The sequence below is a fragment of the Amblyomma mixtum genome, chromosome 4 (assembly GCF_055824585.1).
Source record: "Amblyomma mixtum isolate Tamu chromosome 4, ASM5582458v1, whole genome shotgun sequence".
NCBI lineage: Eukaryota > Metazoa > Arthropoda > Arachnida > Ixodida > Ixodidae > Amblyomma > Amblyomma mixtum.
In genome coordinates this window covers 139,682,344-139,754,432 of record NC_143015.1, presented here as the reverse complement: position 1 = coordinate 139,754,432, position 72,089 = coordinate 139,682,344, and the positions used below count along the sequence as shown (strand labels likewise).

General features: G+C 47.1%; 1 protein-coding gene across 1 annotated transcript; it reads left to right on the top strand.

Annotated features, from left to right (window-relative positions):
* Positions 1-13,864: 13,864 nt before the first annotated feature.
* On the top strand, positions 13,865-26,277 carry LOC149348464 (uncharacterized). Its single transcript, XM_089585834.1, has 5 exons — positions 13,865-14,104; positions 19,356-19,558; positions 22,013-22,210; positions 24,083-24,315; positions 25,410-26,277. The coding sequence occupies exons 1-5, from the start codon at positions 14,011-14,013 to the stop codon at positions 25,627-25,629; spliced, it is 948 nt and encodes a 315-aa protein (XP_089441960.1). The 5' UTR covers positions 13,865-14,010; the 3' UTR covers positions 25,630-26,277.
* The last annotated feature ends 45,812 nt before the right edge of the window (positions 26,278-72,089 follow it).

Sequence of the window (72,089 nt, the reverse complement as noted above, 5' to 3'; positions counted from 1 at the left end):
GCACGGGGCAAGGTCGGGAGAGTATGAGGGTTGAGGAATAGGGGTCATGCCATTTTTGGTCCAAAATTGTCGTAGAGACAGGGCTGTGTGAGCAGGGGCATTGCCATGATGGAAAAACCAGTCACCCGACCGCCACAAATCTGGTCGCTTCCACCGCACACTGTTGCCCAATCTTTTCAAAACAACCAAGTAGAAAGCCTGGCTAACTGTCTGACCCTGCGGAACAAATTCTCAATGGACGACTCCCCTCACGTCGAAAAAACAAATCAGGGGCGCTATGCTGGAAGGCCCGAGTTTGCTGAAACTCGGAATCTTCCCGAGCTCTGGCGACGCCCTCAGATGAGTGAACTAATGGTAGCAAGACAAAATCCAACCCTCGTCACGCCTCCAACTTCATTGGGTTATCTGGATATATTCCGTGCTTTATCATCACATCGGCGCCACCTCATCGGCTTCTTGGGCGGTCTACAAAGAACGGGTCACGTGAGCCAACCGCCGGTGCATTTTTCATTTGTGTGTCGCTCCACCAAGTGCACTGCGTGTGCAATTCGACAAACGAGGTTTGTTGAATTTTATAATGCACTTAATACACCTTTATAAGCATTTTATAGTGTGCAAGATTTGGATTTAAAGCGCTTTGGAGTTATTTATGCATTATTAAATTTTGCTTTGTACCGCGAGGGAACGCTACCAACGCCCGTCATCAGCTGACCGCCAATGGCGACGAGGTACATGTGCAACGCTACGGAAGTAGTCCGCAAAAAAAAATAGAGAGGTGTTTCACTCCGCGCTGTTCTGTGGCCGTGTGGTCTAACGCGTCGCTCCGGAGAGTCGACAGGCAATGGGAGCGCGTGGGTTCAAATCCCGCATGGCGAAACTTTTTTATTTCATATTTTTTTTTCATCGCAAGTTGAATTTCGCGTGACTTGAATGAGAAAACTCGTTTTGTTCAGAATCGCTTGAATATTATGCCGTGTTCTGAAATGAACTGCATGCATCTGTTCATTTCATGCATACCGCGTTAATGTGAGCTGTCCGAAATTCGTTGTCAATGAGCTCGCACCGACTTTTGGTCAGCAGTGGCGGTTATCTTCCCGATTCTGCAGCATTGTGACTATACTTTTTAGATGCAAGTGAGAGGTTTGTGCGAAAGATGACATTCATTCGTCGGATTTAATTAATTAGCACATTGGTGAGTGCTCTGCAGTGGCCCGATTAACAAGTGGCCATCTGGAACTTTCGATTTCGCCGTCGCCGAGGAGCCCACTTTTTTTGTGTGGGCCTCCCTTAAGGTACCTAGCATGTTATGAATTGTTCTGTGGAACCGGTTAGCGGCTGATCCAGTCTTCGCCAAAAGAGTCTGGGACCGACTTTGGCACTGTGCTGCAGAGTAGCCCAAAGGACTTAGAGAGAACAATTATCTTTTACTGATTGCAATGTTCAATGCATAATGTGCCTTCCTCGTGAAATAGTTGGCCTTCACCATGTCAGGGCTGGACTTCGAAGGGGCCTTTACGCCAATGTAGGTCCCGTCGACACATCCCACGACGTCTGTGATGCCGCCGCGCAGAAGGAAACGCTCCTCAGCATACGCACGCTCGGCCGCAGTCGTGGGCAAAGCGAGCCACCGCTTCTGCACAGCCGCGTCGATAAGCGCGTCGGAGACGTCCCTCACACAGCGCCTCACAGTGCTTTATTGGCGTCCAATAAAGCGGTCTGCGCCGACGCTCCCCTGGAAGCTCCCGGTCGCGAAGAACCGGAGGGCGCAGAGGACTTGCTCTTCGACCGAAAGCGAATGAAGCCCGGTACTCACTCTCCGCGGGCGTGGGTCGTCGCCTAACTATTTACACAACCATAGTACCGATTTTTTGGAGAGGCAAAAATGTCGCTAGAATTCGTCGTCGGCCAAGGCAGTAAACGGGTCCAGCCGGCCGTACTGACATTTGCCGTCAGAGGAAGCGATTACCCAGGCTGCTGCTGCTGCCGACATGATAGTCCCGAGATGAATTCGGGGCACTTCACCGTTCACGAGTTTAGCTCCGAGTTCACCTGTCAATCAAAACCATTGGTCACGCCCCCGGCGTGCCGTACATAAATTATAGGCGTACGCGCTATGGGTGGGCCACTCCCAACATCCCTGCCGGCTACAGGTATGCTGCGCGGCTGTGCTGATTGCTGACAGACATCGACGATGTTGACTATCGAAATATAACAGGCAAAACGGACGTCATCGCTGATAAATCTAAGCACCTCTGCGAAGGACACGCAACGTGGCGAAAGCCGCCGATTTCTTCGCTCGCATACCAAGATTGCACAACATTATAGCCTGTTGCAACCACGTAAGACACAGCACAACGCTGAAGGCGCGTCACACCTGCTTGCAAGGCGTCAAAGACGGAGCACGACGACGAACCGGTGCTTGGAGCACGTCCTACTCCAACAACATCGCATCACAGGTGTTTGGCTTGGCCGTGCTTTCATCGGTGATAAAGCTCAGCACCAATGTGTCAATCACATCTGGGATCGATAAACGATCGCTGCTCCAGACCCAGTGCAATAAAGTGTTTGTAATTTCCAGCACGCAAGCACTGCGTACTTCACAACCGTAACACCTTTCTCTGTTATAGACCAGATTTTTTTACCCTCGCACGCAGGCTGCGGACGCGCGCCTACTCTCGACGCCAGTCGCCATCTGTCGGCGCGCGCGGCCCGAGGGACTGCGGGTCGCGCAGGCGCCGCGCATAGAACGCATGTTTACGTGTTCGCTTCTGCCGTTTTGTGCTCCATCAGCTAACGTATGAGGGTGTGTGCGGTGCGTCACTACTCACATTTGCCCTCTTCCAGACACCTGCGGTTATCTTGTGCGCAGTTACTCGTTAACGTGACATCCGAGGGTAGTCGACCAGGTAGTGTACGGACTGGAAACCGGCACATCGAAGCAGATTTCTGCGCTGTCGTGTCGTTTGTTGTCGCCTTTTACGTGCGATATCATCTATGATAATATTATGCATTAGAATGTAGATCTATTGACTTGACTCAGTGGAGTAGTAACTGGATAGGCGAGCTGCAGACTGAAGGTTGTCCCGACGGAGCGCGTGTTTTCGATCACCAGTACGTGTTCAGCATCCTTGCGCTGAGCTTGCTCTTGTTCCCATTCAGAACATTTCATGCACAGGATTGTAAGCACGACCGCTACCGATTTCAGCTGCTTTTTCCGCACACATGTCAGAGGTATCTGGGGGGTAAAGGTTTATCTATAGTATCTTTCTGCTGTTGGTATCTACCTTAGCTTGGTTTGGTTTATTAAGGTTTTACGTTCCAAAGCGACTCAGGCTATGAGGGACGCCGTAGTGAAGGGCTCCGGAAATTTCGACCACCTGGGGTTCTTTAACGTGCACTGACATCGCACAGTACACGGGCCTCTAGAATTTCGCCTCCGAAATTCGGCCGCCGCGGCCGGGATCGAACCCGCGTCTTTTGGGCCAGAGCAGAGAGCCGTAACCACTGAGCCACCGCAGCGGTGCGGTATCTACATTATTCATAGGAAAATATGCGCGATTTCATTACATTTTCCACACTTAGCCAAACGCCTAGGCAACGCTCTCACACGCGGCGAGAGCTCCTGAATAACATAACGCGACTTCGGACCTCAGAATTAGTGAAAGCTGGATTAGCTGCTCATATCTATTCAAGCTTTTATAAATTAAGCGAAAGTACGTTTTTATGCACAAGGTTGCATAAACCATGACAAAATTTGTTTTCTGTTGGCGCTGCGACTCAGTTGAGCTCACAGCGGTAATTTGTTGATAAACTGGCGCGGCGACAAGAAAGCCATTTGTGGAAGGGGGGGGGGGGGGCTTTATGGCCGGCAGGAAGGAATAAGAGTGCATGGGAATTGGAACTGCATACTAGCCGCACACCTAATTCTTGATATTGAATAAAAAGTTTCTTTGCGGTGGAGCACCAAGACGGAATTCGATTAAGCACGAGCGCGTTCTAAGCGCCGGCACAATTAACCTGAATGTCAAACTAAATGTCATTAAAACGCGTCAATGTTATCGCTTTGATAACGTAAATACTTCCTGCAACACAGCCACGCAGCGGAAGTATGCTCGACAATGTTTTTTTAGCGCCCGAAGCGCGGCTATATGCAGGCGCGGCCGCGGAACTGCCGCAGCCCCGCAGTCCCCAAAGAAACGCCCGCACCGCGGCGCGCCAGTCGGTGCAAAATGGCCGCGCCCAGGAGAGGCTCAAAAATCTGGTCTATAAGTCCGATTCCATTATTACAAACAGGATCCCTTATCTGCCCGAACGATATTATTGCGATGTTCCTGCGGTATACAACGGCGATCGACGTTAGTGATCAAACCAGTCCGCAAAACCTTGAAGTGCGCGATGTTAACAAATACTACGCAGATACGCGCGCCACCACCTTCACAGCTTTTAGTCAGCGTCTGATGACATAGGATGAGTTGTGTCGCTGGGTAGCACGCTCTTCGCATCCGCAGTGCACTAAAGAGGCGTCACACACAACAGGCATACGTAATGAATCATTGAATACAGCCAAACAGCAATTTTTTTTCTCACACCGCATCACAGCCGCTCGCACGGCCAATAGACAAAACCTTTGCGTACGCAATAAAATAGCGCATGTAGAATGCGCATGCGCAGAACGCTAAAAGAAGCTTAGCGTTTAGCGTACGCACGCAATTTTCTGGAAATAGCGTAGCGTCTTTGCGGGGCTTGCGGAGACAACATGGCGGCGCCCTGTTTGCCCGCTTCGGTTCTAAAATACCTCGTCATTGAGTTATTCGGCGCTCAACTGGCAATAAATGGTGGTATTCGCTTCCGCTTTCTGTCGTTTCACTGGGACGCAATGCTATGTGCGATAACTTGCCGGTACTTTTGAGATAGCAGTCTGTTTTCAAGCCCGTCAGCCTAACGACAGGTTGTGTACACTGTCGTCATGGCAACGGCCATTTTTAGCACTTGGATCAAAACGACCTCAATTTTTTTTTTCGACGTGTGGTGGCGCTAGGTACTTACCCAAACGGGGCTGAACTTGGATGTTGTATGTCTACTTAGCGGCTATTGCGGAACGGTCCGCAAACGCTCACCTAAAAGTGTTGTTCGCACTTTGAATTTAGCGTACGCAAACATCTTGCGTGTTGCGTACGCAAAAAACGCAAACGCTATACTAAAACTGTCTAATTTCTACCGCTGAGATTCGCCAAGAGCGTACTAAAAGCATTGGTTGGCCATAGCGGGGTGCGGCAGCGGCCGTAGCAGCGGAGAGCTCCACCTGAGGTCACTGCAGAGAGCAGCAGTGACGCGAAGGTGCAGTGAAGTTCAGTTTTTTGCTTTTGTTTATTATGCAAGCCAGAAGATGCATGACTGTTATATTTTGATATACGACACAATAAAATATATTATCGCAATGGCCGAAAAATAAGACAGATTCAGCGTGTAGTAGTTGCCCAGTCTTTCCAGTCGAAGGCAGCGCTACCGGCGGCGTGTCAGCGCAGGAGCTCTCTCGTTTTCGACACAGTGGGCTGCCGCTCTAGTTCGTATGCAAGCCAAGCTGCAAGCAATGGCCTCACTATCGCCTCTAGCGGCAGAAAATGTCAAATCTTTGTTAATTTCCTAAATCTATGCTTTTCAACAACGCTTCATTGGATTCAGATTTTAAAATACATTTGGAAATGAACAAAATGTTCATAATATTATCTGTTGCCTTTTAACGTATTCGAGAGAAGAGAAAGGGTTGATACAAGAGTGCACCTAGTGCGCACTATTCGTCTTCGGAAATGGAGAGAGAGATAGAGCTGAAAGAGAAGACACGCCTTTGCCGCGCCCGAAAAGGCGTGACAAACAGCTAGCGGCGAGTGTGCAGATAGATAGCAGAGAAGTCACGATTTCGCGATTGCTGATATGGCGCTGATAACTTCAGGTAGCGCTGCGACCTGGTATTGCGCAGTGTATTGTGTTCGAAGTGTGAAACAGGTGCGCAGGGTGCGCTTGTATCGCCTTTGCGTGACTTTATCTCTACATTTTATTGTCCGCTGCCTGCGCACGTTCCGCGCTATCTTCGTTCACTGACTGCCGTCATCGCAAACTCGGATGAAACTCGGGCGAGCGCCAAACTCGGGCCTTCCGGCATAGCGCCCCAGCATTCTTTTGAGGTTTGGTTTCACCTGACGAGCTTTCTTGAGGCGAGGTGAATTTGAAGTTTTCCATTGGCATGATTGTTGCCTTGATTCAGGATGATTCGATTCAGGAACACTTGAGTTGTCCCCATAGCATCGTCCTTGTACGTCTTTCTTAATATTTCAAGGGTTTCCATTCAACTTCTTCCGAGCAAAAATCAGAATTTCACCGGCGCACGCTGTTCACGAAAATCAGCCATTGCAAAAACGACATTCACACAAAACAGTCGTCAGTCTAAAACTCTGCCTAAACTAGTCTGACCTCCTTCAACGACGGCACTCGGCTTACTGACTCTGGAATGTTCGTTCTATGCGCTCCTAGTGGCAAAACGCGGTACCACAGAAGCTTTGCCGACCAAAAAATTTAGTCCGGTTACAGTGCTCTAGAATTCTAGAATATTCTAGAATATTCTAGAGCACTGTAGTCCGGTTTCTTTTGGGTAACCCCTCGTATGTATGGTGAAAGGCACGCGCCGATGCTCGCACAAAAGGCGCGGGTCTCGCAGAACGTTTTTCTCGAATTGTAACTTGAAAGCAGTGTAACGAAGTGTTTATCTCGAAGTGTACCAAGAGGCGTGTTTGGAAAGAGACCTGACATACATTAGTGCAAACTTCTCAACATTGACGGAAAGGATGACAAAGTTGGAAAAGGCTGGACTCTCAATAGATGAATCGTTGAAGGTAGTGACAAAAGTACCAGCAGCACTTCGGCGACTGGAAGGAAAGGGCGCTACTGCTTCTACAAAGATGCAACAATTGGTGAAAAAAATAGATGCCTAGAAACAATTTCCCAAATCAGAGACTTTCTATGCGGAGACGATACGGCCACATCACATGAAGGCCTAAGCCTTTATCAACTCATGTTTTAGGATCGCGCCCCTAAGTTAATGTGATGTCAAAGAAGCCTCTTAAAGTACAAAGCTATGCTTAGGGAAAACCGAAGGCGCTTCAAGTTCGAAAACCTGAGAATGCGCTTTAATGCTTCAGTTGACGACTGCGTAGGCTCCGTGCTTGACTTGCAAATCTAGTACTTATGAATAAAGAGTATTATTAAAAGCGCCTATTTTTGCTTTATAGCGCCTATTTCAATATTAAGGCGAACGCCTTTAATGCCTCATCGCTGTAAGCAGCAGTTGTCGACAGAAAATGTCACGCTTTTCAATTGGTCGAAACGGCCGTGACGTCACAGTGCGCGAATTTCAAACGGGGCCAATTGTACTTTGCCTAGTAACCATGCAACCAATTAAAGGGATCGTATAGTGATGCTGTAAGTGGGACTGAGCTTAGTTATTGCTTACTTAACCAATTAGCCTAATTAACCTTTCTAGTCACACCGGATAAACAAATAAAAACGAGTAAGAAATGGGTCGAGCTCGGGAATCGAACCCCGGTCTTCGGCGTGCGAGACGACACTCCGCCATGCCAGCTCGATGGTTTGGAATGAACTAAGGCGCGTCTCTCTCATCCTCATCCCTTCCCTTCTGGCGAGGTTTAGGTGTCCACCGAGATATGAGAGAGATACATTTCCTTTCCTCAAAAACCAATTTACCGACGAGCGAGGCGTAGAACCGAATGCGCGATGGCGTTCTATGGACTTCCTGGCAGCGTTGCAAGACGCTGTCGCGTTCCACTCTTAGAGGCGAAGCTTAACATCTTAACCACACATCAGTGACCACACTTAAGGTAAAAAAAGTGCCCCTTTGAATTTTGACGGGTGTCCACCGAGATATGTGAGACAGTTCTTTCCTCAAATACAATTTTCATTTCCTTCATCGGGCCCTCTTTGTCTTCTTTCACTCCCACTTCCTCCATTCCTCTACGGTGCTGTTCAGGTGTCCACCGAGATGACACAATTTCTGCGCCATTTCCTTTCCTCAAAAAGCGTTGCGTTCAAAGGGCAAGGCATCCCGCCGAACAGGTGGTGGCGTTCCGTGGACTCTCTGCCAGCGCTACAACACGCTGTCGCGTTCCACACCTAAAGGCGAAGCTTAAGCGTCATTAATTAGCACTTAATTAGTATTCAGGCATTAATCAGTAAGTAGCCATTAATTAGTGATTTGTAATCACAGTAATTAGTACTCAATTATATGTGACGCCACCAGTTCCACTGAAGCAGTCAAAGTGGTGCGGAAAACGCTTTCGCCTCTACGCACTTTAGACAGTCAAAGTGCCCCCTGAATTTTTTTTTTTTTTTTAGAACCTAGATGCCTGCCTATTTCGGGATTCTTTAGTGCCTAAATTTCCGGGCCCTATTAATGACGTGCCTGTCGAAATCAAAAGGAAAAAAGGGGATTGGGCAGGGCATCTAATGTGAAGGCAAGATAACTGCTGGTCTTTAAGGGTATCTTGAAACTTGGAAAAAACACCTAGGCGCAAATAATTTCATGAGGACCAAAAGAGACGAGGAGACAACGGACAGGACCTCCTCGTCTCCTTTAGTCCTTGAGAAATTATTTGTGCCTAGGTGATTTTTTCCAAGTTTCAAGATTCAAAACCAACTAGCCCGTTAACATGCCTTACCGATCCTTAAGGGTAACGGTGTGGATTCCAAGAGAAGGCAAGTGTAGCAGGCGCCGTAGAAAGTTAGGTGCGTGGATGAGATTAAGAAGTTTACGGGGATACAGTGCGTGTAGCTGGCAAAAGACACGGTTAATTGTAGAGACATGAGAGAGGCCTTATCCTGCAGTGGGCGTGGTCAGGCTGCTGCTGATGATGATGATGAACCACATGGTACACTTTGCCTGCATCACTTAGGCCTTGATCCTTCGTTTTTTCATGGAACACATACAACGTTTTCCAAAGGAGCGATCGTGTGTATAGAAAGTGAGGCAGTCTTGGGAACATTATGCACGTATTTTTGTCATAAGATCTGAAAGCTCACTGTGGGCGCGTTTAGTCCCATTCGGACGCCAGTGTGTGTGACTTGAGACTTCCCTATTAGGCCCTCTGATTACCTGAAGGGCTCATTCGGCCCCCTTAAACTGGGTGCTAGTCAGTGGAATTATAATTCCAAGTTATCTCTTTGATTTCGCCACATTTATTTCAGCTTTCATCTGCGGTCTCATCCCCAGATTTGGGAAATTTTATTTCCTTTTCTTCTGCTGTTCGCGCAAAACACACCGATAACACAGGAGAGGTCACGGAACAATCTTTCACTCGTCGCTGTTATTATCGTCCGCGATTCAATGGGCATTGGCCTCTTACAACTCTGCTCTAGTTTTGGTACATAAATACATAATCAAAGCTTTCTAAATAAGACGTGCAACTGTGTCTTGTATAAAGGACTCAAGCTGAAACGCGGTCGTTCGTTCGAAAGCCTAGTCTTTATCAGACTTCGTCGTCTTCTCCTCCCGCTGCATTCCTCGAAAACTAGCACTTGACACTCGACTGTGTCTGCGGACCTGAAAAAAAAAACAAGCACCGCCACACAGCACATTGTCACTTTGTCACTTGACACAGCGAAGTTGTTTCTTGTACGTCTGCGGGAGCCCGCCTCAAAAGAGGAAGTGCACACACGCCACGTATTGTCTCCTCAGCGCGCGGTGATGATGTAGGGCCTTTCGAATTTCACGGCAACTTTCCGTCCGCTCCCTGGACGGCCTGACGCACCCGCACCTCATCGCTAACTTTGTAACAAGGTGCTGGCAAACGTCGACGGTCGAAGTTACGCTTCTGGGCCTGTTGCGCACGCACTGGACGCTCTCCTCTGTGCTGTGGACCTTATCTTCTGGCAGGCTTCCCGTCGTGCCACAGGGGTTCCAATGTTGATTCTAGTTTAGAATTTGGACGTTGCTGTCATTTGAGGCTACTGGCCGTACACAACCCCACAGGGCGTGGTGCCGGTTGAGCTTTGTAGTGAAATGTTAACAGCGTGGGCGGCTGGTCGGAGGTGCTGGTCCCAGTGCACCTCACCTTGTTTGTTATTTTTGCAGTACGGAGCCAATCAGGACTGCATTGTTTGCCTAGTCCACTCCGTGAGGCATTTGCCTACGGAGGGTACGCTGATGCTAAATGATGCTCATCTTCCACCCGGCGCAAATAGGTGCGAAGCTCGCTACTCTGAAGGTGGTCGATTGATCCGAGATTAGTCTTCGGTGTAGGCCGTGTCTTCATTCGAACCGATATGGCAAAAACTCTGCGACGTACTTCGCGGCAAGATTGGGCACAGCACAGCAACCTCTACAAATTTAGATCGATAGTCAACAGCTAGTTATATATACCGGTTGCCCGCAGATGTTGTTGGTAACCGGCCAATGTGGTCAATCCCTACGGTGTGAAAAATGGTTGCTGGAATCGGACTGGGCGTAAGAAGCCCAGGCTGGCATACCGCTTAAGCGTCCACCATTTTTTTTAATCTTTCAGCACAATGACGTTATTAGAAAGCATCCACGAATCAGAGAAGTGATAGATGCTTTTAATGAATGGGAGGCGTACTTAGTACTCTTGATACCAAATAAGTCTAGTATGCTTGAACGTGAATCGCCATATCGGCAGTGTTCCTTGAAACTCTTCCGATCATGAAGCATGAAACACTTGGGAAGAGTTTATAAAACGGCGACTCTATTTGGCCTCTTTCCACCTATAGGTTGTAACCCGGCATAATTATGAAGAATTAGCTCCTCCAAAAAATACCGGGTGTTTTTTTTTAGAAGGTCAAAAATTTTAAAAAAAGGTAAATTGCTTTAGATTTATTTTAGCACTGGGGCTATACTGGAGGCTACGGTGGGCGCCAGGCAAGAGGAAAGCTGCTTTAATTAGTTCGCTGATTAACTAAATATTCTTAATAAACTTTTCTAATTTTTATTTTAGGGGTTATGTTGTATTCGCAGAATTGGAGATCGTCCTCTAAACAGTCCAACCGAGAAAAAGCGATTTCAATTAAAAAATTTTCAAGCACGTTACGAGGCGCAAAAAAGTCACCCTGGTAGGCATCTTCACGCCGTAACTCAGCGGCGGTGAGCGCCTCTAACGTAGTTCGCTCCGCCCTGCGCTTTGCGTCACACGGCTGATATCAGCTGAAGCCCGGATGGGCGGCCTGCGCTATCGCTGCTTGTTTCGCTTCGCTCCGCGGCCTGACGGAATGCTGCGTTGGAACAAAAACGCATTGACACAAAGCGCAGGGCGGAGCGAACTACATCACAGGTGCTCACAGACGCTGTGCTGCAGTGTGAAGCTGCCCACCAGGGTGAATTTTTCTCGCTTCGTAACGCGCGCAAAAATTTTTGCATAATTTTTTTTTCTTGGCTGGACTGTTTGGAAGACGATCTCCAATTCTGCTAATACAACATATCCCCTAAAATAAAAATTATAAAAGTTAATTAACGTATTCAGTTAATCAGCGAACTAATTAAAGTAGTTTGCCTCTTACCTGGCGTCCGCCGTAGCCCTCAGTATAGCCCCCGGGTTAAAATAAATCTAAACGAATTTACCTTTCTTTAAAAATTTTGGACCTTCTAAAAAAAACACCCGGTATTCGTAGATTAGCCGCAGAGCTTGACCGTCTTGTGTCAGATTTGCTGCGGAAAATACTGTAACTTACTCTTACAAAACAGGCGCTCGCGACATAACTGATAAGGAACGCGTAAAGTGCGCACAGACGCACTCCAGTATCATGTTATTGTTCTAAAGGTGAAGGACTCTGCGCGCCGGAAGCTTCTATGGGCCGCAACGCTAATCCGACTGGTTATCGAATACGGCTCAATTGTTTGTAATCCATATCAGCAACGGTGGCTCAAAGGTTAGAGCGCTCAGCTACTGAGCCATAGTACCCGGGTTCCAACCCTGCCGCGGCGGCAGCGTTTCGATGGAGGCGAAACTCTAAAGGCGCCCGTGTACTGTGCGGTGGCAGTGCACGTTTAAGAACCCCAGGTGGTCGAAGTTGTTTATCCGTAGACCTCCACTACGGCACCTCACTTTCTCTTTCTTCTTTCACTCCCACCTTCCTCCTTTCCCCTACGGCGCGGTTCCGGTGTCCGCAGAGACATGTGAGACCGATACTGAGCCATTTTCTTTCCCATAAAACCAAACCAAACCAACTGTACTACGATAGAATTGAATGAGTCCAGAAAAAGGCAATTCGTTTTATCTATCGTCAATATCACAGGGAATTTTCGCCCTCGTCTAATCTCAGCGCATTGCCTCTAACTCCGCTTTCAACACGCCGATACATCGAGTGCCTTAAGTATATCTACACGCTCATATATCGCCGCGCCTCATGATAATAAACACCCGTGTTACTTTTTCTACTCCATTATCAACTAGGCACCACCGCAGTTTCAACATTTATCCACTTTACGCGCGACTGCCACATAAAAATACAGCTTCTTCCCTTGTACCATCGAGGGCAGGAACTCACCGCCCAGTGAAGTTCTTTCACTTTCATTTCAGCAATTTTTGGCTGCCATTGAACGACACTCACACCATGTTTTATTCATTGTATATTGCATTTTGTTTGTACTTTTAATGTATGCGCGCTTTTATGTATGAGCATGTATACGCTTTTTATGTATTCCATATCCCCACTCCTGTAGTGTGTACGAATAAATTAATAATACATTTCATGCGCGCTTCGTGGCATGTGGTGAGAGATGAAAAAAAAAATCACCTCTTTTGGACTTGCAAAAAGCACGTGTTTTGCTCCATTCCACTTCGGTTTACACTGTTAAGCTCCTCTATTATTGTCCGCAGCTTCCCAGTGACGTAGGCATTAGCGAACGTCAGCAGTGACAACAAACGACCAAAACAGCGAAAACCGAAGTCAAACTTCCCGATATGCCGACAATGGGAAGAATAAAACCGCATGCGCGCTATGCTTGCGTTAACGCTCTAGGGTATGTATGAATAGTATTTTATTTTACGCTGTCTAGAAGCGACAAAAATAAATTGGGTAAGTCCAGTAAAAACAGACAGAAATAAGCGCACGAAAAGAAGAATGCTAGAAGATATTGCAACAAAAGAGGGGAACAAAGCTGGCAAAAGGACGCTATTGTTTTTTTTCCTCTTTTTTCTGCACAAAGATATCCAGTGAGCACTATTTGCTCCAATTGTTGAGGTCGGCGATATCACCGTGACTTCCTCAGCCGCTGACGATACACACAACGCTATCGAAGCGTGAGTAGATAGGCTTCCCTGCGGAAAGAGAACCTAAACCGTTCACTCACAGAATTACCCAAACCTTCGCAATGGATCCAACTTCCCCTTTTCATTTTTTTTCTTCTTTTTCGTCCACATTGTTCCTTTATTCAATGCTTCACGGGCGCGTTATACCGACAGAATTGCGGCAGCGGATAGCGACGATTGTTTGCGACACGGCACAGTCGTTTCAGGGCCGATGACGAAACAGACGGTAAGGAGGAAACACAGGCCGCGCGGCGCAGTGGCGGAGAATGGGCCGCGGGCGACAGCGAGCGATATAAACGGAGCGCGAAAACGGATGACGTCAAGAGGCAAGTTGTGTGACTCAATTGAAAATATCCGCCGACACGGCTCCGACGACGTGGAAAAACAGCGAGCAAACTGGTTCGTTTCGCGCGCAAATACAAGGCGCAGCTGACACCCCGCCGCGCGTGGAGCTGTTCGTGCCAAATCGCCTCGCTCGCTGGGCGTCTGCGGACGCACCACTCTCCCTAGCTCCGTCCATCGCTGCCGGCGACGTCGTCCGGTGACAAGGGAACCTGATATAGGCAGAGTGAGTCTTCGTCGTCAAGGTAACGAGGGAAAGGGCGCTGCTACCCTCTCTCGTTTACGCCCACCTACGGAAGTCGTACCGGAGTCTGCACAGTGTCTCATTTGTCGTGTGGGAAGCATGGCTTCCGCATCTCCGGCCGACGTGAGGAAAAGTGTACCGGTCTGTGCAGCGAGTTCTGTTTCGTGCAAAGCGCGACAACATGACGCCGCAGGTGAGATTTTTGTTTCCTTTGTATTCTTTTACTTAATGCATGATATAAAAACTCCTCCGCTATCAAGGCGTGGTTTCGAACTGGACAGTAAGGTCTTCGTGCCCTAAAAAGTGTTTATTGGGTGCAAAAAAATTTGTGATAACCGTTAAGAAAGTAATATTGAAACGATATCAGTTACAAAGCAACAAAAGTCACCGCTTTTCGTATTTTATTTACAACATGCCCTCAGCGTGGCTAGCAAGCGCAATTTCACTCACCTCCAGCGTTCTGTTGAACGAAATGTTGTATTAGTTGTTCGAAATTGATTTGTTGGTTTGTGTTTATTGGCAGCACGTTTTGAGTCGCAATACCTGTGCAGCCTAGTAGTTTTAATTCACATTAAAATTCGCAAGAACTACGTTGGTTTTTGCTACATGATAGCTGTACTGATTCCGCTTCGCTAAGCCTAGTTCTTTATGTTCCACCGCTGCAGCTTTGTTATGAAATTTTGGAGAGATCGCAAAATTCGTTATAAAAAACAACCAGCCTGAGTTCAGCAACATATATAAAAGTTGTCGCACGTAATATTTTACAGATAAATGTAGCGAGCAGCCTTTCTTTAGGCTCGGTAAAGTTTCGGTTTTCATGAAATATTCGCTAAAGCCAGTGCTAGTTGTTTACTTATCCGAGTTTTTTTTTCAGTAATGTGCGTGAACGTTTTATTCCGCATGACCGAATTTACATTTTAGCAGTCAACCCTCAAAGCTGGTTTATTGCGCAGATATTCTGCATGCACATTTACACACCATTAGGGTACTACGTCTCCCCTGTCTTTCGGGGGTCCAGGCTCAATTCATCATCGTTCACTAGCAGTACAGTTTTCATTGTTATAAACCCTCCCTTACTTTTACTTACAGCCCAGTGTAAACACTTAAATATTTACAGCCAGTGGTCCTAGCAGTATTTCTCTTTCTAGTATTGCTCTTGTTGAAGTCAGTAATTTTTCTGACAACCGAAGTGCTTGCCTTTTTGAGGACAGTGTTTCTTTAATACTTAACCAAGTACTATTTCGTTCTGACATTGTCTAGTTCTTTGTTTTTAGGTTCCTTTGGCTTCTCCTTATTAAACGTAATTATACTGGTATTTCTGCCTTTTCTTTCGTGCACAAGTTTGTCATGAGCTGGCAATTCATTCAGATAATGTTTTTTCTGTTAGCTTTTGTGCTGTATTCTCGCTGACTAAGACCGCTGCTTTTTGTTTTACTCTGTAGTAATTTTTATCAGCTTCGCATTCGTTGCCTCTACTTTGTGCTAGTTTAAGTGTATAAAGAGTCCTCCGCGGAAGTTCTTAGACCTCAGCGTTTTTGCACATTACTAAAGAGTTTATGCGCAACTTTATGTGGCAGATTTCGCCATTATTAATAGCATTAGTATATTCTGTAACTTACGATTATTAGGTCATTGCTTATACCTTGCTTTTGGATTTGTTTAGCTGCTGTACAATATTGTATTTCGCACTCAGTGCAAGGTCTATTTCATTTGTATCATCCGTGTTCGGACTCTTGCATTTCCTAATTGCTAATCATACCCTTACTCAGCAAACCATTCATTAATGTCAGTTTATTAGCTTGTGTGGGTTTACCACCAGTTCCTCTGCCGAATGCCTGCTCAGCAGTTTTCAAACCTTAGCATGGTTTTCAGCCTTCGGTACATTTACACTACGTTTTCATCTTTACTACTTTATGTTCAAATGTCCTGAATCTCGCTGCTATCCTCACACATACCCTTTTCTTTCGAAGCTTGAAAATAATGACTCTAAGGCAGTTCACTTATATGTTGTGCGCTTTCAAAACCTACGTCATAGAACACGCTTGAAATAATGGAAAAGTAAGATTGCCAGCACAGGCGCTGACACTACAATTATCAATCGGGATTCTACGAAAAGTATTTTGAGCAAGACATGTTTATTCCAAGAGAGGTACCAAATAGAACTAAGTTTCGTAATGGCAATTACTCTACACTTCTTCGAAGCATCCCTCTTGCGTAGTGAATACTGCGTGGCGCTGTTGGAAGTTGTGTATCACTCCGCAGTGCTTCTTCGACCTTCAAACCAAGCAGTTCGCTTGACCTTTGCAAAAAAATGTGGCTGCAATGATGTGACATCAATCTTATCCAACACGGAAGAAACCGCCGCTCATCTGGTTTTCCAGAGAGTGACGTCATGCCCGTTCTTCGTTTCTTAAGACCTTCGCCGTGCCACCATTACGCCACCTTTTCAGCAGAAACAGGATGCATTTCGCTTCTTTTTATAGCGATGCCAGTTTGTGTAACACATCTTTTTAACACGTCTGTGTTTTACGTAGCACCCACAGTTGTAACATACATCGTTAATGGCAACAATATTATACAATAAGATAACTAAAACGAAAGGCTCGAAAGCAGTAGATACCGAATAATCCTTACTTACGATTACCCCCTTTTCTTGAACAGAAATGGGAATTAACAATTCTATCGAGATTTTCCCGCGGCTTTTTAGTCTATCATCGAAACTCTTTAGTGCGATATCACCACTTCGCGGGGTCAAACCCAACCAAGAATCTTGTGGCTTGCAGGACTTTGCGGGTGCAGAAATAAAGTAAATATTGCCGCGACAGGATATGGAACCAGCGGCGGCGCGAACAAATCGGCTTGGCTGGCCACAGCACGAGAGCACTAGGCTCTCGCCGCAGCCGATCCCACCTAGCTTTAAACTACGACACACTCTCACCCTGTGCATTGCACATCGTCGTCTTTATCAGTTTCTAATCGGGGCGCGAATAGATTCGATCGGTTTAACCCCAATCAGAGTGTAACCTAAGTTTAATATCGGCGCCAGACGTGCCGACGACCAAGCGAAGCAAAATCATGAGTCGACCAGGCTAAACACATACTTTCACACGTCTACTGGGTTTAAGTACGGTAAGATCCTACCACTTTTTAGAATGATCCTGTCTTGAACTATAGCTGAAACATATTTGTATGCTTTTTACGTTCCTCTATTAGGTAATCACAGTTCAGTAGTGATTGAGTTTTTTAATAAACATTAGTGGCACCTTGCCAGAAACCATGGCGTTTTTTGCTTTCCATAACAATGAAACTGCTCTTTTCTCTTACAAAAGAAGTTTTAGACAGTGTATAGAGTGTCTATAAACTTCTGTTTATAAAGTCTATAGATTGTCTATAGACAAATTCTAGAAAACAGTCTATAGGCAATACAAATGCCATAGACAGTCTATATACTATGAATAGACAAAAACAATATCTATAGGAAGTCAATAAGAAGTCTATAGGCTATCTATAGACCATTTTTATAAAGGTTTACACTTAAAAGCAAACTATATTCCATTTTTTTAGAAGACAGGCTATGACATCCTAGCCGCGGCTGCAATAAACTCCAAAAATCGACTTGAAGTTTCATTTAGCTATGCCAGCCGTTGGTTATCGTCAATGACATTAGTTTCTGGAGTGACACATTGCGGCGACACTATTCCGACATCATATTCATTTAGCGGTGTAGGCCTTGTAACATGTCCAAAATGTCGTTCACGGTGCGTGAGACCCATTTCAAGAGTGAAATATGCACCATCCCTTTTGTCCACTGTCAACTAAGCCTGCTTCTTAGTCGTCTAAAGTTTCGCATTAGTCTGACCCAAGATTTCCTCTTAAGTGGAGACATGATACGCGCGAGTTATCAAAGGGTTCAGGCAGAGATAAGCACCGTGCAAGCGCTGCGGTCCTCCGTCGCTATCTTTCCCTCTGTCTAGTGTGCTGCCAGCATTTTATTGAAACCAGTTAGCCGAGCATTAAATTTTCTAACATGAGTCTTTTCACGCTTCAGCGGTAATCTGACAGACAAAGAAACTGTAGATAATAACCAGGCTGAATGCAATGCTTAATAGCTCAAACTCAAATGGAGCCCCCTGCGCACGTTCTGACACGCTCGAGTAAAAAGACACGCCACTTCACGAAATTAGTCACCGCTTATTGTATATATGGGCAGCACAAAGAGCGCTGAGGTCATCTTATGAGTTGATGGACAACGCTCGCCCAAGGGTGGACATTTAGCGATCAATGCGAAAAGGCTTTAAAAGAACGCGGATGTGATTTCTTTATTTCATTCCTGAAGTATCTCATGTTGAGACACAACATGAGGGAGTGGGCTTTACAGGGCTAACAAATATAACAAAAATTCATGAAGAAATGAGCTATTGCGATCTCTCCTGCTTTGATCTTAGTCATTCACCACGCTACTTGCATTTATTATTAACTATACCGCAAAATTTCGATCATTGATTGTGTTTCTGACAAGCTACAGTGAATTCATACCGCGAGGTACGACTTGCATTTGCCCGCTAAGTCCGCTGTTGTTCACTAAAGACCGAGAGGAGAACAAGAAGACTTGGTTCATAGACGTTCGCTCTTTTTCTGCTTATGTAACCAGTTAAATAAATTAGCAGCTTTTCCCATGAAATTTAGTGCAAGGATTGCTCGTGCAGAACGCTGCGAAAAATAATTTTATGGCTGACGTTTATTTCACTTTCGCAACATTGCTCATCCATTGCGTACTGATTTCGACGTGATTGGCGTCGTGGGACGTATGAGCTTGTCGCGTTTCGTAACATTTTAATACGCATTCTTGTCACTTCATCACCCGAGAATTGCGTTTTACGATAAGCAAACATGCATGTTGCATAGAATTTTGTGCAGCCCCTCTGCGTCACTGCTTCGTGCCGGAGAGTAGGAATATCTACAAAAATAAAGGTTCTATCGCGATCAAAAGTTTACGGGACGTGAGTGTGAAGAAAAACAATTATTTCATAGCAGTCACGTGACCCTAGAAGTGCAGCTAATCGGCCCAATATTGCAAATGTATGGTTTCACTGTGGTCTCTTGTTGGAACGCCATTTGCCAATATTTTTACAATACTGGGCCAATTATCTGTGCTGCTTGGGAATTAATCTAATTCCCTGAAATGCATGAAAGCATGAAGGTACAGGCATGATGTATCTTCTGGCAACAATTCCACGCTACTGATGAGCGAGGTAGAGCTGCAATGATTTTTTTTTTTCAAGAAGATGCGTCCCGGAATATTTTGACCGCCATAGTACCTTGCCATACGCTGACCCTTTCCACTTGAAAGGAGGCACTTCACCGAGATCGCCTTTTACTGCTACGCTCGCTTCGACAGAGTAAAATTTTTAACATTGCCTGTCGTGTCTTTGGTATCTTTGCAGAAAAAAACGCCAGCGATGCTCCCAGTGCTACTCGAGCCGCTGAACCAGCACATCCAACCGCCGGGCCACACGTATGTGACTTTTGGAATGAGTTGAGTCGCGACATCGTAGAAAGACAAGCGTGGCGAGTCAAGGCCTTCGACGAAATCAGTGCGCGTCAGTTAGACACGTATTCCAACGACGTACGTCATTACCCTATTGAGGTGAGTGTTTCACGGAATAGAATGCACTCACGTACCTCGACAGACGATTACGAAGTTGGCAAAGAAGCCAGGAGCTTTATCTTGTCTCGCCTCATATCTGTCGGGCACGCTATAGAGGCGACACCCAAAGACTCCTGCACTTGTATACCGTACGGATGCAAGAACTGATTTCTGACATAACAACGTTAACATATCTTGGCCTTTAAAAAACAGGAGTGAGTATTAATTACGGCCGAATAGGAGATGTGTTCAGAAACAATTGGCGTTTTCAGTGCCCTTTTATAGCCTCCTTTAATGACGGCTTGAAATGAAATCGCGGTTTTTTGTTCTTTCCGCTGAGCTACGCACTGAATACTTGGCGCACATGTGTTGTTTATTGCCTGTTGTGAGCTACTGCCCGGAGGCTTGTGCAGGTGAAATGTTTAGGGGAATCCCCCAAGGTGGAATAGATTTGTCAAAAGGGAGCAATTATTGGCATCCACCCAAACACAGCCATACGGCGACTAGAGAAACCTGTACAGCTTCCACAGAAACATCGCAATTGAAAATTTCGTCCTAGTCCGGGGTTCGAACGCGGGACCACCGCATCACCTTGTGCAGTCTCGCTATCGGATAGTCTGAGCCGTTGAGTTTGGCAGCAATAGGGGCTACGTTTTGTCCACAAAAAAAGGGACCACTGCGTGTGACCTCCAAAACCTTTATACTCAATAGAAGAGTCAAGTGAAAAAAATGCATAAAATAGCGGAAATCAGAACTAGTACCCTATGCCCAAAATACATTCTAGGGATATTGGTTTTAGTCATATATGAGCAGAGCCTCGTGTCAGTACTGTCCGCAATCGTTTTTGTATAAGCTGTATTCTTGTCCTGGTTGCTACTTTCTGTGAACAAGAGATACAGCGTGATATTTATTCAAGAGCAGGGCGTTTTGTATGCTGAGCAGCGTCCATGAGCATGGTAGTTTTTACGACGGAACGTAAGGAAGAAAAGGGCCGTGGGCGACGCAGTCCAAAAAGTAGAGGTAGGAAAAGACAAAAAGGCAGTCATCACAAGAAAGAAAAGCAACGCGATTTAATTCATTTCACATCTGCAGCCAATGTTTATCCAAACAAAATTTCAATGATATTCACTGCTTTAACGGGCACCGTGACGAACCTATCTTGTCAAAGTTTATGGGGAGTTCGAGAAGTTGACTGTAAATTTTGCAGGAGCTCACAAGAGGATGCCGAGTTTACGAACGTAAACAAATATATATTCGCAGATTGGTGACAGTACACGCGTAAGTGCCTAAAGGCTACAGCAAAGATACTGAAATGCAGGGCATACACGATGTGCAGGAAAGACTGCGAATTTCGCTTGTATTTTCTGTCTCAGTATTTGGTTTGTTCTTTGAGCTGCGGCCTTCTCTTATGTCTTCCTCACCGACTTCTCTAACGGTAAGCTTCGTTGCAATATGGGGGTTTTGTGAATCTACCGCGTGTCGATGAAAACGGGCTACTGTATTGCGAGTCGCTTAAAAAGCCATCCCACCCACCAAGAAAGGCTTAGCGGCAATGGTGTTTCCTACACAAGGAGAAGGTCGCGGATTCGAATGCCACCAAGCTGGGCGTGGTTAGATAGAGGCGGAGAATAAACACATCCGTGTACCCTCCACTATGCTGTGTCGTACTGAGGAGATTAAAGCCTGGTCACGCAAATACCAGCTCAATTTTTTTTTTATTTTCAACAATTATCCCACTCCTGAGTATCAATGATAAAAACGTCTGATTAAAGCTTACAGCACACCAGGTCAAATAGATCGTGTCATAAATCTTGTCCGCATAATGCTTTTGGGTGTGTCGGTGATGGGCTACAATCATTCATCAGCGAACGAGGAGCGAAAATTCATAAGCTTCACCATCACCAGCTGCACAGCTTCGAGCACTTGAAACAGTTCGCATTTTTAACATCTATCTACAGACGTGAGTTGTGAACACGTTTTGGTCTTTTCTGTCTCAGAAGTGAAATCTAGGGTGGTTTCTTTACGCTGCCAGCGGAACGAGAAAACAATTTAATTTCTTTGAGGAATCAATGTTCGGGCCGAAAGTCTGTTCCAAAAAAAAAGCACAGCGATTTTGATCGGCACAGTTAGAAAACAACTGCATGTTTGAACGCCAAGTTTGAACGCCTCGTAGGCCTACTAATACACAACACGAGGCATTACGTAAAGATACTCAGAGCATAAAACAGAAGGATAGTGAAAAAATTCTTCATAGATGCCAAAAAATTTTCTCAGTTACAGCCGTCCGCTTTAATGAGAGGACAGTACTTCACGTAGGTCTCGATGAGAACGGCAGCAAATTTTTACGAGCGAAAAAGCTGGTTACTGCCAAGAGCGGGCAAAGTATCCAACAGCACTAATTTCTTTGAGTAATAACCAATTGGGCGCAAAATCTGTTATTTTTATTTCTTTCAGGAAGAGCGCATTCGTATGAAGCAACGCAGAGAAGCGGCCCTGAGATTCAGATCAAATCCCCAACGCTGGTCTCGGCTAGTCATGGATGCTCTCAGGGAACTGGCTACGGACGCATCTGGACCTGCCACGGCTACACTGGCCCACTCTGGCCTCCTGGGTGCTTTCCGCGACTTCGCTACTCACATCCACTACTTTCAGGTACAAACATCGAAAACGTTAACACTATTCGTGCTGTGTGATGCCAAAGCAACGAAAGGAAATTTTGAGCATGTAGTGTTCGTCTAATACGGGCCCGTCGTATATTTGAGGCGATTTCCGTAAGCCCATACCGCCAGCTAAAGGTTATAAACGGTGCATAAAACACCTCAAGAGTGGTGTGGAAGTCGGATTCGCGCTGTCCGTTACAAAGCACCCTTTGCAGTCGGCGTGCGGTGACTTGCACCTCGTTGTGTAGTATGAATCGGACAGAGGCTCCCGTCAGCAAAGTAACCTCGCCATTACCAGGAATTCTGGGCAGTTCCTAGCAACTGCCGCTAAGCCTAGCGGCTTATTACGTTCTGTTATACGGCCCCTCGGTCACTGCCTTACTTCCGTATGCAGCGGATAATGTCAGCGCGCTACTTTACAATGTTCACAGCCATGCGCCACATCGGGACAACCGAGGCAACTAGAAGCGCTTTTCCAGCATTCCTGGTAATGACTATTGATTGTAATATATACATTTATTGTAATTGTATCACATATATTCCACTTTTATTGATTTGCGACAAAGGCCCGCTTCTGGCGGAAATCTTGTTTCTCGCTGGAAGCATACATGACGACATATAAAGAGAAACTCACTCTTCACATTATAGCACCGGGCATGTATTTGCTTTTCCATGGAACCCAAACAAAATATCAGCGGGTCGACGAGTATAGGGCGTACGAGGAGACAAAGTACACACAAAGCTTGGCACAACAGCGAGACTGTCGCAGTTGATTCTCTTGTATTATGAATCAAATTCCCGAAACCACTGCATTATTTGTGAGCGTCGTTCTTCGTCAGTAATACTTTGTGCTTAGAGACAAAAACATATTTCTTACTAATTGCCATGAAGTAGTGATTTTGAAGTAAAAATTATGTGCTCTTCTATAGATTCCGCCTGAGCGTAACAACCGCGGACATTCTACATTTTTCGTTGCCCGTAGTAACAAAGCAAAGCTATTGCTTGCACATCTGTTTGTCTTTCTGGGTTCCAATTTCTGATTTTTTTCTTTGCTCTCTGAAATCCTACTTTTCAAAGCGCAGCTGCTTTGTTGTGCGCACAAAAAAGCAGAAGGGATATCCACCGTTGGATGGATGGATGGATGGATGGATGGATGGATGGATGGATGGATGGATGGATGGATGGATGGATGGATGGATGGATGGATGGATGGATGGATGGATGGATGGATGGAAAAAAATTTATTACACAAAAACAAAAAATCTTCCAGGGTGGTCCCCTACTGGTCCAGGAGTCCACGGGCTTGTGCTTCACTTAGAGCCCGATCCACCAGCCATTTCTGGCCGGCGGGCTGAGCGGTCCGTAAAGCAGCCTCCCAGGAAGAATGAGTGGGATGGGGGATGGGGGGCACTTTGCAGAGCTTCCTATGCAGATCTTCCTATGCAGAGCTGTGCGCATGGCATGTTCCGGCCCCAGGATTCAGTCTTTTAACGGTTGAGATGGGCACCTAGTGTTGTTTTGTCTTGGCTTGTTAGAGCATGCGCGCAAAATCTCTCTTAATCCTAATTTCTTCCTTTCGAATCAAATTAAAACCACAATGCAGTTCTTTGCAGCCTTCATATGCTTCGAATGCATATTGTTTTGTATGTTTTCATGCACATCAGAAAGTGGCATTTTGAGTGACCTCATATGCTCATCTTGAATAAACAACGCGAAAGAAAACGAGCACAAAATACAAAGAAACGGACGACACAGCGCTCTGTCGTCCGTTTCTTTGTCTTTTGTGCTCGTCTTCGTTCGCGCTGTTTATTCAAGATGCTTAACCAACTAGCCCGCCAAAACGTGTCATGTGCTCAACACGCAGGTCACGCGACGCGTTATGGAATCGGCGGGCGTGCGTTTTTCCGTAAACGCTAACTCGTCTTCGTCCATCCACGATGTGGACAAGCTAGACCCGGTGGTCTTGACCGGCTACTGCGAGCGGTGGGACGATGTACGCGACACCGCACTGTGGCGGGCGTGCTTCGAGTCTCACTGCGAAATAAACACACACCACCAGCAGAATGAGCTCTGGCACTCTGAGGATGGCGAGCGAAAGTAAGTTGGCAACATTGAAGGTTCTGTGTTGAACCTGGCATGACAAATAGGGTTGATCTGACACGACTTTTAAAAGCGCCCTGAACGTGAGACGGTAAAAGAGAGTCATAGATGCAAGCTGCTCTTCTAATACTTCCGAGAGTGCACATGACACAGGGCTGTTCTAATTTCGCTTGTTGAGAAAGTTGCCTTACTGCCTACCAAGCAACGCTATGTGCACTGCAATGTGTTGAGGGGGAGCACTCTATAGCATTAATAAGCTATAAGCTTAATGCTTAGATATTAACACGGAAGTTCGGAGGAAAAGCCGTACGCGTTGTCACACTAATTCAGGAAAGGTCGAGAGCGCTGTGATGGCACACACTGAGCTGTAAAACGAAAACCATTAGAACTCTACTTAAATTCTGGCTGCGGTCGTAGCATGACTGAAATTTCAAGACAAAAGGATCTAAAGTAAATTATTACGCTGAAAGGAACATAGAGGTAATTAGTTGCGAATCGCACCCATCACCCTCGGGTTGTGAGGCAGCACGCTACTCTCAGGCCATAGGCACATTCGTTCGACTTAATTAAAGGAAGACCTTCTTGGTATTGTGTTGCATGACGGGGCCTAGTATGGTTTGGTTTGGTTTATGGGGGTTTTACGTCCCAAAGCGACTAAGGCTATGAGAGACGCCGTAGTGGAGGGCTCCGGAAATTTCGACCACCTGGGGTTCTTTAACGTGCACTGACATCGCACAGTACACGGGCCTCTAGAATTTCTCCTCCAAAGAAATTCAACCGCCGCGGCCGGGATCGAACCCACGTCTTTCGGGTCAGCAGCCGAGCACCATAACCACAGAGCCACCGCGGCGGCGGGGGTCTAGTATGCCTTCTGGTGTGTGCTAATGGGTGCGCGTAAGTGGAATGAGTTTCTAGTTAAGAAAGGAATTAGCAAATAAGCATTAACTTTGGCGCGTCATACTCTTAAGGTGGAGCTTCAGTGTATCTCTAAATTATTGTTGCTTGCTTGTCTATGGACAGTGCAAATCTCTTGGTTCAACAATTAACGTTACACTTTCCGTTCTTTTGGTTTCTTTCCATGCCACACGAAGAGAGCAGGAGTGCAGTAGAGCCCTGGCGGAAATGGTGTGTGACAAGGCGTCCCGGAAGTTGCAGAAAGAACTCAAGGGCGTCGTTTCACCGGAAATGTGGTCGGTGGAGCCGCAGTTCTACCTCGGGATGCCCGAAGAATGGTTCGATCGCGCAACGAAAATGGCAAAAGAACTGGCCGAGGCAACTCCGAGCTCCGGATTGAGCGAGCATGTTACGTGACTCTGCGGAAAGAGAGACATTTTTGTGACTAAGTCCTAATCGCAGCAGGCTCTCTGCGTTTACTATGTTGATGCCCTTGGCTCAAGCTTACTCTGTCAGTTCAGAGATATTGATTATAACCACTCCGAAAGAAACTATACACTTACCTTCGTATGGGTGGTACGCCGCCCGGGTATTTTTGTGCAGCCCTAGGAATGGAAGCCAGAACAAGTCTATACAACGAGTTATCTGTGTGTTCTATGTTTCGCGTTCTTTACGGCAGGATTATTAGACACAGGTGTTTGGAGTTCACGTATTTCCTGCCCTGTTATTTATCACCTTGTATTTAAATGCTTTCGACGGACTGCATTTACCTCAGAAGCCCAAGGGCGCCAACTACAACAATCCTATTCCAAGAAGCTATCTTGCCTTATTTTAGCCTAAAACCAAACGGTACGCGAACGCTTTGGAGCCATATATATATACCTCCAAAGCGTATGCGCGTGTGGGAAATGTTTGTTTTCTTTCAAACCCGGACTTCAAACCGTTTCATGAGATCTCAACGGCGACTAGCGCAATTTTTATTGCTGTTTCACCAAGTCTACAGAGCGACTTTGTGAAGCTGCCTTGGCTGTCTTTTGAATAAAAATCTGTTCTTGTTTTTGCTAATGTTTCATTTCCAGTACAGGTTTGTGAAAATCTAAAAGCTTTAAGCTAGCTTTGGGCAGCCTTGAATTGGGCCAGAGCTGTCTTCTAAATGGATTGAATGACGCTGCCTTATTTCCTCGTTGCAAGAACTTGGACGGACCTCTGGCATTGTCCAGCAGAGGTCTAGAGTACAGTGGGTGGAGTTCTGGGAATATTTCAAGCTTCCCATGTTTATACAATGACATAAGCTACTTGCTCGAGCGCTTGGTCGTAGCGTCTTATACGTCGAAACAGGCTTTTGCAGCGCTCCGGACAACCCAACAACAGAGGAACCTTTACACCTCCAGCTAGGCAAACTTACACTCATACTTCACTCAAGCTAACTCCTTGATCTCGTCAGCGTGAAGCGTATTAACAGGAGCCGGGTAGGGCTCCCCTGCATTCTTAATCAGCATTTTTGCAAGTGCCCGGTCTTCTTCGAATGGAAATTATCTCGATTTGGCTTACTTTCTGCCCGAACAAATAGTGGTCTGATAAGCAATCCGTGTATACAAATTGGACCTGTCTTCCTGCTGTAAGTAGCCTCGATAAGGCCTACGAGCGTGAGTATTCTGAAACAATCGAAACACCCATCACGTAAACAATTTGGAGGGACTTTCCCGTCCAATGGTGCGATGACAAAAGTGCTTTGTGCGAGGATTATCACAGATAGCTTCGCCGATCTGTGCAAAAGGCATGGCATGTAAAGCACATATCTTATCATCACATAGTGATTGAGTTCATTGTGTCAGCAATAGCTTTGTCACTTGCAGAATACAATGTAGAGCACTTATCTTCACGTATATATGAGGAGAGTTTGTAACGCTGCTTTGTGCATTCCTCTCGTAGAAATCATGTATAGGTCTTTCCAGAGAACGAGCGTGATTAGACGTCACTGCAAGCATGTTGCACGCCATTCAGCAGCAGACTGCTTAAAGGGCTGAAGATCTAGCCACCCGTCTTATCACCGCTTGACTGAATATACGCAAATATCACATTATATTATCGATGACGCAGAACGTCTGTGTATAATAAGGGTCAGCAGATACTTCCCGGAAAACAAATATGCGTTTCTTATGCAGACAAAAACGCCACCTGACGAATTCGCCGAAACGTTCAGAGATCTGCTAACAAAGTATTTTAGTTTGACGTAAAGCAACGTAAAGGTGACGTAAAGATATCTGAAACCGGACATTTAGAGTACTGCTACAGGCCTGCAATAAAAAGTTGAGGGGTTCAATTTCCTCATTATTGCGAAAATCCTTGTGGCGTGTTCGACTGTGGAGGTGCAAAGATGAACAAAACAGTATTATGAAAATTTTCAGCTTAGAGCCTGGTCACTTTTTCACTGTACAAGAGTAGCTCAGCGTGTCTGTAGAGAAGCGGGTCTTTCAAGGAAACACTTGTAGATAAGACTAGAAAACCGTGGTACTTGACCACTGAGAGGAAGAGATAAGAAACTTCCTCTTGAACGCAAGTCTGAGTCGCTTTCTAATCTTCCTCAGACGAAGGAAATGCGGTTTCGCCGCCGTCGACCGTTTGCATTGACTGCTGAGCGTCGGTATAGTTCTCGAATATGGCGACGTAAAAGCAAGCCCTCCGTATTACAAAGCATTTGCTCGTAACTCCACACATAACGGTGCGCATAGCATATATTCTTCAGCTAACAGCCCTTGTGCTGCGGACACAGCCTGTTTTTATTACATGCACTGCATCTTATTTCTTTAGCATGGTGCATGGTCAGGAGCATTAAAAAAATAACCTTCGTTTTGAACGATACGAGCCGCCGTCATGACGTTTCCTTTCCCTTTGTTGCAGTCCGCTTCTTGTGCTTTAAGCGGTACGGACCAGCCAATCTTTTTGTTTCTTTCTTGAAACGTTTGAACTAACGAATGTCGCTGTTCACACATTCCCGGTAGCGGAATCAGTGGCGTTTGACACAGGGACCAGGAGAGAAGGAAAATGAAACTGACAACAAATATTCCAAAATTCTGCCTCGGGGAAGAACAGAACAGTACGAGCGCTATGCTATTGCTTACGCCACGTGCTCTGTGTGAATACCGTTTAAAGATAAAAGAAAAGAAATGTCTCTTTCCATCAAAATCGTACCCAGCTGGCTACAAGTCGTACTGGAATAGACTGAAACACGCAGTCACCCTAGAGAGAAAGTAAAATCAGAACAGGAGATAACACAGAAAGAAAAAAAAGGAGAGGCGAACAAGGCATTTCAAAGGCTAGCGTCCTTTTTCCTATCTGTTTTGTTTTTCTGTCCCGAGAAAAAGCCCAAGTACATCACATGGCTGAAGGGAGCAGATCGGGGACGTCGCGCTTACTTGCGCAGCTACTGACGAACCACACAATGAAACTGAAACCCGAGAGGATAGGCGTTCTAGCTAGGAGCCAAAGGAATTTGATGTGCGTCACTGCAGCAGTTGCGAAAAAGGAGGAATATTCTCACCGTAAAACAGCGCGCTTACACGGGACGAAGGAAGACGACACGCACACACACAGCGCTGAACTTGCGTGTGCGCTATTCAGCGCACACACAGTTCAGCGCAGTTCAGCGCTGTTTGTGTGCGTGTCTTCTTTCTTCGTCCCGTGTAAGCGCGCTGTTTTAGGGTGAGATCATGTACCAACTGGCCCGGCAACTATCCTTAATGGAGGAATATTCTTCTTTCTTGTTAGTATACAGCACACATCTCTAGTGTAGGCGACACACGTAGTGCGGCCTGTAGCGTACAGTTTACACCACGGCTGCCCAGTAGTGTTTACTACACAACCCTAAGCGCTTTCATGCACGGTGAAGAAACGTAGAGTCTTTGTCAAAAGTAACCAGGCTGCATGGTTTGCTTCTAGCTCGTACAGTGGAACCCGTGCAGCTTCCCTGAAGCTGAAATAGTTGTTAAAAGTAAGGACTGGGGGTCTTCTTACCTTCCAAAAACTTTTGATGTTTAGGAAAGTCACAAGGAATCCACTATACATGCTAGAAGCAAACCATTCAGCCTGGTTACTTTTGACAAAGACTGTACGATGAAGTGTGAACACTCGCCGCTCTAACCAGCGGAAACGGCGAAAGCGAGCGACAAGAGAAACAGCGCGCGAAACAGAATGACGTCACGAAGCGGGAAGCGTGGGTAAGCTCGGATCGGCGATACGGGGCTGACGATATGGGAGTGCGCCAACAAGCCGGCCCCTTCTCCATTCTAATCTTAGGGCTGTTAAGGCCTCGCATAGTACACGGGGCGCTTCGCGCCCAATTGCCTCGTCGTCCTTGGAAGGCGTTATTGTAGCAGACTTTTGTCACTCGCTGCCGGCCACATGTCGTCACTCTAAAGTGACGTGGAAATGCGACCCATGTGACGTGTCCTCTTCGTCGCAGTAATAAGAGGAAAGCACACCGTTAGCCATTTTCATTCGCAACCACATACGGAAAGTTGTATTGTGGGAAAGCCGCATTTTCTGCACGATGAGCACGACTTTTCTAACAATGCACCCCCCCCCCCCCCCTGCCCCCATGCGGAAGAAATATTGCCGACCTGTTCTACGTGTTCGTTTTGGTGGAAGGTTCAAGAAGTGAAAACACTGATGAATTGCGTGTCTTTTTTCCTCTCTCTGTTTATTCCTCGGGGCCTTGTGTGAAAAGGGTGTCCAACAGCGCGACAAGGCTTTGATTGTCGGCAGCATGCACTGTGATCTGCACAACTAAAACCTTTTTTAGCATTCTCACAATGATTAAATTTAATGAAAGAGTTTGCAATTAGTGAAAATAAGCGAAACCTTTGTTGTTTTTTTATTTCTACTCAGCCAAGACTAGCCTTAGCAAGATGTCAATCAATTTTGTCAGTTCTGCTCGTATTGCATTGCATTTGAAGCTCACTACTGCCTTGCGCTGTCGTTTTAGTAATTTTTCTTTTCCTGCAAGAATCGGTCAACGTATTCTCGCTGCCTTGCGCTTGCAAACGAGGACACGGAGGACACACACAAAACAGCGCCAACTACTGATGTTTCTCGGAACTGAGCGGGAGAATTTCTGGCGCTTCTTCCAATTCCCTTGGAGCGTTACGGGTTAGCTCTTCGGTCTCCACAGAACTCCACATATACGGTCGCGTCGCAAGAAATATGACGTTAGATTTTCGCATTTGTCGTTGGGCCTCAAAATAACTCCGTCGCTCCACTGCTTCTACACCAGGGGTCCTCTTTCCGCAAAGTCAAGCAGCTTTTGCTTGCGTTCACAGAATTCATACTCTTCACTTGCGTTAAGCTTCAGCACTTCATCACTGCTTTGGCGTAAGCCAACGGGCCCCGAACAAAGCATAGTTCCGACGCACCTGCTGTTTTTGTTCGTTGCCGTGTGCTGTTTTTAGAATGGCTATGCTAAGCGCCAGCTACTGTGCCCTTTTATTTTTGATCGGCTTCGTTCCTTATTTGTAACACGACAGCGCGCCTAAAGCTCGAATTGCCGAGCTATTCGGAGGCGCCTCGCTGGCGGCAGTTCAGACTCGAGGAAAAGAAGTTTGCTGGCAGTGAAAAATCGTGCGAGATGCAAGACAGGTGCGTGCCTGGCGCTGGCATGGCGGGCTCGTCCTCGTGCGCAGAAATACCACTAATAATTATAATACGGTGGGTCTAAGCACTGAAATATCACTAATAATATTACCACGGTGGGACTAAGCGCAGAGATATCACTAATAATATTACCACGGTGGGACTAAGCGCAGGGATACCACTTATACTATTACTATAGTGGAGCTAAGAATAACGTTTATGAGGGTTCAACGTCCCAAAGCGACTCAGGCTATGAGGGACGCCGTAGTGAAGGACTTCGGAAATTTCGACCATCTTGGATTATTTAACGTGCACTGACATCGCACAGTACACGGGTCTCTAGTATTTCGCCTCCATCGAAATTTGTCTGCCGTGGCCGGGAGGTTTGCGATACATTTACATTCATCTTTTTACCTGCATTTCCTTACCACCTAACACCTTTCTTTTTTTTTCCTACTTGTACAGCAGAGTGGGCCTTACATGTTTCAGAGCTTAACGACTGGCTTTCTTTCCTCTCCGCCGGATTTGGAGGAAGCACGTCTGCGGAATTTCCCTGGCGGAAATGGCTTGCGACAAGGCTTCCCGGTAGTTGCAGAAGGACCTTGAACGCATGGTTTCACCGGAAACCGCATAGTTTCACCGGAATAGCTCGAACGTTCAGCGAAGGTGGTAGAAACACTGGCCGAAGCGACTGAGAGGTCGGGTGTGAATGAACCCGTAACGTGACACCGCGGGAAAAGCGTCATCTTTGTGACAAAACTGACAACCTATCGAATTCGCTGCATTTAGGCTGTTAAAGCCATTGGCCCGTGCTCAAATTGTACACTGAGACACGCGTCGTCGAGTACGTCGTTATCACCGTTTTTCTTTGTTTCCCCGCTCGACGCATGAGCACGGTGGCCACAGCACTTCAGTGCAAAGCAGTGTCTTGTGCAGGGTGCCTTATTGTTGTGTTGGGTGGGTTTAATGGTGCATAGGCATCTAAGGCTATGGTGTGCAGAGTTCAAGGTGTAATAAAATTGTTTTCTGCTGAATTTTACAAGCACGTGCAAAACCAAAGGAGCTGCAAAATTGGCTATTAGGAAAGCTTTAAAGACGGTCAGGTAACCTTACCGACCATACTTGTCTGGGCAAGGAAGCTTCCAACTCATCAAATAAAAAACCTTAGCCTTCTTCTCAGGAACAACGATGTGGCTGAGGTGTATCACCATATATAGCAAGGCGCAGGGTCGGAATTTCCGGACGCTGCGCATGCTACACTGAAGGCTGCCCTTCTTCACACCCGATGCAGCTGTTTTGATTGCGGCCGTCTACTGGTGAAATGACATGTTCTGCTATCTGGTTTTTCCCTGGTTAGTTTTGTCAGACCAGCTGGACATGGACAGCATCAAGCAGGCCAATGCCCTGCCAGCTATATTTAACCGCGAGACCGCACCATGCGAAAACCCTCGTACGCCTAGCAAACAAAGCGAAAATAAAAGTTATGTCGCACAAGGCACCTCAACAACAAAGCGCGCTATCACCGGCTGCTTGCAGCGAGAGTGGTTGGAGAAGGGGCATTTATTTATTTATTTCGTGTACCCTCAGGGCCAGAGGCATTATGCTACCCTCATTGTGGCAAATGTGTCAAGTCAAAGCAAAGCTCAACGAAGCTATAGAGCAGTGCACGAGCTCAGGCGGGCCCGAAAGTCAGGGGCGACAGATGCGTTGTTTCGCTAGACTGGGGTTGTACCAGGGCTGAGCTAGGGCCCATACATCGAGAGCCTGTGTCCGTCTTTTGATTTACTTATGCAGGGTGAAATGCACTTGGGGCGTTCTCGCATAGACACGGATGAAACAGGACCATGTTGTGGGCTGGAACAGGCTATAACATAACTCTCCTTTACTTAGTTTTCCCGTCTGCTATATTTGGGTTTTTCTCAGGCAAAGAAAAACCACAGACCATACATATTTTTTCCTTTGATACACTTTCAGGCAGCCATGTTCGCAAGACAATCCCGACGGCTAGCATTTGCCAGACAGATCTTCGCTGAAGTGGATTGAGGGCAGTTCAACTACGTCATTATGCAAACTGACTTTAATGAGATTCACTCACAATGCAATCTCCTGGCAACTTTGGACGCGCACACTTGGCCACATTGAACCATAGAGAATAAATAGTTAAATGCCATTTTGAGAGAGACAGGAGCAGCAGCGAACGACCGCTCTTGCAAGTTCTGAAGCGAAAAATCTATTCATTTATTTATTATTAGTACCTCAAATGCCCCTCGGTGTGGGGTATTACATGAGGGATGGGCATAATGTTCAAGTGAAGAGGGGTTCAATGGCACTTTTGAAGGAATGTGGGTCGGAGTGGTGCACAGCGTCGACAGGCAGTTTGTTCAAGTCCCGAGCGGTCTGAACAAAAAACGAACGAAGATGGGCTGTGGTCTGTGCTGGGGGCGGATAGACGGCTTTACGAGGGCTGGTGCAACTTGATTGTCGATGAACTGGTAAGATTGCTGAAACATTGAGTGGCGTATGGTAGAACTTGCGAAAAAGGCACAGCCTGAAGATGCAGCGTCGCTTTCCAAGATTAGTGAGATTAGCCCGTGATTTGAGTGCAGTGACACTGGAATGATAGGAGTAGTCTGAGAAAATAAACCTGGCAGCGCGATTCTGTAGAGCTTCGAGGGTGTTAGAAAGATTAGCTTGATGGGGATCCAAGACTGAGCATGCGTATTCTATTTTAGGTGTGATAAATGTAAGATAAGTAAGTGTTTTCACGGATGCAGAGGCTAGGCGCAAGTTTCGACGGAGGCAACCAAGAGTGCGATTGGCTTCGTTAGTAATGTTCATTATATGCTCTGACCAGGTTAGTGTATCTGTAAGGGTGACGCCAAGTTATTTGTAAGAGTGGACAGATGAGATTACCGAGCCACAAATGGTGTAACTTGATGCCTGATAGTTTTTCCGACGCTGAAAGGAAAGCAAAGACGTTTTCTTAGTGTTTAGGCACATTAACCATTTGTCGCACCAAGTTTCAATTCGTTTAAGGTCATCCTGTAACATTCTAGAGTCAGAGGAGGTGTGTATGGGGCGATAAAGTACGCCCTATGTTTAAAACATAGTGGCTAATGGTGTGCCACCAGCGCCACCTTCGAAGTGAGTGGATAGTTATAAGGTAGCATTGTAAAAATAAGACCGTGATGCAATAGATTACGTGAGGAATGTCGGGAAAAAAGAAACAAGACCTCGAACGTCTCCACGTCCAGCGCGAAACGCAACTGAAAGACGAGCAAGAAGACACGACGAGTGTTGACTACCAACTCTATTTTTAGATGGTCAGCTCTTGTGTATTTCTCTGCCCTCGTGTTGTCTTCGAGCTGAATTTCAAGGTGCTAATGAATCAAGGGACCCAATCATTTTTCCTAATATGTGAGGTACCGTTTTATGCGAAGCGTATTGCTAGAGCTACCACTCACGCCGTCGCCGTGGGACCCCTAGCCGTGAAACCACGTGACACCGTGACGTCAAACCACGTGACATCGGATGAGAGAGCCGGCCTCCACCTCGCGCCGTCGCCGTGGGATGCTTCGCATTCCCAAGGCTTAGCCAAGCTGAGCCTCAGCAATTTTTTGGAGACTGACTCTATTCAGGAGCTGTTTTCGAGCACTCGGGAGAAATGAGCCGTGAGAATTTTGCTGAGAGCGATTTTCTCGCAAAACTCGTGATTTATTATCTGGAAACCACAACACACATCTCAGACTCAGAATAGCGGCGAAAGAGGGGAATGCTGAACTATCCAATCAAACAAGTTCAAAACTCTGGATATTATTGTTATCACAAGTTGAATTCCTGCTGTGCACAAATGGCATGAGAGTCTTGTCAATAACATTGCATTTTCGCGGCGCAATTGAGCTTGTCTTTTATAAGGTATTGCGGAGAGACATTTTAGGTTTTACGGCTATACCTTATTGGGTTTAACGTCCCAAACCGACTTAGGCTGGGAAGAAAGCCGTAGAGGTCAGCTCTAGATAGTTTCGAGCTCCTGGGGTTCTTTAACGTGCACTGACATCGCACAGCACACCAGCCTCTAGGATTTCACCTCCATTGAAATTCAACCGCCGCTGTCGGGATCTAACCGCCGTCAGCCCGGTCAGCAGTCGAACTCAATAACCACTAGGCCACCACGGTGGCTAAATACATTTTCATTACGACGATGAGAATCTACAATGACCAAATGAAACACAAAATGAAGCGCTCACACAATGAGAAAAGTCAAGGTACTGAAGAATGAGCAAAACGAGCAGGAAAATTCTAGTCATAGGAAACGCTGAAGCAAATACTTGCTCCAAGCGATTACTCAGAAATATTTCAACAAAACAAGTGACCTCAGAGTAGACAGCCTTGTAACAAACAAACCCATAGCAATAGTATCCGAGCATAAAGACTCTCCAAAGAGAGCAGATCCCGCCACATCACACACAACGCACGCTTCTACAATAAGGCATCATATAAAGGCAGTATCAAAGCAGAATATTCAGAAACCTAACTGGAAACAAAAACCCTTTCAGGCGAAATTTTCGCCCCTCAGTAAACTATAGGTTTTTCCAAAGCTTTCCCCAATAGCTAGAGAGATAAAGAACATGTACACTTGAAATCACCGAAATGCCAGCACACGCTAGACTTTTTGTAAGAGGACGCTAGCAAAAAATGTTTAAAAAAACACAAGCGTTATTTTCTAAATGAATGTGTGAAGGTGACTAAAATATCTCGAACACAAGTAACTAGAGCAGTATTTCACAATATGATCATGGAAGGCAGTTCGGCTAGTTGGTGTGAATTCGTTAGTGACTGCGACATTGCAACTAGCGTGGAAAGCACAAGGACAGCGACAAAAGGAACCGACGGGACAGCACGCTGTCCCGTCGATTCCTTTTGCCGCTGTCCTTGTGCTTTCCACGCTAGTTGCAATGTCGCAGTCACTAACGAATTCATAACATGGACCCAGCTTCGTCTACGCGAACTGCGTTAATTGACGATAAAAATTCATAAAAAAAATTTTAAAAATTCATAGTGATTTGGCTGCCAGAGTTCCTTTCACAATAAAGCATGACAGCACGAGCATGTTTAAAAGACGTGTACCGTGATTAAAAGATTGCGCAGCCTTTATTACTCCCCTCTCGTGTTAGTGTAGTGTCCACTGTACATAAGCATAAAAATGTGAATCGCTAACACCACACACTGCTGATAATAAAACTTCTCACTGAAGCTGTTTCAAACTCGCGGTAAGCGCCAGATTTCTCGCCGCCACCGAAAAAGTCTCTCATAGGCAACAGCCTCAGCCATCAGTATTTTGTCTGCAATACTTTTTAGGAGCGCATTATAAACAACGCATCTCCGGCCACCCTGTTACCTGCGAGAGCATTACCTCTAGCTCGACGTCTGCAGGTGCTCGTCTGAGCAGAAGTATTCGTTACGTTGCCTCTAAAAACTATCGGAACTTACAAAACGCCCAGCGAGCCATTTATGTATCGATTTTGAACAGATTTATGTATGGATGTATGTGCTTATGTATGCTTTATGGATGGAGTGGTGAAGCAAGACTGCTCTTTGCCCCGTGCATCACAACGTGATTTTTCTTGCTACACTCGTGCAGACCTCGAAACCTACAGTGGGTCCGTGTGTCCATGTTCATTCCGATAGTCCTCTTATGGAGAAGCAGGGCCAGCATAGGGGAAAGACAGCATGTCATGTATCTGGCCTCTAATTCGTGCCTTCGTCTTGCGTCAGCTGAACGACGGAGTCCTACTTGGTGAAACTGCCGCCTCCTTTGTCAATTTCATGGTGGAAAATAAAAGCTGAAAAATAAACATAAGAAGAAACAGAACATGTGATAACAGTCCGAGTTGAAGGCGAGAAGTATGCATTAAGGTGCCAACAATATGAATGGTGGACGGTTTGATTTCTACAGAAACAGGTTGAAGACAACTTCGCGGCATAGTGTAGATAAAGGCAGATGTAACTTCATCCGAAAAGGATAACAACATTTTCCGTAAGTGGCATAATTTATTCCCTCTGGCACGTTTCGCCATCGCTAGATAGCAATTTTCATATTGAGTCCTGAAATGTCTTAGTTCCAAAAAAGCACTACATTGACGAAAAGGTTGTTTTTTTTTCAGCGCTTCCGAAAAACTTTCTCTGAGACGCGCCCACGAGCAGCTGAATGATTCGGCGGCGGCGAAAGCAACAACCACGCTCGGCGGTCGTCGAAAATATTCCCCGTCGCCCTCGGCTGCGATAAATGTAAAGCCCACAACGCACCTCCGAATACGAAGCGCAGTAAAACCACGACAGCCTGAAAAAACGTCGAATCGACTCTGCCTTAGTTTAACCTTAAAGACCCGTCTGGGCGGTTGTTGAGATGGAGCCTCCGTTTACAGGAGTGCTACTTAACGGTCGTGTAAAAGTCGGGGCGGAAGCACCAAGACGCGGATTGCTTAACACATGCGCCCGTGAGCCTGGCTTTCCTGGAAATCGTCGAAGACTTCCCTTTCATCGGTTCTGTTAGCGTAGCCGGTATGGCGCAGCTTCAAAGAGCAGACCCGGAATCAGCGCCACTCATTGCGTACCTCGAAGGCTCCGATGGATGCGCTTCCGGCTACGACGACCCTCGATGAACTAGTTCGCGGCTCTAGCACCGTGTGGTGTCAATCTCGCGAAAAAAGTCAGTAAGGCTCACCTTCTACGGGCTCTGGGCATCGGGCTGCCGCCTCCATAGTTCTGTAGGATGCGCTACACGCCAGTGCTGATGCAGGTTCTCTTGCGAGGAGCAGTCCATGCCGCACAGGATACAGCAGAGGTCTGCAAGATGTGTGACAAGCCAGTGTTGACGTAGGTCTTCTTTAGACAAGAAGTTTCTCCAGCAATGGACGCAGCAGAGCTCTCCAAAATGTGCGATACGCCAATGCTGATGTAGGTTCTCTTGCGACGAGAAGACCGTGCCGCAGTGGATACAGAAGAGGTCTCCATGATGCCAGGTACCCCAGTGCTGTCGTAGGGTCTCATACGACAAGTAGTACGTGCCGCAGTGGATACAGTAGAGGTGTTCAGGATGCGCTTCTTGCCAGTGCTGGCGCACTTCCTCTTCCGACCAGAAGTTCGCGGAGCAATGGGCACAGTGGTGTCCACGCTGACCGGAAGCATTCGGTTGGGCCTCGGCTGCGGAAAGGCGGAAAAAACTCGAAATTATTCCGGAGGCACCCACTACGGCACCTCTTCCTTCTTTCACTCCCTCCTTCCTCCCTTCCCTTACATCGCGGTTCGGGTGTCCACCGAGATTTGTGAGGCAGTTACTGCGCCATTTCCTTTGCTAAAAAACAATTTTTCAATTTTTGCCATCTACCTACGTCCTCTGCAGGACTATTCCGTCGATTAATAATGCCCTATGCCAGCCACACCCCCCTTATCACCGCAATTTATCTCATCAGCCCCCATGATCTTCTGCCACCCCCTGCTATGCTTCCCTTCCCTTGGAATTCCTTTTGTTAAGCTAAGAGCCAATCGGTTACCTCGCGTTCGCATTGCAAGCACTGCCCAAGCCCATTTCTTCTAGACTTCAACCATGATAATATTAACACCCATTTGTTCCCTTATCCACTCTGTACTGCTCCTATCTTTTAATCCCAAACCTTAGCGACCTCGCAATGAGATACGTTGCGACACAGTAGAACTATCAACGGCAAATTTCCTGTTTATAATCAAGGGGTTTGTGGCGAGCTCAGAAAAAACCTGCGCAGTGCCGACCGCAGAACACAGGATGAAAGTTGTCTCAGACTACCGAGCTGCCTTCTCCGGGTTGCAAAAGCGCCTATCAACCACTTTCTAAACGTACGTACTGTACTACATTCGTTGAATGGAAAGAAAAATCGGTTGCAAAACACTCAGAGACCGGCAAGACAAGAAACGATGGTGCTATCTCATGAACGCTGCAGCAGCTCCCAGCTATCACAAAAACGTTAAGGCGATGTTCCGTTTAATAAATTTCATATGGCCATGTTGTCCCTTCGTGTCTTACTTTTAGCGTATTTGAAACACCATACTAGGACGTCGCAAAAATTAAGCATTCGAGCAACATGCTTGGTGATCCATACGCCTGTGACACCCTGTTTTCATTCAACGTTTCCACGAGCGATAGGGCAAAGATGCAGTTTACATGCAGTTAAAAGTGACTTCCGAACCTAACTCCTTGGCTTGGAACCTAACTCCACGACCCTAAGGGCTCTCACAAGAGATAGTAGCAACTGATCAAAGGTTGCGACTATCATCTTGGCGTTCTGGCTGAAAGCTATGTAAATCTCATGAAACTGACTTAATTGCAAACCTCTGCTAGTTGAAAATTATTACCGACAGAGCAGTGGAAAAGCGGTCTGGTACAGCGCGTGAAGTACTATTTATAAGTTATCCGACAGTTATTGTTTCAACGTTACAATAGAATAACCTTCAAACAGCATAAACCTAGCTTATTTGAACGTTCAACTTACCTTTCAAAGACAAAATATTCTGAGACACCAGCTGATTAAAGCAAGAGAACAAGGGAATACCTCCTTCCGGCGCCACGTTCACGTTTCTGCGCGCCATTTTTGAAAAATGTTTGGGCACACAATGTTCTTTTTTTATTGGGGCTACTATTTCGTGAGTGGGGAAGTACGCGCTTTGCGTGACACGAGCGTGCTGAGCAGGAGCAGTGACCAAATTACGCGAGAAATAATTGAAGGCACAAAAATCGCAAGCCTAAAGGACCGCTGTGTCAGTACCCCATCCATAGCCCTTATGGATAAGGAATTTCGTTTCCTTGCGTCAGCTCGGCATTCATGATTCGCTGCTCGTTTCCTGATGCGATTGTCTGTTTCATGTCTTATCCTTCTTGTTTTTGATACCTTGTGTATATTAACCGATGTGTCAGAGCAATAAAATTTCAGTTGTTAGTCAGCGCCTGTGTCTCGTCTCCCCTTTCTGCGTCTTTTGTGTTCTTTGCGCTGTTTTCGTGTCGTGAAATGCGAAGCCATTCATGTTATTTTAATGCGAACGCATTACTAGGCTATGTTGGAGGGTTTGCGTCTGCACAACATGTCTGCACCATTTGCTGGACACTATGAAGATATATCGTTTAAAGAGTGGTTGTAATCGAAGGGGGATCATGTGAGTATGCAGGGGAAAAAAAATGGTGCCGATCGGATTAGTTCATTAATTAGAGCCAAAAACCAACAAAAAGTGGACGTGGTCGGGCCGGAGTGGCACGGAATTTGAATCGCCGGAAGTGCTGTACCACATGACGCCCCCACGTGACCGCAAAGGTGGGCGGAGCCAACTCGCGGCGCGATATTTCAATGTCCGAAACCAATACCGAGGTGAAACGATGCAGGCTTTGGAGTCAATCGAAATCTAATCAATAGTAACAAATTCAGAAACGCCAGTTTGTAAATGGAGATGAATTAAGGTGCATTACAGTGAATCTAGGTAAATTAATTATAAATTAAGGTGCATTAATACGAGTACAATGTGACTTAAGGGGGGATGCGGGGCTAAAATACAGATCTTTGGAAAAAAAATGTGTTTTAAAGCTTGAGTTGTTTTGGATTGCTGGTTTAATGAAGAATATTCTCGCCAAGTTTGGTTGTTATCGGAGAAGTAGAAAAGAAGAAAATGAATTCTTTTCACGACGCGGTGGGGCGCATTTGCCGTCGAAGGCGTCTGTGAACGCTCTTTTCAAGACGCGGCCGCGGTGCGGGCAAAAAACCGAACGTGAAGTGAATGCCTGTGATAGAAAGTTTGTTTTTCGCGCTGTTTAGTGACGGAATACTTTCCATCGAGACTATGCAAGGCAACTATCGAAGAACTAAAAAACAAAGGCATATTACTGGCCGCAGAAACCGAAACAGGAGCTCGAACCGAAGCAGTGGGTGGCAAACCGAAACAGGAGCTCGGATTGGCGGAAATGTACCACGTGACCACCCAACGCTGTTTTCGCGCCATTTGGAGTCGTTCCTGCTTTGGTGCGCTCGACGCTTGCTATGTGTTGCTATATCTTTCTTCTGTGAGCTTATTGCGATCATCGGGTGGCCGGTGTTGTGACCCGAAGATGCCCGCAACGAAGGCTTCGACACGGACCAGCTTCGGGAAGCGAAAACGCACGACGAAAGCGAGAGGCCTAAACAGCACTGGGCGACCGCCAGCAAGTGAGCGTCTGCCTGTGCGTTCGCCAAGCCCAAGCCTGCTGCCGGCGGCCGATGCGAACCCCTCAAGCTCCGATGGTGGTTCGTCACCTATGGAAATTTCTACTGGTTCTGCTGATGGTGGTGAGTGCCAATTGACGACATTCGAAAGGAAGGTCGCGCTACTTTGCCAGGGTCCTGCCGACGAAAGCCAGGAAACGCCGGAGCCCAGCGGCTACCGTTTTGTAAAAGTTACAGCCATCAAGGCGGTGGTAACATCGCTTCTGTGCCCGCATTGTCACGGACAGTCGTTGGACTTGGAAGAAATCGGTGCGGGTGTGAATCTGGAGTTTGTCGTGATGTGTAGATGGTGTGGTGAAGTCAGGAAGGCCGCGCATGCTCCACCTGTGAAGTCCAGTCGGCAGCCTGAGCTTTCATTGCGCCTCGTGGTTGCAAGCCGTAACTGCGGCATGAACTACAAAACCATGGCAAAATTTTTTGCGGGTATGGACGCGCCAATGCCCATGCACCACAAAACATACCAGACAGTAGCGGAGAAGGTGCACAGAGCCGCTATGGAAGCTGCGTCTGATGTCATGCGCGAGGCCGGAGCCGCTGTGAGGGCAATCAACTCCGTTGCTGGCTCCACTCAACTTTTGGACGTGTGTGTAAGTTATGACGGAACTTGGCATAAACGTGGCCACACCTCACACTTTGGGCTCGGCATTGCTATCGAGCTGGAAACTGGGTTGGTGCTGGATTTTGCTGTGCAATGCAACTATTGCCATGGCTGCAACTATGGTCCCAAAGAAGGTGAGGATGGACATCAAGATTGGAAAAAAGCACTCAGTGAGGTCTGCCAGAAGAACTTCAGTGGATCGTCGAATGCCATGGAAGTTGAAGCTGCAGGCATAATATTCAGTCGCTCTAAGGAGCTTCACAACATGCAATACACCACAGTGCTCTGTGATGGCGACAGCAAATCATTCCTGCATGTCTCTAGCCTGTAGCTGTATGATAAAGAGATTGTGAAGGAAGACTGCATAAGCCATGTCGCAAAACGTGTTTATGCTGGAATTGAAAAACTAAAGAAAACGACGAAAGGTCTAGGAGGCAAGGGGAAGCTGACGCAAAGCGCGGTAAAAAAACTCACTGCTTACTATGCATCTGCTCTGAAAGAAAATGCTCCAGATGTGACAAAAATGCAACGAGGAGTATTTGCGACACTTTTTCATTCCTACTCGACGGACGAAGTCCCACGACATGACGCTTGTCCACATGGTGAGGACTCATGGTGCCACTACAATCGGCACAAAGCCCTAGTTGAAGCTGGTAAGCCATCAGTGCCAAGACCCCATCGTCCAGCTTCCAGCAAAGACGTTGCTAAAGAACTTTTGCCTCTCTACAACCGGCTTAGTAAGCCAGAGCTCCTTGCACGATGCTCAAGAATGCAGACACAGAATGCAAACGAGTCTTTCAATGCGCTAGTGTGGAAGAAGTGCCCGAAGACCCAATTTGCATCCTTGAAAACTGTGGAGACTGCAGCAGCCTTGGCTGTACTAGAATTTAATAAGGGTGCACGTGGCATCAAGAGAGTATTTGACAAGCTGGAACTAGAACATGGAGTCCAGACGATGAAGCACGTCCAACAAGCAACCCTTCAAAGCATTGCCCGAGCGAAGGCAAGGGCGATGGACAGCTCTAAAGTTGAGAAAAGGAAAAGAAGGCTTGAAGCAAATGCAGCAAATGCCACAGAACAGCGTCGCGTTGAAGAGGAGGGCCCGACCTATGGAGCAGGGCACTTTGATTAATTTTTTTTACCACAAAATAAAATAGCATGTTCTCAAATCTTTGAACTCATTTTTCTGAGTTTGCACTTTTTGGGGAAACAAAACCGTTAGGAAAACTATCATTTCTAAACTACATTGCCGAAAGATGCTTTCAAGGTGGTTTCTAGACTGACATTTTCTCAGGAACAAGATAAGATACTTTTTAGGGTGCTAAATAGTTTCTAACAGAAATTAATTTGAGATGTCTGACATGTAATAACAACAAAAAAATTGAACTTTGTTTTTAGATTGATGACATTTTTACAGAAATTGCATAAAAAGCATGCGAGTGGTCTTATCTTCCACTATGAACCATCTAGAAGACATCTAATTACAAACAGTTGATACATCTCCATTATTTTTTAAATTATAGTTTTCCTAAGCTAAGACACATGACTGCTGAATATGAGAGCTATAATTTTTTGTCTGTTTGAGCTAGCGCAGTCAAACTTTGAATATAGTCTAATGAGAAGATGATCAACAGTCGCTGAAAATTTGATAAAAATTGATGCAGTAGTGTAAAAGTTCACTCTTGAGCCTAGCATTGGAATGAATTAAAGGTGAAATAGAGTAAATTAATATCGAATTACATCTGAATTAAATCCGAATAAAAGAATTAAGGGAATTAGGTTTGTGTGAAATCAATTAGTTGTGAAATGAATGCGAATTAATTATAGAGCAAAGTGCATTAACTGTGGTTTAAGGTTAATTATGTGATTCCTTTGTCAGACGCGACGTCACGACTGACAGAGGAAAAGAGGAGCAACTAGAGGCAAAAAAGACCAATTATAGGCGGCGAGGAGGCTTCAATGCTTTCGCATTACTCCAGTGCTGCTTCCGCAGTGCCCTCTAACGACTTTTGTAAAATCGCGGTTCTAAATATGCCAAACTTTTCAACTTCTTTCTGGATGGTGCGAGATAATCTTTATCTCAAAGGGATACAGACGCACGTGCAAAGCTTCCGAAAGCAGAGCAAATTCGAATGCCGTCAGTCGGACACTTGGGTCACAATTTGTGGCCCCACAATATTTTAAAGACACACACGCATGCGTTGGTTTGCGGTTCGACTCCCAGTTGATGGCTGGAGCAGTTTTAAACAAGCAGTCCTGTCCTAGATCTCACAAAAATTCCAACACAATCAGCCCCCATTGCATGGTGCGAAAATTTCGGGACCCACAGCCTTTGCCTCATGCACAACCGCGTCACCGAATATGACAGCGGCACAACGCCTGAAAAACAACTCGACGGCATAAAAAAAAAATTGCTGAGGCTCAGCTTGGCTAAGCCTGGGGAATGCGAAGCATATTAGTGGTTAGGCTTGGTAATACATGGCTTTCCTTGGTTGAATACTTGGTCATTTTAATACAACCACTAGAAGCCTTCGTCGTGGGGAAAGACAACGGCATGGCTACAGCGGAACGCCGACTAACCCCGAGACGCGCGTTGGGTGAGCGCCTGGATTGCCACGGAAGCCGCGTCTGCCTGCCCGGTGGAGCGAGCGTTTCACCTACACCGAGTGTGAACGCGCGTTCGAAATGCGCGGGAATGCGCGGGTGTGACGGCTAGGGGTCCCACGGCGACGGCGCGAGATGGAGGCCGGCTCTCTCATCCGATGTCACGTGGTGTGACGTCACGGTGTCACGTGGGGGTCCCACCGCGACGGCGTGAGTGGTAGCTCTAGCAATATGCTTCGCATAAAAATCGCTTATTGCTTTAAAAATGCAAGGCCTAATCTAGAACAGGCATGTGTGAAGTGAAAGTGGTACGCGAATCATGGAAGAGCATCAAGCCAGCGCTATCTGAAAGCGCACACATGCTGAGTCACGAGCAGTTGAGCTTGTCTAATTTGCTGACCTGCTCAGTCGCGGATTTTTGCCCGCTACGGCTCTTTCCACAGAAAAATTCGAAGCGCAGTCAGCGGGCGCCAAGGTACACGGCCCAGATGAGCAAGCTAACTTGAGTGAGGTATTTAGCCCTTCAGACTCTTTGTCAATGCCCAACTTAGGCGCAACTTTGCACGTTGTAAACATTTGCTTCCACGCTTTTTTGCGCAGGCTTACGCAAAGATTCGGCATGCTGTTTAAAGCAGCGCGAGAGGTCCGGTTAATGGGGATCCCTTCTGAGCGATTAGGATATGATGCAATACCGCAGTGGTGGTCTAGTGCTTTGAGCATTCTCGACGCACGCTGCAGGTGCGGGGTTCAATCCCCGGTGTCTCGGGGTGCTCACAGGGGATTTCCCCGGCCTGGTTCACGGCTCCTTCCGAGTGAAATCCTTGCTATATGAGTCTTTGGCACCATCTTTGTAGAAGAAAAATACCTTGCACCATTGCGCTCTTCGGCCAAACCTCCCCTTTCACCAATAAAATCCATCATCAACAGGATGGGATGCAGTACACCGCGACGGAAAGCGCAACGCTCCTTGTTTTGCACCTTGCAGCACGAAACTAATTCACAAGATACAGGTAAATAAGAGGCTGTTTATTAGTGTTAAAAATGAACTGTTCTGTTATTCTGCGCCTATGAAAAGAGTTGTGTATGAGCAACTGCTTATTACAGCTTTCGCTACGAAAGATAATGAAGTATGAATGATCACGGTTAAGGGAAGTTCCGGGTTGCTTCGTGCAGCATAACAAACCATGTTCACAGTTGCTTTAGCGATATGCGCCAATCAATGTTTTATAAGGCCTATAGGTTCTATACAGCGGCGTCGTACTAAGCTCACACCACAACTCATACAAAAGTAAAAAGAGTAATGCAACATACAAGAAAAATTTTCATTCATCAGACTTCTAATGCAGGCCTACTCGCTCGGCCATACGGTTTGCAACCGCTGCAGCTAAGAGTGCATCCCCTGCAGCTAAGAGTGCATCCCCTGCTGTTTTTGTAGCGAAAGCTACATTGGCCACGAAGAAGCGATTTCGCTGTGGGTGTGCTCCGGGGAGGCACAGAGACCGACCTTGAGCCGTTGCCTAGCAACCGCCGCAGCTGGCGGACGCCGCGCGCTCGCCGCGCCATCTGGCATGACATCACACCAGGCGCCGTGGAGCCGCCGCCGCCGTTTGGTATGACGTCACACCGCTTGCCTCGTCGTCGCGCTCGCTATCGCTACGTATATCCTGGCATAGCCGAGCTGAGCCATGGCCAATTTTTTTATTTTCAACAAGCCACACTTGACGGAACTGCGAATGCCAGAAGGACCGCATATCATGGAGAGCGGCCACCCTATTTCTCGAAAACATGCTCGAGACGCCAGATGGCGCAAGTGTGCAGTTCTGCTACCGTTTGCGTGTCTTTTTTATTTTGCGCATGAAGGTTGCTACCGTTGCATACGGCGTCCGACGGTAACGCAGTCCGTGACTCAGGCGTCAATGATTTTCACCATGGATTATATCAAAGTACATGCCTGTCGTAATCGCGCATTTTCTATAACATTTTATCTTTATATTTCACCATTTTACATCCGAATACATGTCCTAAGGGATGGCTTGTTAGAGAGGCCCCGCAAGCAGCCCCTTATTGGCGTATTTTGTTAAGTTGCAATAGTGCCTTCTCATTGGCAGCTCCAGCTATGCAGTGTTGATCAAAGCATGTCCTGCTTACTGACAGGCGAGGAAAACGAGGTCATTAAAGGTATCACTCAATCTAAATTTTCCGCTCAAGTGGGGACTGGGCATGGTATAAAACAACCTCTCCTTAAAAGTCAACAATCTGAATTCGACACGTTTACTGCAAGATAACGTAGCGCCCAAATAGAAGCGAAAATTGATGATCGTTTAGGAGCCGATAATGAGAGTGCGTTGTTTGCATAACGGCTTCCAGGCGAAAGCACCCGATGCCGCACAATGCCTAAATAGCAATACTGAGTTTTCTTCAACAAGGCGGCTGATAAAACGCTGCTCATTAAAACGATTTAAGTGCGAGTAAATAGTATGATAGGAGTCGTTAATATTCAATCCGCAAATATTTTAATCATTTACTGGCTCACGTTAAGGCATTCGAAGTTAAAATAAGAAGTCTAGGTACTTCGCAAAACGCACAACCGGCAGTAAGATAAGCAGAGGCATGACAGGCGACAAAATACAGCAAAACTGCCTCTCCGCGCCATCTGACGTTGCACTTCTGGTTTCTAGATCGCGATGTGCACCTGTGCGTCGACTCATGCTCACAGCCGTGCCTTTTTTTTTTCATGCTTCCGGTGAAAAAACAAGCGACATGCGCGGGGCAGGTGGTGCTTAAGGTGTTCTATGCCCTTGACTAAATTTTCTTGATGTCGAGAATTCCCGACCTATAAAGATTGTTCTTGGCGGGAAGCGTGGGGTTCCTCTGGGTATGGTCTCAATTCATCTCCAGGCGACCGAGGACTTAAAACTCCGGTAAGATAAGTTTACAAAGGATGCTGTAAATCATAGCAAACTAACCGAGAAAGTGAAAAATACACGCTAAGTGGCCTTTCGTGCGCCGCCGGACTACGCGCGCGGCACTTAAAAAACGACGACCCCCTCGGGCATATCGCGAGCTTGTTTAACGTAAGCGAGGAAAAAAGGAGTAGGCAACGAGCACGAAAACACGCGCATGCACTTAACAAGGTCTCTACGCAACCAAGTGCATCATCATGAGGCCCCGCGATGCGATGTTGAAGAATATTTCAGCCTATCACATGCCCCGACCCATTCTGTCGCTGCTTATGGTACATGTTTTCGAGTGGCTTGGAAAAGCTTTGTGGTCGTTTAAAAAACGACACCTTCAAGTTAGAACGAATGAATGAATCCCGACGGGGCGCTTTCATTACGTCAATACCCAACGCTGATCATCCGCTTCAAAACAAAAATGTCGCACTATGTTCACAAAAAATATGTCCCAAAACATAAAATGCACGGCTGCAATTCTCGCGAGATGTATGAAGGTTTTGTTCGCAAACGCACTCACCTCCGTGTCGCAAAGGAGCAAGGTGTTCCACCTGGCCACCTGAAGCCCGGTGCCCGCAAGGCGCTTGAGCAAAAGGCAGACCCAGCTGATGGCCGCCAGAAACCTGGTTTCCGTGAACTGGTTGAGGAGAGGCAGGAACGTGCTGCTGGCCACCCGAAAACCGGCGTCCATGAACCGGTGGAGGAGAGGGCAGACCCTGCTGTTGGCGACAAGAAACCTGGTTTCCGCGAACCGGTAGAGGAGAGGTCAGACCCTGTTGTTGGCGACCCGAAACCTGGTGTCCGTGAACTGGTTGAGGAGAGGCAGGAACATGCTGGTGGCCACCCGAAAACCGGCGTCCATGAACCGGTGTAGGAGAGGTCACACCCCGCTGTTGGCGTCCCGAAACCTGGTTTCCGCGAACCGGTCGAGGAGAGGGCAGACCCTGCTGTTGGCGACCCGAAACCCGGTGTCCGTGAACCGGTTGAGGAGAGTGCAGACGCTGCTGTTGGCTACCCGAAACCTGGTGTCCTTGAACGGGTTGAGGAGAGGTTAGACCCTGCTGTTGGCGACCCGAAACCTGGTTTCCTTGAACCGGTTGAGGAGAGGCAAGAACCTGCTGGTGGCCACCCGAAAACTGGTGTCCATGAACCGGTGGAGGAGAGGACAGACCCTGCTGTTGGCTACCCGAAACCTGGTGTCCTTGAACTGGTTGAGGAGAGGTCGGACCCTGCTGGTGTTCCGACTGAAGATTCGAGGCGGTCAGAAAGACAATGGTGTTTTGCAAAGCCACATCGATGCTTCCGGGGGGAACGCCCCTTAGCCACACAATCTCACCGCGTTGTGAAGAGCGTAGAACAGCAGTCACTCGAGAGTGAACGTTTTGCCTGCGAGAATAGACAGCTGCGAGGGGATGTGTGGTCGTAAGAAACAGATAGACGACGTTCTGTTCCTCGTGATAGGTTTCGGGAGAGTCTGTCAGCAGGCAGGCATAAGCCGAGCTCCCCCTTATGATCCAAGAATTCACCTTGGCGTGCTCGTGCAGTCGCAGATCTTCCTCTATATGTGCGAGCAGCGTGCTGAGGTCATCATATTTCAACTTCCTTCTCAAGCGGTAGAACTCCCACTGTATGGTCAATCGCGGCATAAGCCAGCAGCGGACGAATGCTATGCGCTTGAGTCGCTCCTTCTGGGACCATTCGGCTGTAATAGCATTCAAAATGACAGCTGGGAAGCTGGAGAGCGGGATATATTGCATAATCGGTAGCCACGGCGCGAAAATGTCACGCGCGTCGCTGACTTCATCTCGCGACAAAGCTTCCAGAAGTGAGCGCAGTCCTGCTAACTCTCTGGCTTCCATTGCCAGCGGCCGGTTGGTACTAGCGGGTGAAAAAGTGGCCTCCATTGAATCAAGCCGTCTATTTAAGCGATGCTGAAGGCAAAGGGCATGCGATGCAAATAAAGGCACTGTCCGGTCAAAGCACCGTAGACGGTCTAAGCGCACTAACCCCGGCGGTTGCTTTTCAGGCTTCTAGGAAGACGCCCCCAGGTATAAAGCAGTTTGCTGACAGTGCTGTTCATGATGTTTCTAAGGGCGTGGCGATTAGGTAATTCTGTGCTCCAAAAATTTGGCCTGTCGGCGCTCAACACAGCGCAGTAGAGCGAAAGCAGTACAGCTTATCATTTGCAAGCGTAATATCACATGATAAGGCAAGGGCGTTTTACAGAGGACAAACAAAAACGGCAAAAGGAAAAAAATTCTTTTAAATCCTGCAGATACTGCGCGATATGGTCATACTGTCGGACCGAATATAGGTCGCAACGCACGACTCGTTAGCTGCATCCCAGCCAACCCTGGAACCCTACCCGCATTGACTGGTTTTCGAACCAGCAAAACTCACATGGCTTACTCGGCGCCACCTCGGCGACTTCAACGCTGTCATACCTTTCCTTTAAATTGAAAAGCCTTGCCGTTTGTCATTCTTTTTTCTACATTTCAGTTTGGCCTTACTTTACCGATGAAATAACTGTAAAATTGCAGAATATAAAACGTGCAAACCATTTTTTGAAAAATCAGCTGTGCTTGCAAAAAGTAGGGACATGACCACGCGATTAATAATGGAAGCTGAAAGGATAAATTCTTCGGGAGAGATATGTGTAAGCACTCCCTCTACCTTTTTATCTGATAAAGAACTCTCGTTTCTCAGGCAACGTTACTGATAGCACAGGTGATGACGTGTTTTTGAGGTATAAATATGTTGCATGTGTCAAATAAAATATGTTGGAAGTTAGCGCTCGGGTTTTTCGTGTCTTCTTGTGTCCTTTCTATATTCTACGCTATATTATCTCGCTATGATCATGCACCAACAAGCCCAAAAAGATACGCCTTTGAAAATACGTGGTGTTTCGGAAAGCAAGTACATAGGGATTGTGGGATTGTTCTTAAGCGTAATTTCGTTACGCCCGGAACAAACTTCATAAAAAGGCACCCAGGTTATGCACTTAAGCACATCCAACGAGCCTAGAGGGATGAAGATCGCACCGCGATGCCATACATGATTGGCGCCCGCGGGAAACAACCGCCGCAGAACGCGACTGGAGAGCCACCGCTAATTCCCACTGCCCAAGGGTTCGGTACACTTCAGACGTCTGTCCCTCGGTCTCAGCTGTGAAGAAAAAGCTACCACAAGGCAAGCTTAATAGCCGAAAGGCACTGCATACGTCTGACCACCAGCCTGTCCACCACCAAATGTCCTAATAAGGTTTATCGCGGCTGTCATGTAGTTCGTGGAGTGTGGACAGTCGACCTTCTACTTCGCTGTCACCGTCTCGATAACTTCATGCAGTTCCTCTATGAGCCGCAGCAGTGGCTCAATGGTTATGGCCCTCGGTTCTGAACCCGAAAGACGCGGATTCGATCATAGCCGGGGCGGTCGAATTTTGATGGAGGCGCAATTCGAGAGGCCCGCGTTCTGTGCGACGTTAGTGCACGTTAAAGAACCACAGGTGGTCTGAATTTCCGGAGCCGTTCACTACGGCGTCCCTAACAGCCTGAGTCGCTTTCGGACGTTAAACCCCCTCAAACCATAAATCAAATTCCTCTATGTTGCCAGTGAAGTCCTGTTCGATTAGGAATCCCGAACCATACCCTTGCTTGTCTGCTAAAGCACGGCAGCATAATAGGCGCAAATCCCTAAGTGCAGGACATGCAGCCTCCATTTCGAGCAGCGTTGCAGCGCCTTCTGTCTTATCCACATGTGCGACACAAAATGAAAGCTGCAGATTAGGCTAACAAATAGTTGATGGCAGGTGCAGCTCTCTGAGGCAATGACGTGTCTTACTAGCCGCATTGTTTTCGTCTGCATTACTTCTCAGTTCCGCGCCAGGACTAGCATCAGTGGGCAGCACTGACAATCATCGCACGCCGAGGACTGTGTCAAAGACGCTACACGTCTACTTTAAGAAAGAACGCCATACGACCAATGAAGATCTGTTTCTAACACTTTATTATTCATTGCTTTGCGCTTTGTGTGTACTGGAGGGGTTGAGCGCTGCCTTTAATAATTCACCCAATGACATCTATAAGACCTTTCTTCTATGATGGTGTATGCGCCACGCCGCAGCTGGTTTCCTGATCAGTGAAGCCGCACTAGCTCTTTCATGCGTTCATCATTATGGAGAAAGAGAGAAACGGGGCTAAGGACGTACTATCGCAATCGAAAGTTTACGGGACGCGAGCATAAGGGCAAAAAATTATTTCAACGCGGTCACGTAGGTTGAAGGTTGAAGGTTTATTTCCGCAACTGGGCGTTGCGAGGACAGCAGACTTTTGTCACTCGCTGCCGGCCACACGTCGCCATTCTTAAATGACGCGGAAATGAGACCCATTTGACGTGTCCTCCTTGTCTAACAAGGGAAAAGAACACCATTACCCACTTTCATTCGCACCCACTTACGGAAAGTTGTATTGTGGTAAAGCCGCATTTGCTGCGCGTTGAGCACGACTTTTGTAAAAACACCCTCCCCCATGCGGACGAAATCTTGCCGACCTGTTCTACGTGTTCGTTTTCGTGGAAGGTGCAAGAAGTGAAAACGCTGATGAATTGCGGGCTTTTTTTCCTTTCTCTGTTTGTTTATTCCTCGGGGCCTTGTGTGGAAACGTTGTCGAGCAGTGCTACATGGTTTTGATTGACGGCAGCAGGTACAGGCGCGGACAAAAATAAACGGAGCACGCAACTGTCTTCGAAAATTTTTCACGCGTCATCTAACTGAAATTTCCAGCAGTGGTACGTGCATGCTAGTAGCGGAGGTTGGTGGGCTTTCTTGTAGACAAACAATGTTTCTCCATTTCCAATAGAGAAGGCATGATAGCACTTGGAGCGGAATAGCGTGCTCCGTTTACTTATGTCCGCGCCTGTACTGTGACCTGCACAACTAAAACCTTTTTTAGCATTCTCACAATGATTAAATTTAATGAAAGAGTTTGCAATTACTGAACATAAGCGAAACCTTTGTTGCTTTTCTATTTCTACTTAGCCAAGACCAGCCTTAGCAAGATGTCAATCAATTTTGTCAGTTCTGCTCTTCGTGCATTGTATTTGAAGCTCACTATTGCCTTGTGCCGTCGTTTTAGTAATTTGTTCTCCTGCAAGAATCGGTCATCGTATTGTCACTGCGTTGCGCTTTTTAGACGGGGACACAGAGAGGATACACACACAAAACAGTGCCAACTATTGACATTTCTCGGAACTGTGCACGAGAATTTCAGGCGCCGCTTTAGACCCTCTGAAGCGGTACGCGTTAGCTCTTCGGCCTCCACAGAACTCATATAGGCTTGCGTCGCAAGAAATATGACGATAGATTTCGAATTTTTATTGCGTCTTAAAATAACCTCGTCGCTGCACTGCTTCTACAACAGGGGTCGTCTTTCAGCGGCTTCAATCATCTTTCGCTTGCATTCACAGAATTCGTGCTCTTTACTTGCGTTAAGCTGCTGCACTAGATCATTGTTTTGGCTCATACCAACGGATCCCGAGCAAGGCATAGTTCTCGATGCACCTGCTATTTTTGTTCCTTCTCGTGTGCTGTTTTCAAAATGGGTACGCTATACGCCAGCTGTTGTGCTTTTCATTTTTGAGCGGCTTCGTTCCTTATTTGTAATACGACAGCGCACCTAAAGCGCGAACTGCCGAGCTGTTCGGAGGCGCCTCGCTGGCGGCAATTCAGACAACAGGAAGAGAAGATTACTGGCAGTGAAAAAGCGTGTGAGTATCAGTAGAGGTCCGTGCCTGACGTTGGAATGGCGGACCAGTCTCGTGCGCTGAAGTACTACTAGTACTATAATACTAAGGTGGGACTAAGAAAAAGGTTTATGGGTTATGGGGGTTTCACGTCCCAAAGCGACTCAGTCTATGAGGGGCGCTGGTGTGAAGGGCTCCGGAAATTTCGACCGTCTGGGTTTCTTTAACTTGCACTTACATCGCACAGTACGCGGGCCTCTAGAATTACGCGCCCCGCCGCGGTGGCTCAGTGGTTACGGCGCTCGGCTGCTGGCCCGAAAGACGGGGGTTCAATCCCGGCCGCGGCGGCTGAATTTCGATGCAGGCGAAATTCTAGAGGCCCGCGTGCTGTGCGATATCACCACGTTAAAGAACCCCAGGTGGTCGAAATTTCCGGTGCTTTTCACTACGGCGTCCCTGATAGCCTGAGTCGCTTTGGAACAATAAACCCCAATAAACCAAAAATTTCGCTACCATCGAAATTTGACCGCAGTGGCCGGGAGTTTTGCGATACGTTTGTATTCATCTTTTTACCTGCGTTTTCTTACCACGTGACACGTTTCTTTTTTCTCCAACTTGTACAGCAGAGTGGGCCTTACAGGTTTCAGAGCTTAACGACTCGCTTTCTTTCCTTTCCGCCAGATTTGGAGGAAGCACGTCCGCGGAATTTCCCTGGCGGAAATGGCTTGCGACAAGGCGTCCCGGTAGTTGCAGAAGGACCTTGATCGCATGGTTTCACCGGAAACTGCATGGTTTCACCGAAAACTGCATGATTTCGCAGGAATAGCTGGAACGTGCAATGAAGATGGTATAAACACTGGCGGAAGCGAGTGCGAGGTCCGGTTTTGGGTGAGCCCGTAACGTGACACCGCGTTGAAATCGCCATCTTTGTGACAAAACTGACATCCTATCGAATTCGCTGCATTTAGGCTCCTGAAGCCGTTAGCCCGTGCTCAAACTGTACAGTGGCAATCAATATGAAGGTGATCGCTCGAGCGGCGACCGAGGCAAGGAGCAGCGCCACGTTACGTCATCACCTTCCGTGGCGAGAGGAGCGTCAGAGTAGCTTTCGTCTCTCTTTTCGCTGTTCCTTGAGCTGCTGTCACTCCCTTCTAGCAAGTCCCAAATTTCGTTTTTTTTTTTTACGCGTCAGCAGTTACGCACGTGTCATTATCTTGTGTATACTGTTAGACCAGTCGCAATGAATTGGAAGTTAATCGTGCGAGCGTAAACCTATGCTAGAAAAAGCCGCCTTGAGCGGCATTTTTTTTATCTTTCAGGAATGAAATTACGCTAGCTTCCGTTGCACTCAGGCTCTTCCACAAAGAGCGGGCAGTCTTCTCTGTAAAGATAGCGTCAGGTTAAACTTCTTTCTTTAATTCCCCTGCTATACCGACAAAAATGAAAAAAGAAATGATATACAATGCAGATAAACCGAAGCCCGGACAATATTGTTCGTAATAGAAAAGCAGTGCTTCATTGAATAGCAAACGGCGAGGGAAGCTATCATAATTCTACATTTGTGTGTTAAAAAAGTGCCACGCGAAGACGATGTCTTAAAGATCCATCACCCTTCGTGAGATAGCCTTCAAATTCATTCCGATCATATTATCGGCCACGATATGAGGCAACGACGCGGACACACGATTTCCATGAAAGAGAACACAGAATGAATGTGGCGAGGTAGTCCTAGGGGTGACGGTTGTAGCCCGGAAGAGCCTACGAGGGAAAGAAGGCAACGCAATCTTTATCGTCGCAGTTCCGATATCGGCCGCTATGCAGCTTGAAAGGCCCGCCGGTCGATGCTCGCGCGATCACCTTCAAATTGATCGCGACTGTACACTGAGACACACGGCGTCGAATATGTCGTTATCGCCGTTTTTTTTTTTTGCTTCCCCGCTCAACGCATGAGCACGGTGGACACAGCACTTCAGGGCAGGAAAGCAGTGTGTTGTGGAAGGTTCGTATGCTACAGTGAAGGCTACCCTTCCTCACACCCGATGCAGCTGTTTTGATTACGACCGTCTAGTGGTAAAAAGACATGTTCTGCTCTGTGGTTTTTCACTGCTTAGCTTTTTCAGACCAGCTGAACATAGACCGCATCAAGGAGGCCAACGCCCTTCCAACTATATTTATTCACGTGACCGCGCCACGTTAAAACCCCCGTGCGCCATGCAAGCAAAGCGAAAATAAAAAATATGTCGCATATGGCACCTCAAAAACAGAGCGCGCGATCGCCCGCTGCTTGCAGGGAGGGTAGTTGTAGAACGGGCACGCTACCCTCGTAGTAAATGTGTCGAGTCAAACCAAAGCTCAACGAAGCTATATAGAACACTGCACGGGCTCGGACGGGCCCGAAAGTCTAGGGTGGCAAATGCGTTTTTTCGCTAGACTTGAGTTGGACCGGGGCTGAGCTTGAGCCCGTACATGGAGAGCTTGAGTCAGTCTTTCGATTTACTATTGCAGGGTGAAGTGCACTTGGGGCGTTCTCGCATAGACACGTATGAAACAGGGCCATGTTTTGGGCTGAAACAAGCTATTTCTCAACTCTCATTTACTTATTTTTCGTGTCTGCCATATTTGCGTTTTTCTCAGCAAAGAAAAATGACAGACCGTACAATTTTTTTCCCTTCGCCACACTTTCAGGAAGCCTCGCTAAAGACAACCCGGACTGCTAATATTTGCCAGACAGATCGTCGCCGAAGCGGAGTAAGAGAAAGTTCAACTACGTCGTTATGTAAACTGAGTTTAATGAGATTCACTCCCAATGCAATCTCCTGCTAACTTTGGACAGACACGCCCGGCCACGTTCAACCATAGACAATAAAGAGCTAAATTCCCTTTTGGGAGAGACAGGAGCAGCAGCAAACGACCACTCTCGCTAATTATGAAGCGAAAAATCTAGCCGCGGGCTGCACCTCTGAGTCGCTCCTAGTGGAGCTGAGGGAAACCTGAGAAGCGGTTGATCTCCTCGTGTGCGTCCCCTCCTAACTTGCAAGGCACCATTGGCTTGGGCTGTTTCAGCTATGTGTAGATGTACAGTAGCCCATATGTTCAAAACATAGTGGCTAATAGTGCGGCACTGGCGCCACCTTCGAAGTGAGTGGGCAGTTATAAGATACCGTAATTTAAAATAAGAGCCTGATGCCATAGCGTATATCCTGAATATCTAAAAAAAACAAGAGCTCGAACGTCTTCCCGTATACTGCGACACGCAACAGAAAGGCGAAGAAAGAAGGCACGACGACTGCTGACTACCAACGCCATTTTTAGAAGGTCAGCTGTCGTGCATTTCTTTGCACTCGTGTTATCTGCCGGGCTCAATTTGAAGGTGCCAATGAATCAAGCGACCCCAGCATTCTTCCTAACAACTGAGGTACCGTTATGTAGGAATGACTCCTTATTTAGGAGCTCTTTTCACGCGCTCGACAGCAATGAGCAGGGACAATTTTATTGATAGAGTTTTGCTCACAAAAAAAGAAAGTGCACAATTTTTTAGTAAAGTGGGGATTTATTATCTGAAAACCATAGTGGCGCAAACCAATAGTGGCGCAAGAGAAGAATTTTGAACTAGCCTCTTAAACAAGTTCAAAAACCTGCATGTCAGTGGTATGACAAGCTGGATGCCTGTTGTGCACAAATGGCACGAGAGTCTTGTCAATAACGATGCATTTCTTCACCGCAGTTGACCTTGTGTTTTATAAGATGTGGCGTAGATACATTTTATGTTTTAAGGCTTTGATTTTATGGGGTTTAACGTCCCAAAACGACTCAGCCTCTGAAGGAAGCCGTAGAGGACAGCTCCAGATAATTTCGACCACCTGGGGTTGTTAATTTAACGTGTATGGACATCAGGCATTACACGGGCCTCTGTCATTCCGCCTCCATTGAAATGCAACCACCGAGGCCGGAATCCAGCCAGCGTCTTTCCAGTCAGCAGTCGAGCGCCATAAACACTGTGCCACCACGGTGGCGAACACAAAAATTTTGGTTTCGTTTGGTTTGGTTTATTGGGTTTAACGTCCCAAAGCGACTCAGGCTTTTTGGGACGCCGTAGTGGAGGGCTCCGGAAATATCGACCACCTGGGGTTCTTTAACGTGCACTGACATCGCACAGCACACGGGCTTCTAGAATTTCGCCTCCATCGAAATTTGACCACCGCGGCCGGGATCGAACCCATGTCTGTCAGCAACCGAGCGCCATAGCCACTGACATTTTCATTACGACGATAAGAATTTACGGCGAAGAAATGAAACGCACCATTAAGCGGTCACACAATTAGGAAACAAGGAAAGGTACTGAAGAATGACCAAAACCAGTAAGAAAATTCTAGTCGCAGGAAACGCTTAAGCAAACATTTGCTAAAAGCGATTACCCCGAGAAATATTTCGACAAAACAACTTACTTCACAATAGACAGCCCTGTGACAAACAAGTCCGTAGCAATAGTATCTGAGCATAGAGATTCTGCGAAGGGAGCAAATCACGCCACATCACAGACAACACACACTTCCACAATAAGACACAAGATAAAGGCAGCATCACAGTAGAATATACAGTAACCTAACTGAGTACAAAAACTTTCTAGGGAGAAATTTCCACTCCTCAGTAAACTATACATTTGTCAACAGCTTTCACTAATAGGTAAAGAGATAAATCACATGTACACTTCAAATGACCGAAGTGCCAGCCCACGCCAGACCTCTGCATCAACTTTTATACACGGAAGCCCTGATAAGCGCAGGTTGATCGTGGCGTTGCTTCACCCTAAACACATACAATTCACATGCAATATTTCACGTAGTGCAGTCAGCACAACGCGTAATCATTCAGTTGCAGGTGCCGGGAAATCAGACAAATTGCTCCTTTAATGCATTCTTTCCTACAAACTACCAATCAAACTTGCGAAACTCACATTAGACACCTCCTAAACAGGCGTTACGGGACACTTTTTCGGACGCTATAGGCACCCAGCGACTGCGATGCACCACTGTAACATAATGACTTACTCCCTTAGCGTCACATTGAAATCTCAGCGTAGCAGTACTCAGTTCGGCTCTTTCCTACGCTGTGCTGTGCATCTTCGTCTCGAACTACACCGTCTTTCCGATGACAACAGCGCAAAAACATACGGCAGGTATGGGAAAAAACAACAAATGTGCACATGTAGCCAACAAGATGGGCCAGGGAAAAAGATTCCCAAGCACTTGAATATAACGCGGCTAAAATGTGTTGTGCCGTACGCAGAAAAGTGAAGAGATGACACCTACACCGACCAGCCAAAGGCGACAGGTCTGGTATCTAGTGGCATAACCGCGGCCGCTATCATCATCATCCTGACTACGCCCGCTGCAAGGGAAAAGGCCTCTCCCATATCACCCCATTTAACCATGTCATGTACCAGCTGAGACCACTTTACACCCCCAAACTTCTTAATCTCATCGACCCGCCTAACATTCTGCAATTCCCTGCTACACGTGCGTTCCCTTGGAATCCACTCTGTTACCCTTAATAACGAACATCGGTTATCTTGCCTTCGCTTTACATGCCCTGCCCATGACCATTTCTTCTTCTTGATTTCCACTAGGATGTCATTAACTTGCACTTGCTCCCTGACCCTCTCGGCTCTAAGCTCGCTGCCTTCTCAATTTAGGTTGAACCGTTTTCGCTAGCACACAAATATCTGCCGCCGTTTTAAGAGTGCGCTAACGAAAGAATCTTTTGAAGAAAACAAATGCATTATTTTCTGAATGAAAGTGAAGGTGACTAAAATGTTTTGAATATAAGTAACTAGCATAGTATTTGATAATATGGACCCAGCTTCGTCTACGCGAACTGCGTTAATTGACCATAAAAATTCATTATAAAAATAAAGAAATTCGTAGCTTTTTGCTGCCAGAGTTGCCTTCACAAAAAACTTGGCAGCACGAACATGCGTAAAAGACGCGTACCGTGATTAAAAGATTGGGCAGCCTTTATTACTCCCCTATCGTGTTAGCGTAGTGACAACTGTACACAATCATGAAGATGTGAATCACTAACACAACACACTGCTGTTACTAAAACTTCTTACTGAACCTATTTCAGCCTCGCGGTAAGCGACAGATTCCTCGCTGCCACCGAAAAACTCGGTCACAGGCAACAGTCTCAGCCATCAGTATTGTCTGCAATACTGCGCATTAAAAATCAGGCATTTCCGGCCACCCTGTTACCTGCGAGGGCATTACCTCTAGCTCCACGTCTGAAGGTGCTCGTCTGAGCAGAAGTATTCCTTACGTTGCCACTAAAAAGTATCGGAACTCACAAAACCCCCACGGAGTCATTTGTGTATGGATTATGAATAGATTTTTGTATGGATGTATGTGTTTATGTATGCTTTATGGATGGAGTGGTGAAGCAATAGCGCTCTTTGCCCTGTGCATCACAACATGCTTTTCTCTGCTCGTCTCGTGGGGACCTCGCAAGCTGCAGTGGGTCCATGTGTCCCTGTCCATTCCGATAGTCCTCTTATGGCGAAGCAAGGAGAGCATAGGGGAAAGACCACATGTCGTGCATCTGGCCTCTAATTCGTGCCTTCGTCTTGCGTCAGCTGAACGACGGAGTTCTACCTGGTGAAACTGCCGCCTCCTTTGTCAAATTGGTGATGGGAAACAATTGCTGAAAAAAACATAAGAAACAGAACATGTGATGCCAGTCCGAGTTGAAAGCGAGAAGTATGCATCAAAGTGCCAACAATATGATTAACATAGAGCTTGATTCTTATGGGAACGCAAGGCGAGGACAGCGGCATAGTGTAGATTAAGACAGATGTAACTTCATCCGAAAACGGATAACATTTCCCGTAAGCCACATAATTTATTTCCTCAGGAACGTTTCATCATCGCTAGATAGTAATTTTTATACTACGTCCTGAAATGTCTTAGTTCTATAAAAGCACTATATTGACGAAATGGTTGTTTTCTTTCAGCGCTTCTGAAAAACTATTTCGCTGACTCGCACCCACGAGGATCTGAATAACTCGGCGGCGGCGAAAGCAACAACCACGCTCGGCGGTCGTCGAACAGATTCCCCGTCACTCTCGGCTGTGATCAATTTTAAAGCCCACAACGAACTTCCGAAATATGGCGGTCAGTAAAACCACGACAGCCTGAAAAAACATCGAATCGACTCTGCCTGAGTGTGATATTAAAGACCCGTCTGGGCGCTTGGTGAGATGGAGCCTCTGTTTACAGGAGTGCTACTTTACGGTCGTGTACAGGTCGGGGCGGAAGCACCAAGATGCGGATTGCTTAACACGTGCGCCCGTGAGCCTGGCTTTACCGGAAATCATCGAAGACTTCCCTTTCATCGGTTCTGTTGGCGTAGCCGGTATGGCGCAGCTTCAAAGAGCAGACCCGGAGTTAGCGCCAGTCACTGCGTACCACGAAGGCTGTGATGCCCGTGTTCCGAGTGTTTTCCTTCGTGGGCTGCAATCCTTCACCCTGCAAAGTAATGTCTTGTACAAGCGCAACTTTGAGAGCAACACAGGGAGGTTTCTGCTCCACGTCCCGTCACAGTTGCGACCCGACATCTTGAACGCTTGCCACGACGAACCGTCTGCCAGCCACCTGGTAGTCAGTGGTACCTTACCCAGGATTAGACAGATGTAGTACTGGCCTAGGCAACTTCCATCAGTGCGGACCTACGTTAAAACCTGTCGCAACTGCTAGCACCACCTTGACACCCGCCGCATTTCTTCACCCCTCAGCGCCTCCGAAGACGCCTTTCCAACAAGTGTGAATGGATTTCGCGTTCACCTGCAGAAGTTCGGACTTAAGGTGGTTATTTTTTAAGCGTGTCGGAATTTCCTTCAGAAAAGCGGATGATCTCTTATCAGTTATGAGCGTTTCTATAATACATCAATTTTCTATGCTCATTTGCTTTTAGTCGTCGAGTCTGGCCTTCCATATGCAACGGAAGCGGGAAGACACCACAAACTATGGTCCGACAATAAAGGTATTAGATGGTTTAGTATAAGTTTCATGGGGTTTAAAGTCCCACAGCGACATGGGTTATGAGGGCTGACGTATTGGAGGGCTCCAGATCAATTTAGACCACTGTTCAATTTTTTACCCTACACTGACATCGCAAAGTGTTCGGTGCCTTGCGGGTCGCTTCCATCGAAACGCGGTCGCCACGACGGGAATCGAACCCGCGTTCTCGGGCTCAGCAGTCGAGCGCCCTACCCACTAAGCCAGCACGGCCGGCAAATAAACGTCATCATCTTCCTCATCAGCCTAACTGCGCGCAGAGCAGGACAAAAGCCTTTCCCATATCCCTCCAATTAACCGTATCCTTTGCCAACTGTAGCAACCATATCACAGGGAAACTTCTGAATCTCATCCGCCCGGCTAACTTTCTTCCCCCCCCCCCCCGCTACAATATAATTGCATAGATGCCAGTCTTCTGGAAACGCAGTCAGTACTGACTCGTTGTTTGAGATGCAGTCTCTTCCTGATAAATGTGCTGTAAGCGTTGTAGAACTGCTTAGATTTTGTGTCTGGCAACACAGAAGTAGCGCAAAGCACAGCAGCAAAGTGTGCGCTTCCGGCCACGACGATCCTCGATGAACTAGTTCGCGGCTCTAGCACAGTGTGGCATCTGTATCGCGAAAACAGTCACTAAGTCTCACCTTCTATGCGCTCTGGGCACCGTTCTCCCGCCTCAATAGTTCTGTAGGATGCGCTACACGCCAGTGCAGATGCAAGTTCTCTTGCGAGGAGCAGTCCATGCCGCACAGGATACAGGAGAGTCTTGCAAGATGCATGACAAGCCAGTGTTGACGTAGGTCTTCTTTCGACAGGAAGTTTGTGCAGCAATGGACGCAGCAGAGCTCTCCAAGATGTGCGATACGCCAGTGCTGATGTAGGTTCTCCTGCGACGAGAAGTCCGTGCCGCAGTGGATACAGAAGAGGTCTCCATGATGCCAGTGCTGTCGTAGGGTCTCATACGACCAGTAGTACTTGCAGCAGTGGATACAGTAGAGGTGTTCAAAATGCGCTTCGCGCCAGTGCTGGCGTACGTCGTCTTCCGACCGGAAGTTCGCGAAGCAATGCACACAGTGGTGTCCACGCTGACCGGAAACATTCGGTTGGGCCTCGGCTGCAGAAAGGCGGAAAAAACTCGAAATTATTCCGGAGGAACCCACTACGGCACCTCTTCATTCACTCCCACCTTCCTCCCTTCCCTTACATCGCGGTTCGGGTGTCCACCGAGATTTGTGAGGCAGTTACTGCGCCATTTCCTTTCCTAAAAAAAAGACAATTTTTCAATTTTTGCCATCTACCTACGTCCTCTGCAGGACTATTCCTTCGATGAAAACTGCCCAATTTTAGCCAGCTACACCCACCTTATCCCCGCAGTTTATATCATCAGCCCCCATGATCTTCTGCTACCCCCTACTAAGCTTGTATTCTCTTGGAATTCGTTTTGTTAAGCTAAGAGCCAATCGGTTATCTCGCGTTCGCATTGCAAGCACTGCCCAAGCCCATTTCTTCTAGACTTCAACCATGATAACATTAACACCTATTTCTTCCCTTATCCACTCTGCCCTGCTCCTATCTTTTAATCCCAAATCTTAGCGACCTCGCAATGAGATACGTTGCGACACAGTAGAACTATCAACGGCAAATTTCCTGTTTATTAGCAAGGGGTTTGGGGCGAGCTGAGAAAAAAACCTGCGCAGCGCCGACCGCAGAAAACAGGATTAAACTTGTCTCAAACTACCGAGCTGCCTTCTCCGGGCTGCAAAAGCGACTATCAGCCACTTTTTTAAACGTACGTACTGTACTACAGTCGTCGAATAAAAAGAAAAATCGGCTGCAAAACACTCAGAGACCGGTAAGACAAGAAACGATGTTCCTATCTCATGAACGCTGCAGCAGCTCCCAGCTATCACAAAAATGTTCAGCCGATGTTCCGTTTAATAAATTTCATATGGCCAAGTTGTCTTTTCGGTTCTTACTTCTAGCGTATTTGAAACACCATACTAGGACGTCGCAATAATATTGTCACGTTGTAGTGATGGCAGTCCAACGGTCAGAAAGACACCAACAATACTGGTGAACAGCGCAAAAAAGGCGGGACAACGACAAAACAAGCACTGACTATCAACTGGGTTTATTGAAGGATGGCAGGGTATATATACGAAAACATAACACAAAGAAGTAAGATGACATGTGACATAGGTTTTGATGTTCACGGCCCTTTCACACTATCATCTTACTTCTTTGTGTTATGTTTTCGTATATATACCCTGCCGTCCTTCAATAAACCCAGTTGATAGTCAGTGCTTGTTTTGTCGTTGTCCCGACTTTTTGCGCTGTTCACCAGTATGAATGCACACCAACTCGCCCAGATCTCAGCCTTACTAGACACCAACAAGACTTGCAAACGAAGCTCTTTATTTGGGCTGACTTGCGCCCGCAAAAGAACTGAATCACTCGGCGGCGGCGTAAGCAGCAAACGTGCTCGTCAGTCGTCGAACTACGAATGCCCACTGCTCGCGGCATCGTTCAATTTAAAGCCGGCAAGGAAACATCGAGATAACAGGTCGAGATTATCTAGAGTAATCTAGAAACAAGTAGATGCAACTGTTCATGGCTGAGAAGAATCGAGATTAGACCGGTCGCTTCTCGCGTCACGAACTAAAATGATAACACCGCTTTTCTGCGGCCTTGCGTGAACGAATGGACACTACAATGATACGTGGCAATATTTTCATACCTTTATTAACCATTCAAGCAACATGCTTGGTGATTCATCTGGCTAAAACAGAGAAATACGCCTGTGACACCCTGTCTTCATTCAACGTTTCCAAGAACGATATGGCAAAGACACAGTTTACATGCAGTTAACAGCGACTTTCTAACCTAATTACTTGGCTTCATGCTTTTACAACACGACCCGAAGGGCTCTCACAAGTGATAGTGGCAACTGGTAAAAGGTTGCGACTATCACCTTGGCGTTCTGACTGAAAGCTATATAAATCTCATAAAACTGACAATTGCAAAACTCTGCTAGTTGAAAAATGTTACTGAGAGAACAGTGGAAAAGCGTTCTCGTAGAACGCGCGAAGTACTATTTTTATGTTCTTCGAGAGTTATTTTTTCAACATTACAATAAAAATAACCTTCTAACAGCATAAACCCAGCCTATTTCAACGTTCAACTTATCTTTAAACGACAAAATTTTCCGGGACACCAGTTGATGAAAACAAGGGAATACCTCCTTCCGGCGCCGCGTTCACGTTTCTGCGCTCCATTTTTGAAAAATGTTAGGGCCAAAAAAGTTCTTTTTTTATTGGGGCTACTATTTCGTGAGTGTGAAAGTACGCGCTTTGCGTGAAATGCGAAGCCATTCATGTTATTTTAATGCGAGAGCATTACTAGGCTATGTCGGAGGGTTTGTGTCTGCAAAACATGTCGGCAGCAGTTGCGGGAAACTATGAAGAGATATTGTTTAAAGAGCGGTTGTAATCGAAGGGGGATCATGTGAGGATGCAGGGCAACAAAATTGGTATCGATCGGATTAGTTCATTAATTAGAGCCAAAAACCAACAAAAAGTGGACGTGGTCTGGGCGGGGTGGCGAGAAATTTGAATCGCTGGAAGTGCTGTACCACGTGACGCCCTCACGTGACCTACCACATATACCACGTGACCGGAAAGGTGGGCGGAGCCAACGCGCAGCGCGAAATTTTAATGTCCGAAACGAATACCGAGCTGAAGCGATGGAGGCTTTGGAGTCAATCGAAATCTAATCAATAATAACAAATTTAGAAACGCCACTCTGTAAATGAAGATGAATTAAGATGCATTACAGTGAATCTAGGTAAATTAATTATAAATTAAGGTGGATTAGTGCGGGTACAATGTGGTTTATTGATACATTGGCATGAATTAAAGGTGAATTAGAGTAAATCACTTTTGAATTAAGTGCGAATTAAATCTGAATAAACTCAATGCCGAATAAATGTATTAAGTGTAAAATTGTGAACTAAATGAATTAGGTGTGCATATAACGAATTAATTGTGAAATGAATGCGAATGAATTATAGAGTAAGGAGCATTAACTGTGGCTTAAGGTGAATTATGTGATTCCATTGTCAGACGAGACGTCAAAATTGAAATAGAGGCACAGAGGACAACTTAGAGGCGGCGAGGAGGCTTCAATGCTTTCGCACCCCAGTGCTGTTTCCGCAGCGCCCTCTAACGATTTTTGTAAAATCGCGGTTCTAAATATACCAAACTTTTCAACTTTTTCTGGATGCTACGAGATATCTGATCTGAAGAGGATACAGACGCGCGTGCGAAGCTTCCGAAAGCAGAGCAAACTCGAACGCGGTCAGTCCTGCACTTCTACCACAATTTCTGGCCTCACAATCTTTGAAAGATACACATGCATGCGTGGGTTTGCGGTTCGACTCCCTTGTTGATGGCTGGAGCAGTTTTCGACTAGCAGTCCTGCCCAAGATCTCACGCAAATTCCAACGCAATCAGCCCCCACTGCATGGTGCTAAAAGTTTGGGACCCACAGTCTTTGCCTCAGGCGCAACCGCGTCACCGAATGTGACAGCGGCACAACGCCCGAAAAACCACTCGATGGCATAAAAAAATAAAAGTGCTTATTGCTTTCAAAATGCAAGGCCTACTCTGGAACAGGCATATGTGAAGTGAAAATGGTACGCGAACCGCGGAAGAGCATCCAGCCAGCGCTATCTCAAAGCGCACATACGCTGAGGTAAGAGCAGTTCAGCTTGTCTAATTTGCTGACCTGCTCAGTCGCGGATTTTGATCCGGCACAGCCCTTTCGAAAGAAAAACTAGAAGCGCACTCAGCGGGCGCCAAGGTACACTGCTTGAATGAGCCAGTGAACTTGAGTGACAGATTAGTGCTTTCAGACTCTTTCACAATGCCCTACTTAGGCGCAACTTTTCACGTTGTAAACATTTTCCACGCTTTTTAGCGCAGGTTTACGCTACGATTCGGCATGCTGCTTAAACAGCACGAGAGATGCGGTTAATTGCGATCTTTTCTGAGTGATTAGGATATGATGCAATACCGCAGTGGTGGTCTAGGGATTTCAGCTTCCTCGACGCACGTGGCCGGTGCGGAGTTCAATCCCTAGTGTCGCCGGGTTGCTTGCTAGATTGGTCTTTGACACCACCTTTGTAGAAGAAAAATGCCTTACATCATGACGCTCCATGGCAAAAGCTCCCCTTGCGCCAATAAAATCCATCGTCATCATCGGGATGGGATGCAGTAAACCGCGACGGAAAAAAAATTGGTTAATTGGTTTTCGAGGAAAGGAAATGGCGTAGTATCTGTCTCACATATCTCGGCGGACTCCTGAACCGCGCCGTAAGGGAAGGGAGGAAGGTGGGAGGGAAGGAAGAAAGAGAAATAGGTGCCGTAGTGGAGGTCTCCGGAATAATTTCGACCACCTGGGGATCTTTAACGTGCACTGACATCGCGCAGCACACGGGCGCCTCTTGCGTTTCGCCTCCATCAAAACGCGGCCGCCGCGGTCGTGTTCGAACCCGGGTACTCCGGCTCGCTAGACGAGCACCTTACCACTGAGCCACCGTGGCGGGTACGACAGAAAGCGCAATGCTCCTTATTTTGCACCTTGCACCTTGCAGCTATTTTGCACTTCAGCTTACACCTTGACATGTTTCGAGGAAATAATGTTGAGTAACTCTGGCATAAATTTAAAGAAATCTCTACGTACTGCATTGATAACTACATTCCTAATAGAACAAAGAAAAATGTCTAACTAGGTTCACAAAAAATATGTCCCAAAACACAAAATGCACGGCTGCAATTCTCGCGAGAAATATTAAGGTTTTGTTCGCAAACGCACTCACCTCCGTGTCGCAAAGGAGCAAGCTGTTCCACCTGGCCACCCGAAGCCCGGTGCCCGTAAGGCACTTGAGCAAAAGGCAGACCCCGCTGATGGCCGCCAGAAACCTGGTGTCCGTGAACTGGTTGAGGAGAGGCAGGAACATGCTGGTGGCCACCCGAAAACCGGCGTCCATGAACCGGTGGAGGAGAGGGCAGACCCTGCTGTTGGCTACCCGAAAACTGGTGTCCTTGCACCGGTTGAGGAGAGGTCAGACCCTGCTGTTGGCGACCCGAAACCTGGTTTCCGCGAACCGGTAGAAGAGAGGCCAGACCCTGTTGTTGGCGACCCGAAACCTGGTGTCCGTGAACTGGTTGAGGAGAGGCAGGAACATGCTGGTGGCAACCCGAAAACCGGCGTCCATGAACCGGTGGAGGTGAGGTCACACCCCGCTGTTGGCGTCCCGAAACCTGGTTTCCGCGAACCGCTCGAGGAGAGGTCACACCCCGCTGTTGCCGTCCCGAAACCTGGTTTCCGCGAACCGGTCGAGGAGAGGTCAGACCCTGCAGTTGGCGACCCGAAACCTGGTGTCCGTGAACCGGTTGAGGAGAGGTCACACCCCGCTGTTGGCGACGCGAAGCCTGGTGTCCGTGAACCGGTTGAGGAGAGGCAAAAACCTGCTGGTGGCCACCCGAAAACTGGTGTCCATGAACCGGTGGAGGAGAGTGCAGACGCTGCTGTTGGCTGCCCGAAAACTGGTGTCCATGAACGGGTTCAGGAGAGGTCAGACCGTGCGTGTGTTCCGACTGAATATTCGAGGCGGTCAGAAAGAAAATGGCGTTTTGCAAAGCCACATCGATGATTCCGGGGGGAACGCCCCGGAGCCACACAATCTCACCGCGTTGTGCAGAGCGTAGAACAGCAGTCACTCGAGAGTGAACGTTTTGCCTGCGAGAATAGACAGCTGCGAGGGGATGTGTGGTCGTAAGGAACAGATAGACGACGTTCTGTTCCTCGTAATAGGTTTCGGGAGTGTCTGTCAGCAGGCAGGCATAAGCCGAACTCCCCCTTATGGAACAAGAATTCACCTTGACATGCTCGTGCAGTCGCAGATCTTCCTCTATATGTCCGAGCAGCGTGCTGAGGTCATCATGTCTCAACTTCCTTCTCAAGCGGTAGAACTCCCACTGTATGGTCAATCGCGGCATAAGCCAGCAGCGGACGAATGCTATGCGCTTTAGTCGCTCCACCTTGGACCATTCGGCGGTAATAGCGTTCAAAATGACAGCTGGGAAGCTGGCGAGCGGGATATATTGCATCTTCGGTAGCCACAGCGCGACAATGTCACGCACGTCACTGAGTTCATCTCGCGACAAAGCTTCCAGAAGTGAGCGCAGTCCTGCTAACTCTCTGGCTTCCATTGCCAGCGACCAGTTGGTACTAGCGGGTGAAAAACTGGCCTCCATTGAATCAGGCCGTCTATTTAAGCGATGCTGAAGGCAAAAGGCATGCGATGCAAAAAAAGGCACTGTCCGGTCAAAGCACCGTAGATGGTGTAAGCGCACTAACCTCGGCGGTTGCTTTTTAGGCTTCTAGGAAGACGCCTCCAGGTTTAAAGCAGTTTGCTGACAGTGCTGTTCATGATGTTTCTGAGGGCGTGGCGATTAGGTAATTCTGCGCTCCAAAAATTTGGCCTGTCGGCGCTACACACAGCGCAGTAGAGCGAAGGCATTACACCTTATCATGGGATAGCGTAATATCGCATGATAAGGCAAGGGCGTTTTATAGAGGAGAAACACAAACAGCAAAAGGAAAAAAATTCTTTTAAATCCTGCAGATACTGCGCGATATGGTCATACTGTCGGACCGAATATAGCTCGCAACGCACGACTCGTTAGCTGCATCCCAGCCAACCGTGGAACCCTACCCGCGTTGACTGGTTTACGAACCAGCAAAACTCACTTGGCTTACCCGGCGCCACCGCGACGACCTCAACGCTGTCATACCTTTCCTTTAAATTGAAAAGCCTTGCCGTTTGTCATTCTTTTTTCGACATTTCAGTTTGGCCTTATTTTACCGATGAAATAACTGTAAAATTGCAGAATATAAAACGTGCAAACCATTTTTTGAAAAATCAGCTGTGCTTGCAAAAAGTAGGGACATGACCACGCGATTAATAATCGAAGCTGAAAGGTTCAATTCTTCGGGAGAGATATGTGTAAGCACTCCCTCTACCTTTTTATCTGATAAAGAACTCTCGTTTCTCAGGCAACGTTACTGATAGCACAGGTGATGACGTGTTATTGGTGTATAAATATGTTGCATGTGTCAAATAAAATATGTTGGAAGTTAGCGCTCGGGTTTTTCGTGTCTTCTTGTGTCCTGTCTATACTCTGCGCTATATTATCTCGCTATGATCATGCACCAACAAGCCCAAAAAGATACGCTTTTGAAAATACGTTGTGTTTCGGAAAGCAAGTACATAGGGATTGTGGGATTGTTCTTAAGGGTAATTTCGTTACGCCGAGAACAAACTTCATAACAAGGCACCCAGGTTATGCACTTAAGCACATCCAACGAGCCGAGGGATGAAGATCGCACCGTGATGCCATACATTATTGGCCCCCGCGGGAAACAAGCGCCGCAGAACGCGACTGGAGAGCCAACGATAATTCCCACTGCCCAAGGGTTCGGTACGCTTCAGACGTCTGTCCCTCGGTCTCAGCTGTGAAGAAAAAGCTACCACAAGGCAAGCTTAATAGCCGAAAGGCAGTGCATACGCCTGACCGCCAGCCTGTGCACCACCAAATGTCCTAATAAGGTGTATAACGGCTGTCATGAAGTTGGTGGAGTGTGGACAGTAGACCTTCTACTTCGCTGCCACCGTCTCGATAATTTCATGCAGTTCCTCTATGAGCCGCAGCAGTAGCTCAATGGTTATGGCCCTCGGTTCTGAACCCGAAAGACGCGGATTCGATCATAGCCGGGGCGGTCGAATTTTGATGGAGCCGCAATTCGAGAGGCCCGCGTTCTGTGCGATGTCAGTGCACGTTAAAGAACCACAGGTGGTCTGAATTTCCGGAGCCCTTCACTACGGCGTTCCTCACAGCCTGAGTCGCCTTGGGACGTTAAACCCCCCTATACCATAAATCAAATTCCTCTATGTTACCAGTGAAGTTCTGTTCGATTAGGAATCCCGAACCATGCGCTTGCCTGTCTCCTAAAGCACTGCAGCATAATGCGCGCAAATCCCTAAGTGCAGGACATGCAGCCTCCATTTCGAGGAGCGTTGCTGCGCCTTCTGTCTTATCCACATGTGCGACACAAAATGAAAGCTGCAGATGAGGCTAACAAATAGTTGATGGCAGGTGCAGCTCTCTGAGGCAATGACGCGTCTTACTAGCCGCATTGTTTTCGTCTGCATTACTTCTCAGTTCCGCACCAGGACTAGCATCAGTGGGCAGCACTGACAATCATCGCACGCCGAGGACTGTGTCAAAGACGCTACACGTCTACTTCAGGAAACAACGCCGTACGACCAATGAGGATCCGTTTCTAACACTTTATTATTCATTGTTTTGCGCTTTGTGTGTACTGGAGGGCTTGAGCGCTGCCTTTAATAATTCACCCAATGACATCTATAAGACCTTTCTTCTCTGATGGTGTATGCGCCACGCCGCAGCTGGTTTCCTGATCAGTGAAGCCGCACGCCGCACTAGCTTTTTCATGCGTTCATCATTATGGAAAAAGAGAGAAACGGGGCTAAGGACGTACTATCGCGATCAAAAGTTTACCGGACTCGAGCATGAGGGAAAAAAATTATTTCAACGCAGTCGCGTAGGTGGAAGGTTGAGGGTTTATTTCCGCAACTGGGCGTTGCGAGGACACCAGACTTTTGTGACTCGCTGCCGGCCACACGTCGCCATTCTTAAATAACGTGGAAATGATACCCATGTGACGTGTCCTCCTCGTCTAACAAGGGAAACGGACACCATTACACACTTTCATTCGCACCCACTTACGGAAAGTTGTATTGTGGAAAAGCCGCATTTGCTGCGCGGTGAGCACGACTTTTGTCACAACACCCTCCACCTTGCGGAAGAAATATTGCCGACCTGTTCTGCGTGTTCGTTTTCGTGGAAGGTGCAAGAAGTGAAAACACTGATGAATTGCGTGTTTTTTTTTTCTTTCTCTGTTTGTTTATTCCTCGGGGCTTTGTGTGGAAACGGGGTCGAGCAGTGCTACATGGTTTTGATTGACGGCAGCATTTACAGGCGCGGACAAAAATAAACGGAGCACGCAACTGTCTTCGAACATTTTTCACGCGTCACCTAACTGAAATTTCCCGCAGTGGTACGTGCATGCTAGTAGCGGAGGTTGGTGGGCTTTCTTGTAGACAAACAAGGTTTCTCCATTTCCAATGGAAGCCGCCGCGGTGGCTCAGCGGTTATGGTGCTCGGCTGCTCACCCAAAAGACGCGGGTTCGATCCCGGCCGCGGCGGCTAGAATTTCTTTGGGGGAGAAATTCTAGAGGCCCGTGTACTGTGCCATGTCAGTGCACGTTAAAGAGCCCCAGGTGGTCGAAAATTTCCGGAGCCCTCCAATACGGCGGCTCTCATAGCCTTAGTCGCTTTGGGACGTTAAACCCCATAAACCAAACCAAACCATTTCCAATGGAGAAGGCATGATAGCACTTGGAGCGGAATAGCGTGCTCCGTTTACTTATGTCCGCGCCTGTACTGTGACCTGCACAACTAAAACCTTTTTTAGCATTCTCACAATGATAAAATTTAATGAAAGAGTTTGCAATTAATGAAAATCAGCGCAAACTTTGTTGCTTTTCTATTTCTACTCAGCCAAGACCAGCCTTAGCAAGATGTCAATCAATTTCAGTTCTGCTCGTCGTGCATTGTATTTAAAGCTCACTATTGCCTTGTGCTGTCATTTTAGTAATTTGTTCTCCTGCAAGAATCGGTCACCGTATTGTCACTGCCTTGCGCTTTGCAGACGAGAACACAGAGAGGATACACACACAAAACAGTGCCAACTATTGACATTTCTCGGAACTATGCGCGAGAATTTCAGGCGCCGCTTTAGACCCTCTGAAGCGGTACGCGTTAGCTCTTCGGCCTCCACAGAACTCCTCATATACGCTCCC

What these genes read in the sequence shown, in the direction of transcription:
- LOC149348464 (XM_089585834.1), top strand. Translation starts at nt 14,011, where the DNA reads ATGGCTTCCGCATCTCCGGCCGACGTGAGGAAAAGTGTACCGGTCTGT. An exon ending in TACGTCATTACCCTATTGAG is followed by an intron (nt 19,559 to 22,012) that starts GTGAGTGTTTCA and finishes TATTTCTTTCAG; the next exon opens with GAAGAGCGCATTCGTATGAA. An exon ending in TCTGAGGATGGCGAGCGAAA is followed by an intron (nt 24,316 to 25,409) that starts GTAAGTTGGCAA and finishes TGCCACACGAAG; the next exon opens with AGAGCAGGAGTGCAGTAGAG.